The sequence below is a fragment of the Oncorhynchus masou genome, chromosome 22, assembly GCF_036934945.1.
Source record: "Oncorhynchus masou masou isolate Uvic2021 chromosome 22, UVic_Omas_1.1, whole genome shotgun sequence".
Classification (NCBI taxonomy): domain Eukaryota; kingdom Metazoa; phylum Chordata; class Actinopteri; order Salmoniformes; family Salmonidae; genus Oncorhynchus; species Oncorhynchus masou.
This window is the reverse complement of record NC_088233.1, coordinates 2,349,298-2,421,386: the sequence shown is the minus strand read 5'-3', so window position 1 is coordinate 2,421,386 and position 72,089 is coordinate 2,349,298. Positions and strand designations below refer to the sequence as shown.

Here is a 72,089-nt window from a genome sequence, read left to right as displayed (position 1 = left end):
ACAACTTGGAAGGAGGGACATATTGGGGTGCGTAGAGACATACACTCCCTGCATTAGTTAACAGTGCCTCCAATAGTTAGCTTTGTTCGAGCTAAAAAATAACCGTCAGACCTAGAGTTCCGAAACTTTAGAAACCTGTTCTAGACCTCAGGTCGATAGTGCGTGGTGAGTTAGGTGGCTCTAGAAGGTTCTCGGACCGAGAAACAGCCTTGTACATTTGCAATGACTTCAATTCACTTTGACCATTACGAAAATGACGACATTTAGAAAAGTCTCAGAGACACAATACTAGGTGCATTGAAACCTGCTCGGCCCATAGAGACGGACCCCAACGTTTCTGTCCGATAGCTCATTCAAGGACCCCATAGCAAGGCATGGAAAAAAGTGGATTTTCAGCACCAATTAGGGTTTTACTCGGGCACCGAAGGACCTATTGAGCCGAAATTCGGGATTCGGGGTCGCCTCACATAGGCCTTCACATAATGTCCGACCTGGACCCGCAGCTAGAACGTAACTATGTGTTTTACGTTTTTATTATGTTTTAAACTGAAGGTGCTGTGAATTATGGGCCTGCTCTGACATATGTGATAGTTGGCTTCTAAATGAGTTGGAAAAAGTGGGTTTGGTGTCAATTGGTATCAGTTTGGTGTCATAATGACATCTAATTGACTGATGGACACTGACTTGCTATTTGACTTTTGTACATTTGCAATATGTTTAAACGGAGAGGGACCATCACCAAAATGATATTCAGAAATCAACACAAAAAATGGCATCACCATAGTCTCCAGACTGTGCCGAGTTCAACGAGACGCCCCGCTTGACCGTAGCTTGCTCTGAGTGCAGCGACCTTGAATAAAAGAAGGCCCAAAATGAAGCCTGGCACTCAGTGTAATTTGCTTTTGGGTGACAGTGAGAGAACCATTAGGTTGAGAAGCACAATTCGACCTCAGGTACGTTCCTAAGGTCCTCCCGATCCATGCAAGCCTAACCTTGACCGTGTGGCATTAACCCTTAACAGTTAAAAGAATGTGTTTGCATGGACTTCTCTCCCCATAGGAATACATTGCATGCACCTCTAAATTCAACCTGAAGCCTATGTGAGTTATGAATGCCTTATGAACCTGTCTTCTATGACAGTCCATCAGACCACTATGAGGTCTACCTGTGTCGATTCTAAGCTTCCTGGAGCAACCAGAAGTGGTTAAATTCACCCAAAAGGTATTTTGATGTACATAACCTGCAAATGTGAAAATGACTGCATTCAAACCTGTGTACATCAGTCAATTCTTAACTTAAAGACTTAAAACTCAGGATTCTGTAAGTGGCTATCTCAATCAAGACATGTGTTTACTTATAGCTTCCTGTGCCAACCAGAAGTGCCTTTAATTGGGTCACACTGTCTGTTTTGAAGGGTTAAAAAAGTCACATCTTTTTAAAACTTCATATGTGTGACTAGGTAACCCTACTGAACTGTAAATCAGTAATTTCACCCAACAGATGTCAAAGAAAAGCTCTCACACACACACAGCAAGGATGGAGTGAAAAGGTGTGGTGCTTATAGACACAGAGAGCAGGCAATGGCATAAACATAATCTCTAGGCCGTGCCGAGTTCAACGAGATATCCCGCTTGACCGTAGCTTGCTCGGTCTGAGCGCAGCGACCATGAGAAAAGTAGGCCCAAAATTAAGCCTGCCCCACAACATCATTTGCTTTTGGTTGACAGCGGCGGAACCGTTAGGTTTAGAAGGACAATTCAAACACAGGAATGTTCCTAAGGTCCTCCCAATCTGTGCAAGCCTAACCTTGACCGTGTGGCATTAACCCTTAACAGTAAAACAGTTTTTTTTGATCTCACAGATTACAATGACATCTCTCCCCGTAGGAATACATTGCCAGCTCCCCTAAATTCAACCTGGAGCCTATGTGGGTTAATAATGCCTTATGAACCTGTCTTCAATGCCAAACCATAAGGCCACTATGAGGTCTACCTGTGTCGATTCTAAGCTTCCCGGACCAACCGGAAGTGGTTAAAATCACCCTAAAAGTGTATATCCATACCCTGCCTGCAGTTTGATAGACATAGTGCATTCAACCCTGTGTAAATCAGTCAATTTTTAACGTAAAGACTTAAAACTCAGGATTCTGTAAAATCATACCCCATTGAGGATATTTGTTGACTTATAGCTTCCTGTGCCAACCGGAAGTGTCATAATTGGTGTCTCAGGGTCTGTTTCGAGGGGTTAAAAAAGTCAGATCTTTCCAAAACTTCATATATGTGATTAGGCAACCCCCATGATCTGTAAATCAATCATTTTTCCCATAAAATTTCAAAGGAAAACTAAATCACAAACACACAGCTTGGAAGGAGGGACCCATTGGGGTGCGTAGAGACATACACTCCCTGCATTAGTTAACCTTGTTGGAACTTTTAAAGAACCGTCAGACCTAGAGTTCCGAAACTTTAGAATCCTGTTCTAGACCTCAGGTCGATAGTGCTTGGTGAGTTACATCGCTATAGAAGGTTCTCGGACTGAGAAACAGCCTCGTACATTTGCAATGACTTCAATTCATTTTTGCTTCACGAAAATGACGACATTTAGAAATGTCCCAGAGTCGCAAGACTAGGTGCATTGCGACCGTCTCGGCCCATATAGACAGACCCCAACGTTTCTGTCCGATAGCTCATTCAAGGACCCCGTAGCAAGTCATGGAAAAAAAGTGGATTTTCAGCACCAATTAGGGTTTTGCTCGGACACCAAATTACCTATCAAGCCGAAACTTGGGATTCGGGGTCGCCTCAGCAAGGCCTACACAAAACATAAGAAATGGACCCGCAGCTAGAACGTAAATATGTGTTTTATGTTGTTTTTATGGTTTGAACCGAAGGCGTTGTGAATTGTGGGCCAGCTCTGAAGTATGTGATAGTTGGCTTCTAAATTAGTTGGAAAAAGTGGGTTTGGTGTCAATTGGTATCAGTTTGGTGTCAGAATGACATCTAATTGACTGATGGACACTGACTTGCTAGTTGACTTTTGTACATTTGCAATATGTTTAAACGGAGAGGGACCATCACCAAAATGGCATTCAGAAATCAACACAAAAAATGGCATCACCATAGTCTCCAGACTGTGCCGAGTTCAACAAGACGCCCCGCTTGACCGTAGCTCGCTCTGAGTGCAGCGACCTTGAAAAAAAGAAGGCCCAAAATGAAGCCTGGCCCTCAATGTCATTTGCTTTTGGGTGACAGTGAGAGAACCGTTAGGTTGAGAAGCACAATTCGACCTCAGGTACGTTCCTAAGGTCCTCCCGATCCATGCAAGCCTAACCTTGACCGTGTGGCATTAACCCTTAACAGTTAAAAGAATGTGTTTGCATGGACTTCTCTCCCCATAGGAATACATTGCATGCACCTCTAAATTCAACCTGAAGCCTATGTGAGTTATGAATGCCTTATGAACCTGTCTTCTATGACAGTCCATCAGACCACTATGAGGTCTACCTGTGTCGATTCTAAGCTTCCTGGAGCAACCAGAAGTGGTTAAATTCACCCAAAAGGTATTTTGATGTACATAACCTGCAAATGTGAAAATGACTGCATTCAAACCTGTGTACATCAGTCAATTCTTAACTTAAAGACTTAAAACTCAGGATTCTGTAAGTGGCTATCTCAATCAAGACATGTGTTTACTTATAGCTTCCTGTGCCAACCAGAAGTGCCTTTAATTGGGTCACACTGTCTGTTTTGAAGGGTTAAAAAAGTCACATCTTTTTAAAACTTCATATGTGTGACTAGGTAACCCTACTGAACTGTAAATCAGTAATTTCACCCAACAGATGTCAAAGAAAAGCTCTCACACACACACAGCAAGGATGGAGTGAAAAGGTGTGGTGCTTAAAGACACAGAGAGCAGGCAATGGCATAAACATAATCTCTAGGCCGTGCCGCGTTCAACGAGATATCCCGCTTGACCGTAGCTTGCTCGGTCTGAGCGCAGCGACCATGAGAAAAGTAGGCCCAATATTAAGCCTGCCCCACAACATCATTTGCTTTTGGTTGACAGCGGCGGAACCGTTAGGTTTAGAAGGACAATTCAAACACAGGAATGTTCCTAAGGTCCTCCCGATCTGTGCAAGCCTAACCTTGACCGTGTGGCATTAACCCTTAACAGTAAAACAGTTTTTTTTGATCTCACAGATTACAATGACATCTCTCCCCGTAGGAATACATTGCGTGCTCCCCTAAATTTAACCTGGAGCCTATGTGGGTTAATAATGCCTTATGAACCTGTCTTCAATGCCAATCCATCAGGCCACTATGAGGTCTACCTGTGTCGATTCTAAGCTTCCCGGACCAACCGGAAGTGGTTAAAATCACCCTAAAAGTGTATATCCATACCCTTCCTGCAGTTTGATAGACATAGTGCATTCAACCCTGTGTAAATCAGTCAATTTTTAACGTAAAGACTTAAAACTCAGGATTCTGTAAAAGCATACCCCATTGAGGATATTTGTTGACTTATAGCTTCCTGTGCCAACCGGAAGTGTCATAATTGGTGTCTCAGGGTCTGTTTCGAGGGGTTAAAAAAGTCAGATCTTTCCAAAACTTCATATATGTGATTAGGCAACCCCCATGATCTGTAAATCAATCATTTTTCCCATAAAATTTCAAAGGAAAACTAAATCACACACACACACAGCTTGGAAGGAGGGACCCATTGGGGTGCGTAGAGACATACACTCCCTGCATTAGTTAACCTTGTTGGAACTTTTAAAGAACCGTCAGACCTAGAATTCCGAAACTTTAGAATCCTGTTCTAGACCTCAGGTCGATAGTGCTTGGTGAGTTACATAGCTATAGAAGGTTCTCGGACTGAGAAACAGCCTCGTACATTTGCAATGACTTCAATTCATTTTTGCTTCACGAAAATGACGACATTTAGAAATGTCCCAGAGTCGCAAGACTAGGTGCATTGCGACCGTCTCGGCCCATATAGACAGACCCCAACATTTCTATCCGATAGCTCATTCAAGGACCCCGTGGCAAGTCATGGAAAAAAGTGGATTTTCAGCACCAATTAGGGTTTTGCTCGGACACCAAATTACCTATCAAGCCGAAACTTGGGATTCGGGGTCGCCTCAGCTAGGCCTACACAAAACATAAGAAATGGACCTGCAGCTAGAATGTAAATACGTGTTTTATGTTGTTTTTATGGTTTGAACCGAAGGCGTTGTGAATTTTGGGCCAGCTCTGAAGTATGTGATAGTTGGCTACTAAACAAGTTGGAAAAAGTGGGTTTGGTGTCAGTTTGTATCAGTTTGGTGTCAGAACGATATCTAATTGACTGATGGACGGTGACTTGATGGTGACTCTTGTCCATTTGCAATATGTTTAAACAGTGAGGTACCATCAACAAAGTGACATTCTGAAATCAACCCTAACGAGCGATGGAGAGGTACCAGAAACACTGCCCAGCCATCCCGAGTTCATCGGGCCAGTCAATTTCGCATTCCTGCACGATTTTTATAGCATGACAAATTCGTGATGGTAAATGCCCATTGAACCATATTGCAAATGCACAGTGACTTTGCAAAAGTGAGAAAACATGAACAAATGGACATAATGAAATCAACACAATGAGCGATGGAAAGGAGCAACTATCACTGCCAGGCCATCCTGTGTTCATCGGGCCAGTCAGTTTTGCATTTCTGCATGATTTTTGAGCATGCCAAATTAGTGATGGTAAATGCCCATTGAAACATTTTGCAAATGCACGTGCATTTGCAATATGATTCTATAGTGAAAAAACATCACCAAATGGACATGAGGAAATCAACACAACGAATGATGGAAAGGAACAACTATCACTGCCAGGCCATCCTGTGTTCCCATAGTGGGCATTAATATCAGAATGACCGGTAAATACATTTACTACCATATCTTTATTTTTGAGTTACCAGGTGTCTATTTTCAATCACCAGTTGCACAACAATGCGTATCCATCAGAATATTTTAAACTGTCCATAAAGCACTCAGGAAGGGCCCCGTGGATAGAGGGCCGTAGTAGGGTGCTCACATAGCGGGCATGGACAATAGGAGTACCGGTAAATGCATTTACAACCATATTTTTATTGTTGGGTTACCAGGTGCCTATTTTCAATCACCAGTTGCACAGTGCCTCCAATAGTTAGCTTTGTTCGAGCTAAAACATAACCGTCAGACCTAGAGTTCTGAAACTTTAGAAACCTGATCTAGACCTCAGGTCAATAGTGCGTGGTGAGTTGGGTGGCTCTAGAAGGTTCTCGGACCGAGAAACAGCCTTGTACATTTGCAATGACTTCAATTCATTTTGACCATTACGAAAATGACGACATTTAGAAAAGTCTCAGAGACACAAGACTAGGTGCATTGAAACCGGCTCGGCCCATAGAGACGGACCCCAACGTTTCTGTACGGTAGCTCATTCAAGGACCCCATAGCAAGGCATGGAAAAAAGTGGATTTTCAGCACCAATTAGGGTTTTACTCGGGCACCGAAGGACCTATTGGGCCGAAATTCGGGATTCGGGGTCGCCTCACATAGGCCTTCACATAATGTCCGACCTGGACCCGCAGCTAGAACGTAACTATGTGTTTTACGTTTTTATTATGTTTTAAACTGAAGGCGCTGTGAATTATGGGCCTGCTCTGACATATGTGATAGTTGGCTTCTAAATTAGTTGGAAAAAGTGGGTTTGGTGTCAATTGGTATCAGTTTGGTGTCATAATGACATCTAATTGACTGATGGACACTGACTTGCTAGTTGACTTTTGTACATTTGCAATATGTTTAAACGGAGAGGGACCATCACCAAAATGGCATTCAGAAATCAACACAAAAAATGGCATCACCATAGTCTCCAGACTGTGCCGAGTTCAACGAGACGCCCCGCTTGACCGTAGCTCGCTCTGAGTGCAGCGACCTTGAAAAAAAGAAGGCCCAAAATGAAGCCTGGCCCTCAATGTCATTTGCTTTTGGGTGACAGTGAGAGAACCGTTAGGTTGAGAAGCACAATTCGACCTCAGGTACGTTCCTAAGGTCCTCCCGATCCATGCAAGCCTAACCTTGACCTTGTGGCATTAACCCTTAACAGTTAAAAGAATGTGTTTGCATGGACTTCTCTCCCCATAGGAATACATTGCATGCACCTCTAAATTCAACCTGAAGCCTATGTGAGTTATGAATGCCTTATGAACCTGTCTTCTATGACAGTCCATCAGACCACTATGAGGTCTACCTGTGTCGATTCTAAGCTTCCTGGAGCAACCAGAAGTGGTTAAATTCACCCAAAAGGTATTTTGATGTACATAACCTGCAAATGTGAAAATGACTGCATTCAAACCTGTGTAGATCAGTAAATTCTTAACTTAAAGACTTAAAACTCAGGATTCTGTAAGTGGCTATCTCAATGAAGACATGTGTTTACTTATAGCTTCCTGTGCCAACCAGAAGTGCCTTTAAATGGGTCACACTGTCTGTTTTGAAGGGTTAAAAAAGTCACATCTTTTTAAAACTTCATATGTGTGACTAGGTAACCCTACTGAACTGTAAATCAGTAATTTCACCCAACAGATGTCAAAGAAAAGCTCTCACACACACACAGCAAGGATGGAGTGAAAAGGTGTGGTGCTTAAAGACACAGAGAGCAGGCAATGGCATAAACATAATCTCTAGGCCGTGCCGAGTTCAACGAGATATCCCGCTTGACCGTAGCTTGCTCGGTCTGAGCGCAGCGACCATGAGAAAAGTAGGCCCAAAATTAAGCCTGCCCCAAAACATCATTTGCTTTTGGTTGACAGCGGCGGAACCGTTAGGTTTAGAAGGACAATTCAAACACAGGAATGTTCCTAAGGTACTCCCAATCTGTGCAAGCCTAACCTTGACCGTGTGGCATTAACCCTTAACAGTAAAACAGTTTTTTTTGATCTCACAGATTACAATGACATCTCTCCCCGTAGGAATACATTGCCTGCTCCCCTAAATTCAACCTGGAGCCTATGTGGGTTAATAATGCCTTATGAACCTGTCTTCAATGCCAATCCATCAGGCCACTATGAGGTCTACCTGTGTCGATTCTAAGCTTCCCGGACCAACCGGAAGTGGTTAAAATCACCCTAAAAGTGTATATCCATACCCTGCCTGCAGTTTGATAGACATAGTGCATTCAACCCTGTGTAAATCAGTCAATTTTTAACGTAAAGACTTAAAACTCAGGATTCTGTAAAAGCATACCCCATTGAGGATATTTGTTGACGTATAGCTTCCTGTGCCAACCGGAAGTGTCATAATTGGTGTCTCAGGGTCTGTTTCGAGGGGTTAAAAAAGTCAGATCTTTCCAAAACTTCATATATGTGATTAGGTAACCCCCATGATCTGTAAATCAATCATTTTCCCCATAAAATTTCAAAGGAAAACTAAATCACACACACACACAGCTTGGAAGGAGGGACCCATTGGGGTTCATAGAGACATACACTCCCTGCATTAGTTAACCTTGTTGGAACTTTTAAAGAACCGTCAGACCTAGAGTTCCGACACTTTAGAATCCTGTTCTAGACCTCAGGTCGATAGTGCTTGGTGAGTTACATCGCTATAGAAGGTTCTCGGACTGAGAAACAGCCTCGTACATTTGCAATGACTTCAATTCATTTTTGCATCACGAAAATGACGACATTTAGAAATGTCCCAGAGTCGCAAGACTAGGTGCATTGCGACCGTCTCGGCCCATATAGACAGACCCCAACGTTTCTGTCCGATAGCTCATTCAAGGACCCCGTAGCAAGTCATGGAAAAAAGTGGATTTTCAGCACCAATTAGGGTTTTGCTCGGACACCAAATTACCTATCAAGCCGAAACTTGGGATTCGGGGTCGCCTCAGCTAGGCCTACACAAAACATAAAAAATGGACCCGCAGCTAGAACGTAAATACGTGTTTTATGTTGTTTTTATGGTTTGAACCGAAGGCGTTGTGAATTTTGGGCCAGCTCTGAAGTATGTGATAGTTGTCTACTAAACAAGTTGGAAAAAGTGGGTTTGGTGTCAGTTTGTATCAGTTTGGTGTCAGAATGATATCTAATTGACCGATGGACGGTGACTTGATGGTGACTCTTGTCCATTTGCAATATGTTTAAACAGTGAGGTACCATCACCAAAGTGACATTCTGAAATCAACCCTAACGAGCGATGGAGAGGTACCAGAAACACTGCCCAGCCATCCCGAGTTCATCGGGCCAGTCAATTTCGCATTCCTGCACGATTTGTATAGCATGACAAATTCGTGATGTTAAATGCCCATTGAACCATATTGCAAATGCACAGTGACTTTGCAAAAGTGAGAAAACATAAACAAATGGACATAATGAAATCAACACAACGAGCGATGGAAAGGAGCAACTATCACTGCCAGGCCATCCTGTGTTCATCAGGCCAGTCAGTTTTGCATTTCTGCATGATTTTTGAGCATGCCAAATTAGTGATGGTAAATGCCCATTGAAACATATTGCAAATGCACGTGCATTTGCAATATGATTCTATAGTGAAAAAACATCACCAAATGGACATGATGAAATCAACACAACGAATGATGGAAAGGAACAACTATCACTGCCAGGCCATCCTGTGTTCCCATAGTGGGCATTAATATCAGAATGACCGGTAAATACATTTACTACCATATTTTTATTTTTGAGTTACCAGGTGCCTATTTTCAATCACCAGTTGCACAACAATGCGTATCCATCAGAATATTTTAAACTGTCCATAAAGCACTCAGGAAGGGCCCCCGTGGATAGAGGGCCGTAGTAGGGTGCTCACATAGCGGGCATGGACAATAGGAGTACCGGTAAATGCATTTACAACCATATTTTTATTGTTGGGTTACCAGGTGCCTATTTTCAATCACCAGTTGCACAGTGCCTCCAATAGTTAGCTTTGTTCGAGCTAAAAATAACCGTCAGACCTAGAGTTCCGAAACTTTAGAAACCTGTTCTAGACCTCAGGTCGATAGTGCGTGGTGAGTTGGGTGGTTCTAGAAGGTTCTCGGACCGAGAAACAGCCTTGTACATTTGCAATGACTTCAATTCATTTTGACCATTACGAAAATGACGACATTTAGAAAAGTCTCAGAGACACAAGACTAGGTGCATTGAAACCGGCTCGGCCCATAGAGACGGACCCCAGCGTTTCTGTCCGATCGCTCATTCAAGGACCCCATAGCAAGGCATGGAAAAAAGTGGATTTTCAGCACCAATTAGGGTTTTACTCGGGCACCGAAGGACCTATTGAGCCGAAATTCGGGATTCGGGGTCGCCTCACATAGGCCTTCACATAATGTCTGACCTGGACGCGCAGCTAGAACGTAACTATGTGTTTTACGTTTTTATTATGTTTTAAACTGAAGGCGCTGTGAATTATGGGCCTGCTCTGACATATGTGATAGTTGGCTTCTAAATTAGTTGGAAAAAGTGGGTTTGGTGTCAATTGGTATCAGTTTGGTGTCAGAATGACATCTAATTGACTGATGGACACTGACTTGCTAGTTGACTTTTGTACATTTGCAATATGTTTAAACGGAGAGGGACCATCACCAAAATGGCATTCAGAAATCAACACAAAAAATGGCATCACCATAGTCTCCAGACTGTGCCGAGTTCAACGAGACGCCCCGTTTGACCGTAGCTCGCTCTGAGTGCAGCGACCTTGAAAATAAGAAGGCCCAAAATGAAGCCTGGCCCTCAATGTCATTTGCTTTTGGGTGACAGTGAGAGAACCGTTAGGTTGAGAAGCACAATTCGACCTCAGGTACGTTCCTAAGGTCCTCCCGATCCATGCAAGCCTAACCTTGACCGTGTGGCATTAACGCTTAACAGTTAAAAGAATGTTTTTACTTCAAACAGTTTGCATGGACTTCTCTCCCCAAACTCCAATTCCCTTTTGAGTTTAACTAATTCAGAGGACCGCCCCTGAGCCCAGTTAGGGTCAGGCATCCTTGGACAGCCCTTTTCTGGAATTCCAAATAAAACCCAACTTTGAGAAATTCTCAGTAAGAACATGTTTTCCTCCATTACGAGGGTACAAAAGTTGTAGACCAATGCTGAATCTTTTAGCCATACTATGTGGTTAAACTCTTAGACTATCGATTCCGACAGAATAAGAACAAGTCTTTGATATTAATTACTGGTCTACAGCTAGGAATTCAGTATCATTGAACGCGAAGAATGACAACCGCCGAAACATCCATTCTATAATGAATGAATGAATGTCACTCTGAACAATACCACTCTAACCTCAACAGAGAGAACGTGGGAGAGAGACGGACAATTCTACAAAAGAAACAACTTTTCAACAGCGATCAAGACGACACACTGAGCGCAAATATATATATTGATTGCAATTGTTCCCGAATGAGTGAGCGTTCACGTGCAAAGGATTAGCATTTCAATTGTTATAATTATTAACTCTGTAGTGACTTCTCAGTCGACCCCCACTTCCCTTTTTGTCCATCAAGCCGCGATGCCGGTTTAGCCCACTAGGTGCACATTCTCCTATCATGTCTTGTAACCATATTTACTGTTTGTTTAATCATTTCTGTGAATTACTTAGTTAGTAATAAATGAATGATTCAAGACAATTGATGTATGGATGACTCAAAGTGAAGTCTGGGTTCATGCAGATAATCAACGTTTGGGATGAGACTAACATGAGGTAAAGTAAATAATTCATTAATCAGAAGACTTTGGATCAGATATGAAAATAACAGAAAGGTTATATTCGGGATTATAACTTGTAAACTGAATATTTTCTTTGGTGTCCCGACTTTCTAGTTAATTACAGTTACATGATTAATCAGTTTGATCGCGTAATACTAATTACAGAGGATCTTTGATAAAACCAAGTCTACAATTTAATGATAGTAAAGACACGGCAAGGGTGTTGCGTATTTCTTTGATCTCACAACCGATTCATTTTTCTCTTATATACTCTCTAATTGCCACGTCTAAAAGTGTGGCTACAGAGACCTTGAAGGTCCACAAAAATAGTACTGACCACCACATCAAACACATCCTCAGGCTGTTTACATGTAGGGGGTGTCGTGGGTCTTGCCTGGGGGGAGTAGAATGTTGGGCTGCAAGGCATAGAGTCCTTAGAGTCTGGCCCCCATGATGTATCGGAGTCCTGGTATGTTGTATGAATATTCATGTAATGTATGCTGAAATTAAGAACTGCAGGCTTTAAGGGCACTCCTTTTATTGTTGAACCAGTCCTTTGGATATCAGGGCATGGTTAACGTAGTCGCGTACTTAGTTTTTTTCGGGGGTTGATCCTTCTGAGGATGCACCTTCTTGCGGTTCCTTTGAATCATAATCCTCAGGATTCATACAGAATATTTTATGCACTTCCTTAGATGAACAATGCTCTGCCGCTGTTAACTCTGTACAAAAAGAGCGTCCAACAACTCTAACATTTTCAATTCCATCGATCCCAACTTTTAAAAGGAGTAAGCATTGCCAACCTGAAATCCCCAGTCAGGCCACCTTCATGAATGTTTTGGTTGCGGGTTTCCCAATGGGTCTCGTAGCCAGTGAACACGCTATACCCCTTTGTGATAACTCTCAGTTCGGGAAATACAACCATACAAAAAAACAACCAGTCTTCAAGCCTGTAGTCCACTTCTAAATCCTGGTCGGTATATTCTTCTCCTTCGGCTACGGTATAGTTTCTCTCTACAGGCCAGGTAATCAAACTGATACTCCCATTGCTGTCCATTAGACATCAGCACTTGATCTTTCAGCTCAGTTGTGGGCGGTATTTTGGTTCTATACACACTTAGAAACCGCTTTTTTGTTGCATCGTATATTGTGGCTTTGTACTTGGCCCTTTGTCTATGTTTCAGCCGAGGTCCTGCTTCCTTTGTTACAGTCATCACTGCTTTGCAAAATCCATGTTTATTTAAAAAATCTTGTTTAGTGTTCTGGGGACGCATGTCTTGTTTTAGGATTTATTTATAATGCGTCTGCCGCAAATACAACCCCCGGACATTCCTACTTCATAGATAACAACCCTAAGGGTAATAAAATAGTGTGGGTGTGGGGTCACCTTCTTTGAAATGTTCAAACACATCCCCCCAGATCAACCAGGTCCGCAGTTCATCCCCCCAGTTCAACACATCAATCATCACGACAACTTCAAAGGAATAGATGCAATATAGATATAAAATAGCACACCCTCTAACACGTGACAACAGGAACAGGATGTCCTAGCCAGATACCCATATTTGGGCACGTACTCGTCATCCGGACATAGGGTCATAAATCAGAATTTTGACCCGTGCCGTCTACTTTATTCTCTCTTCTGTTCTAGTTTAAGTATCACTACTCTGTTCTATCTGAAATATCACTACTCTGTTCTATGTAAAGTATCACTGCTCTACCTGAAGTATCACTACTCTGTTCTATCTGAAGTATCACAACTCTATCTGAAGTATCACTAATCTGTCCTATCTAAAGTATCACTGCTCTACCTGAAGTACCATTACTTTGTTCTATTTTAAGTATCACTACTCTGTTCTATCTGAAGTATCACAACTCTGTTCTGTCTGAAGTATTACTATTCTGTTCTATCTGAAATATCACTACTCTGTTCTATCTGAAGTATCACTACTCTGTTCTATCTGAAATATCACTACTCTGTTCTATCTGAAGTATCACTGTTCTGTTCTATCTGAAGTATCACTACTCTGTTCTATCTGAAATATCACTACTCTGTTCTATCTGAAGTATCACTACTCTGTTCTATCTGAAATATCACTACTCTGTTCTATCTGAAGTATCACTGTTCTGTTCTATCTGTAATGTCACTACTCTGTTCTGTCTGAAGTATCACTACTCTGTCTGAAATATAACTACTGTGTTCTAACACAACAGCCATCCTGTTAGTACAAGTATAGTCCTGAAATATTTCAGTGAATTATAATTGAGCTGAGCTTGACACCTCATCTTCTACTGCGTGACTGTGTAGTGGGTTCACCAAAAGCTCATGATGAATTGTAAATAAGTTGCTAAGTCAATATTTGGTCATGTCCTTTTAATGGTTCATTAGAGATCTGAGTACTTAGAAATGACTGAGTGGTGGAGGTGGTGATGATACGCTTCCTCCAACCAAAAACAAATCATCTGCAGACACACCCCAGAGCTTGAACAACTGTAGGACAGGTATGAATGCATCCCAAATGGCACCCTTTTCCCCATATAGTGCACTACTTCTGACCAGAGCCCTATGGGGGCTAGGAGGTAGGGTGCTATTTGGGATTGATCCTACAACTTTGTGGTCTGGTGGTGAGTCCTGGCTGTGAAGCAGACTGTGTCCATAATAAGACTAACACAAACTTTCATCCCTCTTCTCCAATAACAGGCCATGAAACATGACAAGTAGTAAACCACAACTGAAGTTATATAACACTGAAGTTCAAACAAGTTAATCCCATCAGGTTTTAAAGGTTATTTGAACATCTTTGTAAATATGCAGAACATACATAAAATTTGATGTCATGCAATATATTAAAAACCAGGTAAAACCATAAAAACCAGCATAAACAGATGGACAGCGCATCATCCATTAGTCATTAAAAGGCCCACTCCTTCATTTGAAAAATAACTAAACGGCAGCCCCGTCACTTGCTTTGCTATAAAAGCTGAGGGATAGGACTGGAGAAACGTAGCCACTCAAACACGTCTGTGGCATAAATGGCTGTAAATATCACAGACTGGCCCTTTAAAGATTAATCAAACAATCTAAGATTCTGTAGAATGTTGATGAGTCTGTCCATTCATCACAGTTTAGATAAGGGTTTACTGTAATCAATATGTGCCCAAATGGCACCCTATACCCTATACCATACACGAGGACTCTGTTCACTATACACTGAATGTACAAAACATTCCTAATATTGAGTTGCCCGTCACCCTTTCGCTTTCAGAACAGCCTCAATTCGTCAGGCCATGGACTCTACAGGGTGTTGAAAGCGTTCCACAGGGATGCTGGCCCATGTCGATCCCAATGCTTCCAACAGTTGTGTCAAGTTGGCTGGATGTGCTTTGGGTGATGGACAATTTTTGATACACACAGGACCCATTGGGGTGCGTAGAGACATACACTCCCTGCATTAGTTAACCTTGTTGGAACTTTTAAAGAACCGTCAGACCTAGAGTTCCGAAACTTTAGAATCCTGTTCTAGACCTCAGTTCGATAGTGCTTGGTGAGTTACATCGCTATAGAAGGTTCTCGGACTGAGAAACAGCCTCGTACATTTGCAATGACTTCAATTCATTTTTGCTTCACGAAAATGACGACATTTAGAAATGTCCCAGAGTCGCAAGACTAGGTGCATTGCGACCGTCTCGGCCCATATAGACAGACCCCAACGTTTCTGTCCGATAGCTCATTCAAGGACCCCGTAGCAAGTCATGGAATAAAAGTGGATTTTCAGCACCAATTAGGGTTTTGCTCGGACACCAAATTACCTATCAAGCCGAAACTTGGGATTCGGGGTCGCCTCAGCTAGGCCTACACAAAACATAAGAAACGGACCCGCAGCTAGAACGTAAATACGTGTTTTATGTTGTTTTTATGGTTTGAACCGAAGGCGTTGTGAATTTTGGGCCAGCTCTGAAGTATGTGATAGTTGGCTACTAAACAAGTTGGAAAAAGTGGGTTTGGTGTCAGTTTGTATCAGTTTGGTGTCAGAATGATATCTAATTGACTGATGGACGGTGACTTGATGGTGACTCTTGTCCATTTGCAATATGTTTAAACAGTGAGGTACCATCACCAAAGTGACATTCTGAAATCAACCCTAACGAGCGATGGAGAGGTACCAGAAACACTGCCCAGCCATCCCGAGGTCATCGGGCCAGTCAATTTCGCATTCCTGCATGGTTTTTATAGCATGACAAATTCGTGATGGTAAATGCCCATTGAACCATATTGCAAATCTCTAGTGACTTTGCAAAAGTGAGAAAACATAAAGAAATGGACATAATGAAATCAACACAACGAGCGATGGAAAGGAGCAACTATCACTGCCAGGCCATCCTGTGTTCATCAGGCCAGTCAGTTTTGCATTTCTGCATGATTTTTGAGCATGCCAAATTAGTGATGGTAAATGCCCATTGAAACATTTTGCAAATGCACGTGCATTTGCAATATGATTCTATAGTGAAAAAACATCACCAAATGGACATGAGGAAATCAACACAACGAATGATGGAAAGGAACAACTATCACTGCCAGGCCATCCTGTGTTCCCATAGTGGGCATTAATATCAGAATGACCGGTAAATACATTTACTACCATATCTTTATTTTTGAGTTACCAGGTGTCTATTTTCAATCACCAGTTGCACAACAATGCGTATCCATCAGAATATTTTAAACTGTCCATAAAGCACTCAGGAAGGGCCCCCGTGGATAGAGGGCCGTAGTAGGGTGCTCACATAGCGGGCATGGACAATAGGAGTACCGGTAAATGCATTTACAACCATATTTTTATTGTTGGGTTACCAGGTGCCTATTTTCAATCACCAGTTGCACAGTGCCTCCAATAGTTAGCTTTGTTCGAGCTAAAACATAACCGTCAGACCTAGAGTTCTGAAACTTTAGAAACCTGATCTAGACCTCAGGTCGATAGTGCGTGGTGAGTTGGGTGGCTCTAGAAGGTTCTCGGACCGAGAAACAGCCTTGTACATTTGCAATGACTTCAATTCATTTTGACCATTACGAAAATGACGACATTTAGAAAAGTCTCAGAGACACAAGACTAGGTGCATTGAAACCGGCTCGGCCCATAGAGACGGACCCCAACGTTTCTGTCCGGTAGCTCATTCAAGGACCCCATAGCAAGGCATGGAAAAAAGTGGATTTTCAGCACCAATTAGGGTTTTACTCGGGCACCGAAGGACCTATTGAGCCGAAATTCGGGATTCGGGGTCGCCTCACATAGGCCTTCACATAATGTCCGACCTGGACCCGCAGCTAGAACGTAACTATGTGTTTTACGTTTTTATTATGTTTTAAACTGAAGGCGCTGTGAATTATGGGCCTGCTCTGACATATGTGATAGTTGGCTTCTAAATTAGTTGGAAAAAGTGGGTTTGGTGTCAATTGGTATCAGTTTGGTGTCATAATGACATCTAATTGACTGATGGACACTGACTTGCTAGTTGACTTTTGTACATTTGCAATATGTTTAAACGGAGAGGGACCATCACCAAAATGGCATTCAGAAATCAACACAAAAAATGGCATCACCATAGTCTCCAGACTGTGCCGAGTTCAACAAGACGCCCGCTTGACCGTAGCTCGCTCTGAGTGCAGCGACCTTGAAAAAAGAAGGCCCAAAATGAAGCCTGGCCCTCAATGTCATTTGCTTTTGGGTGACAGTGAGAGAACCGTTAGGTTGAGAAGCACAATTCGACCTCAGGTACGTTCCTAAGGTCCTCCCGATCCATGCAAGCCTAACCTTGACCGTGTGGCATTAACCCTTAACAGTTAAAAGAATGTGTTTGCATGGACTTCTCTCCCCATAGGAATACATTGCATGCACCTCTAAATTCAACCTGAAGCCTATGTGAGTTATGAATGCCTTATGAACCTGTCTTCTATGACAGTCCATCAGACCACTATGAGGTCTACCTGTGTCGATTCTAAGCTTCCTGGAGCAACCAGAAGTGGTTAAATTCACCCAAAAGGTATTTTGATGTACATAACCTGCAAATGTGAAAATGACTGCATTCAAACCTGTGTACATCAGTCAATTCTTAACTTAAAGACTTAAAACTCAGGATTCTGTAAGTGGCTATCTCAATCAAGACATGTGTTTACTTATAGCTTCCTGTGCCAACCAGAAGTGCCTTTAATTGGGTCACACTGTCTGTTTTGAAGGGTTAAAAAGTCACATCTTTTTAAAACTTCATATGTGTGACTAGGTAACCCTACTGAACTGTAAATCAGTAATTTCACCCAACAGATGTCAAAGAAAAGCTCTCACACACACACAGCAAGGATGGAGTGAAAAGGTGTGGTGCTTAAAGACACAGAGAGCAGGCAATGGCATAAACATAATCTCTAGGCCGTGCCGAGTTCAACGAGATATCCCGCTTGACCGTAGCTTGCTCGGTCTGAGCGCAGCGACCATGAGAAAAGTAGGCCCAAAATTAAGCCTGCCCCAAAACATCATTTGCTTTTGGTTGACAGCGGCGGAACCGTTAGGTTTAGAAGGACAATTCAAACACAGGAATGTTCCTAAGGTCCTCCCAATCTGTGCAAGCCTAACCTTGACCGTGTGGCATTAACCCTTAACAGTAAAACAGTTTTTTTTGATCTCACAGATTACAATGACATCTCTCCCCGTAGGAATACATTGCCTGCTCCCCTAAATTCAACCTGGAGCCTATGTGGGTTAATAATGCCTTATGAACCTGTCTTCAATGCCAATCCATCAGGCCACTATGAGGTCTACCTGTGTCGATTCTAAGCTTCCCGGACCAACCGGAAGTGGTTAAAATCACTCTAAAAGTGTATATCCATACCCTGCCTGCAGTTTGATAGACATAGTGCATTCAACCCTGTGTAAATCAGTCAATTTTTAACGTAAAGACTTAAAACTCAGGATTCTGTAAAAGCATACCCCATTGAGGATATTTGTTGACGTATAGCTTCCTGTGCCAACCGGAAGTGTCATAATTGGTGTCTCAGGGTCTGTTTCGAGGGGTTAAAAAAGTCAGATCTTTCCAAAACTTCATATATGTGATTAGGCAACCCCCATGATCTGTAAATCAATCATTTTCCCCATAAAATTTCAAAGGAAAACTAAATCACACACACACACACAGCTTGGAAGGAGGGACCCATTGGGGTGCATAGAGGCATACACTCCCTGCATTAGTTAACCTTGTTGGAACTTTTAAAGAACCGTCAGACCTAGAGTTCCGACACTTTAGAATCCTGTTCTAGACCTCAGGTCGATAGTGCTTGGTGAGTTACATCGCTATAGAAGGTTCTCGGACTGAGAAACAGCCTCGTACATTTGCAATGACTTCAATTCATTTTTGCATCACGAAAATGACGACATTTAGAAATGTCCCAGAGTCGCAAGACTAGGTGCATTGCGACCGTCTCGGCCCATATAGACAGACCCCAACGTTTCTGTCCGATAGCTCATTCAAGGACCCCGTAGCAAGTCATGGAAAAAAGTGGATTTTCAGCACCAATTAGGGTTTTGCTCGGACACCAAATTACCTATCAAGCCGAAACTTGGGATTCGGGGTCGCCTCAGCTAGGCCTACACAAAACATAAAACATGGACCCGCAGCTAGAATGTAACTACGTGTTTTATGTTGTTTTTATGGTTTGAACCGAAGGCGTTGTGAATTTTGGGCCAGCTCTGAAGTATGTGATAGTTGGCTACTAAACAAGTTGGAAAAAGTGGGTTTGGTGTCAGTTTGTATCAGTTTGGTGTCAGAATGATATCTAATTGACCGATGGACGGTGACTTGATGGTGACTCTTGTCCATTTGCAATATGTTTAAACAGTGAGGTACCATCACCAAAGTGACATTCTGAAATCAACCCTAACGAGCGATGGAGAGGTATCAGAAACACTGCCCAGCCATCCCGAGTTCATCGGGCCAGTCAATTTCGCATTCCTGCACGATTTGTATAGCATGACAAATTCGTGATGGCAAATGCCCATTGAACCATATTGCAAATGCACAGTGACTTTGCAAAAGTGAGAAAACATAAAGAAATGGACATAATGAAATCAACACAACGAGCGATGGAAAGGAGCAACTATCACTGCCAGGCCATCCTGTGTTCATCAGGCCAGTCAGTTTTGCATTTCTGCATGATTTTTGAGCATGCCAAATTAGTGATGGTAAATGCCCATTGAAACATATTGCAAATGCACGTGCAATATGATTCTATAGTGAAAAAACATCACCAAATGGACATGATGAAATCAACACAACGAATGATGGAAAGGAACAACTATCACTGCCAGGCCATCCTGTGTTCCCATATTGGGCATTAATATCAGAATGACCGGTAAATACATTTACTACCATATTTTTATTTTTGAGTTACCAGGTGCCTATTTTCAATCACCAGTTGCACAACAATGCGTATCCATCAGAATATTTTAAACTGTCCATAAAGCACTCAGGAAGGGCCCCCGTGGATAGAGGGCCGTAGTAGGGTGCTCACATAGCGGGCATGGACAATAGGAGTACCGGTAAATGCATTTACAACCATATTTTTATTGTTGGGTTACCAGGTGCCTATTTTCAATCACCAGTTGCACAGTGCCTCCAATAGTTAGCTTTGTTCGAGCTAAAAAATAACCGTCAGACCTAGAGTTCCGAAACTTTAGAAACCTGTTCTAGACCTCAGGTCGATAGTGCGTGGTGAGTTGGGTGGCTCTAGAAGGTTCTCGGACCGAGAAACAGCCTTGAACATTTGCAATGACTTCAATTCATTTTGACCATTACGAAAATGACGACATTTAGAAAAGTCTCAGAGACACAAGACTAGGTGCATTGAAACCGGCTCGGCCCATAGAGACGGACCCCAGCGTTTCTGTCCGATCGCTCATTCAAGGACCCCATAGCAAGGCATGGAAAAAAGTGGATTTTCAGCACCAATTAGGGTTTTACTCGGGCACCGAAGGACCTATTGAGCCGAAATTCGGGATTCGGGGTCGCCTCACATAGGCCTTCACATAATGTCCGACCTGGACGCGCAGCTAGAACGTAACTATGTGTTTTACGTTTTTATTATGTTTTAAACTGAAGGCGCTGTGAATTATGGGCCTGCTCTGACATATGTGATAGTTGGCTTCTAAATTAGTTGGAAAAAGTGGGTTTGGTGTCAATTGGTATCAGTTTGGTGTCAGAATGACATCTAATTGACTGATGGATACTGACTTGCTAGTTGACTTTTGTACATTTGCAATATGTTTAAACAGAGAGGGACCATCACCAAAATGGCATTCAGAAATCAACACAAAAAATGGCATCACCATAGTCTCCAGACTGTGCCGAGTTCAACGAGACGCCCCGCTTGACCGTAGCTCGCTCTGAGTGCAGCGACCTTGAAAAAAAGAAGGCCCAAAATGAAGCCTGGCCCTCAATGTCATTTGCTTTTGGGTGACAGTGAGAGAACCGTTAGGTTGAGAAGCACAATTCGACCTCAGGTACGTTCCTAAGGTCCTCCCGATCCATGCAAGCCTAACCTTGACCGTGTGGCATTAACGCTTAACAGTTAAAAGAATGTGTTTACTTCAAACAGTTTGCATGGACTTCTCTCCCCAAACTCCAATTCCCTTTTGAGTTTAACTAATTCAGAGGACCGCCCCTGAGCCCAGTTAGGGTCAGGCATCCTTGGACAGCCCTTTTCTGGAATTCCAAATAAAACCCAACTTTGAGAAATTCTCAGTAAGAACATGTTTTCCTCCATTACGAGGGTACAAAAGTTGTAGACCAATGCTGAATCTTTTAGCCATACTATGTGGTTAAACTCTTAGACTATCGATTCCGACAGAATAAGAACAAGTCTTTGATATTAATTACTGGTCTACAGCTAGGAATTCAGTATCATTGAACGCGAAGAATGACAACCGCCGAAACATCCATTCTATAATGAATGAATGAATGTCACTCTGAACAATACCACTCTAACCTCAACAGAGAGAACGTGGGAGAGAGACGGACAATTCTACAAAAGAAACAACTTTTCAACAGCGATCAAGACGACACACTGAGCGCAAATATATATATTGATTGCAATTGTTCCCGAATGAGTGAGCGTTCACGTGCAAAGGATTAGCATTTCAATTGTTATAATTATTAACTCTGTAGTGACTTCTCAGTCGACCCCCACTTCCCTTTTTGTCCATCAAGCCGCGATGCTGGTTTAGCCCACTAGGTGCACATTCTCCTATCATGTCTTGTAACCATATTTACTGTTTGTTTAATCATTTCTGTGAATTACTTAGTTAGTAATAAATGAATGATTCAAGACAATTGATGTATGGATGACTCAAAGTGAAGTCTGGGTTCGTGCAGATAATCAACGTTTGGGATGAGACTAACATGAGGTAAAGTAAATAATTCATTAATCAGAAGACTTTGGATCAGATATGAAAATAACAGAAAGGTTATATTCGGGATTATAACTTGTAAACTGAATATTTTCTTTGGTGTCCCGACTTTCTAGTTAATTACAGTTACATGATTAATCAGTTTGATCGCGTAATACTAATTACAGAGGATCTTTGATAAAACCAAGTCTACAATTTAATGATAGTAAAGACACGGCAAGGGTGTTGCGTATTTCTTTGATCTCACAACCGATTCATTTTTCTCTTATATACTCTCTAATTGCCACGTCTAAAAGTGTGGCTACAGAGACCTTGAAGGTCCACAAAAATAGTACTGACCACCACATCAAACACATCCTCAGGCTGTTTACATGTAGGGGGTGTCGTGGGTCTTGCCTGGGGGGAGTAGAATGTTGGGCTGCAAGGCATAGAGTCCTTAGAGTCTGGCCCCCATGATGTATCGGAGTCCTGGTATGTTGTATGAATATTCATGTAATGTATGCTGAAATTAAGAACTGCAGGCTTTAAGGGCACTCCTTTTATTGTTGAACCAGTCCTTTGGATATCAGGGCATGGTTAACGTAGTCGCGTACTTAGTTTTTTTCGGGGTTGATCCTTCTGAGGATGCACCTTCTTGCGGTTCCTTTGAATCATAATCCTCAGGATTCATACAGAATATTTTATGCACTTCCTTAGATGAACAATGCTCTGCCGCTGTTAACTCTGTACAAAAAGAGCGTCCAACAACTCTAACATTTTCAATTCCATCGATCCCAACTTTTAAAAGGAGTAAGCATTGCCAACCTGAAATCCCCAGTCAGGCCACCTTCATGAATGTTTTGGTTGCGGGTTTCCCAATGGGTCTCGTAGCCAGTGAACACGCTATACCCCTTTGTGATAACTCTCAGTTCGGGAAATACAACCATACAAAAACGACCAGTCTTCAAGCCTGTAGTCCACTTCTAAATCCTGGTCGGTATATTCTTCTCCTTCGGCTACGGTATAGTTTCTCTCTACAGGCCAGGTAATCAAACTGATACTCCCATTGCTGTCCATTAGACATCAGCACTTGATCTTTCAGCTCAGTTGTGGGCGGTATTTTGGTTCTATACACACTTAGAAACCGCTTTTTTGTTGCATCGTATATTGTGGCTTTGTACTTGGCCCTTTGTCTATGTTTCAGCCGAGGTCCTGCTTCCTTTGTTACAGTCATCACTGCTTTGCAAAATCCATGTTTATTTAAAAAATCTTGTTTAGTGTTCTGGGGACGCATGTCTTGTTTTAGGATTTATTTATAATGCGTCTGCCGCAAATACAACCCCCCCGGACATTCCTACTTCATAGATAACAACCCTAAGGGTAATAAAATAGTGTGGGTGTGGGGTCACCTTCTTTGAAATGTTCAAACACATCCCCCCAGATCAACCAGGTCCGCAGTTCATCCCCCCAGTTCAACACATCAATCATCACGACAACTTCAAAGGAATAGATGCAATATAGATATAAAATAGCACACCCTCTAACACGTGACAACAGGAACAGGATGTCCTAGCCAGATACCCATATTTGGGCACGTACTCGTCATCCGGACATAGGGTCATAAATCAGAATTTTGACCCGTGCCGTCTACTTTATTCTCTCTTCTGTTCTAGTTTAAGTATCACTACTCTGTTCTATCTGAAATATCACTACTCTGTTCTATGTAAAGTATCACTGCTCTACCTGAAGTATCACTACTCTGTTCTATCTGAAGTATCACAACTCTATCTGAAGTATCACTAATCTGTCCTATCTAAAGTATCACTGCTCTACCTGAAGTACCATTACTTTGTTCTATTTTAAGTATCACTACTCTGTTCTATCTGAAGTATCACAACTCTGTTCTGTCTGAAGTATTACTATTCTGTTCTATCTGAAATATCACTACTCTGTTCTATCTGAAGTATCACTACTCTGTTCTATCTGAAATATCACTACTCTGTTCTATCTGAAGTATCACTGTTCTGTTCTATCTGTAATGTCACTACTCTGTTCTGTCTGAAGTATCACTACTCTGTCTGAAATATAACTACTGTGTTCTAACACAACAGCCATCCTGTTAGTACAAGTATAGTCCTGAAATATTTCAGTGAATTATAATTGAGCTGAGCTTGACATCTTCTACTGCGTGACTGTGTAGTGGGTTCACCAAAAGCTCATGATGAATTGTAAATAAGTTGCTAAGTCAATATTTGGTCATGTCCTTTTAATGGTTCATTAGAGATCTGAGTACTTAGAAATGACTGAGTGGTGGAGGTGGTGATGATACGCTTCCTCCAACCAAAAACAAATCATCTGCAGACACACCCCAGAGCTTGAACAACTGTAGGACAGGTATGAATGCATCCCAAATGGCACCCTTTTCCCCATATAGTGCACTACTTCTGACCAGAGCCCTATGGGGGCTAGGAGGTAGGGTGCTATTTGGGATTGATCCTACAACTTTGTGGTCTGGTGGTGAGTCCTGGCTGTGAAGCAGACTGTGTCCATAATAAGACTAACACAAACTTTCATCCCTCTTCTCCAATAACAGGCCATGAAACATGACAAGTAGTAAACCACAACTGAAGTTATATAACACTGAAGTTCAAACAAGTTAATCCCATCAGGTTTTAAAGGTTATTTGAACATCTTTGTAAATATGCAGAACATACATAAAATTTGATGTCATGCAATATATTAAAAACCAGGTAAAACCATAAAAACCAGCATAAACAGATGGACAGCGCATCATCCATTAGTCATTAAAAGGCCCACTCCTTCATTTGAAAAATAACTAAACGGCAGCCCCGTCACTTGCTTTGCTATAAAAGCTGAGGGATAGGACTGGAGAAACGTAGCCACTCAAACACGTCTGTGGCATAAATGGCTGTAAATATCACAGACTGGCCCTTTAAAGATTAATCAAACAATCTAAGATTCTGTAGAATGTTGATGAGTCTGTCCATTCATCACAGTTTAGATAAGGGTTTACTGTAATCAATATGTGCCCAAATGGCACCCTATACCCTATACCATACACGAGGACTCTGTTCACTATACACTGAATGTACAAAACATTCCTAATATTGAGTTGCCCGTCACCCTTTCGCTTTCAGAACAGCCTCAATTCGTCAGGCCATGGACTCTACAGGGTGTTGAAAGCGTTCCACAGGGATGCTGGCCCATGTCGATCCCAATGCTTCCAACAGTTGTGTCAAGTTGGCTGGATGTGCTTTGGGTGATGGACAATTTTTGATACACACAGGAAACTGTTAAGTGTGAAAAACCCAGCATCATTGCAGTTCGTGACACAAGCCGGTGCCCTGGCACCTACTACCAAACCCCTTTCAAAGGCACTTCAATCTTTTGTCTTGCCCATTCATCCTCTGAATGGCAGACATACACAATCTATGTCTCAATTGTCTCAAGGCTTAAACATCTTTCTTTAACCTTCCCTTCATCTACACTGATTGAAGTGGATTTAACATCAATCAGGGATCACAGCTTTCACCTGGGGTCTTATGTTATGTAAACTCATTGTAAAGGGAATAAGGAACACTTTTGGGACGTACCCTACATATCAGGAATATCGATAGTTACCTAGGGATTATTATAATTAATACATTACACAATGTCAATTACAGTAAAGGTAATCCTACCTCTGACAGACAGACAAACAGAAAAATGGTAACACCTAAAGTTTGATCAGTCCCCTCCTTAGATACAGAATCAACTATCCCAGCATCATCAAGGTACTTCCTTGAGTGTAGTAGTTTAAAAGCAGGCACCTGGTGCCTCACGGAATCAGTAGGAACAGGACGAGTACCTGTTCAGGTGGACCAGGACAACTCGTTAGAAGAACCATCATGGCACTCCAATGGGTGAAGCCGTGGATCGCTCTGGTCTTCGGACTATCTGCTGCACATTCTGAGACTGGTAAGAAAAGATATGATGAAATACATTTTAATATCACTTTAGGATAAGTCATGTAGCCTAGTTGAGGTACTAAAGAGGAGCTGGGTTAGAAGCAAAATAAGACTTGTTCCCTGTCTATTTCCAGTTATGATTCCAGACATGACTTCCATTGGGAGTCTATATGATTCCAAACTGCAAATCGTATCAGGTAATTTGTGTTGTTGAATATATGTCACCAAATACTCAAATATCTATATTCTACTCTACTGTTATATTATACATCTTATATTCAGACATGAATGGTGCAACTATACTGTACATTTCCCCCCATGCAGCAGGAGTGAGTCCCACTCATAACGGACAGGTCTGCAGCACATGGGGTAACTACCACTACAAAACCTACGATGGAGACCTCTTCCAGCTGCCCTACACCTGTAACTATGTGCTGTCGTCGTTGTGTAAGAGCAGCAGCGGCTACGAGGCCTTTAACATTCAGCTGCAGCGCGGGGAGGTAGATGGGCTGCCCACCATCACCAAGGTATTCCTTTGTGATCAGTCCTTTGATTGTTGTACATTTCACTATTGATCAATTGCTTTAAATTTCACTATTGATCAATTGTTTTAAATTGCGCTATTGATTAATTGTGTTTAAATTTCACTATTGATTAATTGTGTTTAAATTGCACTATTGATTAATTGTGTTTAAATTTCACTATTGATTAATTGTTTTTAAATTGCACTATTGATTAATTGTGTTTAAATTTCACTATTGATTAATTGTGTTTAAATTGCACTATTGATTAATTGTGTTTAAATTTCACTATTGATTAATTGTTTTTAAATTGCACTATTGATTAATAGTTTTATTGCTCTATGATCTCAATGTAAGGTGACCTTGAGGGTCCTGAAAGGCGTCTGTCAAATAAAATGTCCTACTATTATTATTATTAAGGTTTCTTTGAAGCTGGATGGAACCTTCGTGGAGCTGGCCAACGGTAACGTCAGCGTCAACGGATTACAGTGAGTTCCCAGTCTAGTCAACAATGGATCTCAGATGTGGAAAACCATTGGCTCTTTGATGTGTAAAATACATAGTAATACAGGAAGTAAATGATACGGGGGTTTGTAATCACTTAACTACATCCAATGGGATTAATTTTATTCAGAGAGTTCACTTGCATTTATCATATGTAGGAAAAAAGAATGGAAAGTATTTGATTTTTCACTTCATTCAGTTGCTACATTTGTGCGAAGACTTGAGGTAAAATTCATAAGTAAAAAAAATATTTAGCTGTTTTAACATAATCTACATAATGTCAGTTTCAATGGGCAACAGTGAGTTCATCAGTGATCTAAAAACATTCAGAGGTCAAACTCTTATTCTGAAGTTTAGTTGATGTGCATTTACAGATGAAAGTTACCAAGCTGAAATTCCATTTGATGAAATCCTATACAGACATTATTACCTGGTACAGTCTCAACAGGGGAGGAAGAAAAATACTAAGAAAATCCTTTAAAGGACCATTTTGACCCTTGTTGGAATACAGACTCTCCTTTCTGATGAACACTATTGTTTTGTCCCTCTAGGGTCACCATACCGTTTGGTCAGTTTAACGTCTTCATTGAGAGGACTGTTTCCTATGTGAAGATCACAGCCAAGCTGGGGTTAGTCATCATGTGGAATGAAGATGATTCCCTCTGGGTATGTGTTTAGTTTGCGTACTCATTTCCATACGTCTTCTGTTACACTACAGTGATATGTGGTTGTTTCACCTACTTTGGTTCAATACACTGATTGTAAATCACCCTGGACGAGAGTCTCTGCTAAATGTCAAATGTAAATGTGATGCTTTTCTGCAATATTCTGGTCCTGGTGAAAATGGTCTGTAGTTAGCTAGTGACTTTAGGGAACATCAGTGTTAGGGGAACTGATGGGATAAGAGTGGGAACATCAGTGTTATGGGAACTTTTGGGATAAGAGTGGGAACATCAGTGTTAACCTCTGTTGGGATAAGAGTGGGAACATCAGTGTTAGTGGAACTGTTGGGATAAGAGTGGGAACATCAGTGTTAGGGGAACTTTTGGGATAAGAGTGGAAACATCAGTGTTAGGGGAACTATTGGGATAAGAGTGGGAACATCAGTGTTAGGGGAACTGTTGGGATAAGAGTGGGAACATCAGTGTTAGGGGAACTATTGGGATAAGAGTGGGAACATCAGTGTTAGGGGAACTGTTGGGATAAGAGTGGGAACATCAGTGTTAGGGGAACTATTGGGATAAGAGTGGGAACATCAGTGTTAGGGGAACTTTTGGGATAAGAGTGGGAACAGAGTGTTAACATCTGATGGGACAGGACAGACCAATAATCAATCTATATTTCTGCACGGTTACATGCTACTTACTACTTTTATATAGGCCTATACAGGAAATTGGTTGCCATTTGGGGGGGACAGTATGGAAGAACTTATCAGTTTAATCAGTTCACATTGGTTTTATAGGTGGAGCTGGACTCAAAGTTCCAGAGTGTGGTTAGATCAGAAGACACAATATTGTCTCAATATCTATTGACATTGTAGAGAGTAAATACTGTATGTATCATCGTTCCCCTTCGTGTGTACATAAATAATCCCAGTGTACTCAAATATCATAATCTCAGACTGAAACTAACCTGCAAAGGAGACAGACCAGTTTTCAGGCAACTAACATTCAATTTAATGATGAAAACATCATAAATATGATGTTTAATTACATTTTTTAAATGCATGCGAGAAAATAGAAAACAACATGATGAGAGTTTAAAAGGTTTTAACAACAGGATGAGAGTTTAAAAGGTTTTATCAACATGATGAGAGTTTAAAAGGTTTTAACAACAGGATGAGTTTAAAAGGTTTTATCAACAGGATGAGAGTTTAAAAGGTTTTAACAACAGGATGAGTTTAAAAGGTTTTATCAACAGGATGAGAGTTTAAAAGGTTTTAACAACAGGATGAGTTTAAAAGGTTTTATCAACAGGATGAGAGTTTAAAAGGTTTTAACAACAGGATGAGAGTTTAAAAGGTTTTAACAACATGATGAGAGTTTAAAAGGTTTTAACAACAGGATGAGAGTTTAAAAGGTTTTAACAACATGATGAGAGTTTAAAAGGTTGTATCAACATGATGAGAGTTTAAAAGGTTGTATCAACAGGATGAGAGTTTAAAAGGTTTTATCAACAGGATGAGTTTAAAAGGTTTTAACAACAGGATGAGAGTTTAAAAGGTTTTATCAACAGGATGAGTTTAAAAGGTTTTATCAACAGGATGAGAGTTTAAAAGGTTTTATCAACAGGATGAGAGTTTAAAAGGTTTTATCAACAGGATGAGAGTTTAAAAGGTTTTAACAACAGGATGAGAGTTTAAAAGGTTTTATCAACAGGATGAGAGTTTAAAAGGTTTTAACAACAGGATGAGAGTTGAAAAGGTTTTATCAACAGGATGAGAGTTTAAAAGGTTTTATCAACAGGATGAGAGTTTAAAAGGTTTTAACAACATGATGAGAGTTTAAAAGGTTTTATCAACAGGATGAGAGTTTAAAAGGTTTTAACAACAGGATGAGAGTTTAAAAGGTTTTATCAACAGGATGAGAGTTTAAAAGGTTTTATCAACAGGATGAGAGTTTAAAAGGTTTTAACAACAGGATGAGAGTTTAAAAGATTTAAACAACATGGTGAGAGTTTAAAAGGTTTTATCAACAGGATGAGAGTTTAAAAGGTTTTATCAACATGATGAGAGTTTAAAAGGTTTTATCAACATGATGAGAGTTTAAAAGATTTAAACAACATGGTGAGAGTTTAAAAGGTTTTATCAACAGGATGAGAGTTTAAAAGGTTTTAACAACAGGATGAGAGTTTAAAAGTTTGATGTATGTGAAATGTACATATATATGAACTGCTGTAGGTGCATGGCCAGCTAGCTGTATGTGAAATGTACATATATATGAACTGCTGTAGGTGCATGGCCAGCTAGCTGTATGTGAAATGTACATATATATGAACTGCTGTAGGTGCATGGCCAGCTAGCTGTATGTGAAATGTACATATATATGAACTGCTGTAGGTGCATGGCCAGCTAGCTGTATGTGAAATGTACATATATATGAACTGCTGTAGGTGCATGGCCAGCTAGCTGTATGTGAAATGTACATATATATGAACTGCTGTAGGTGCATGGCCAGCTAGCTGTATGTGAAATGTACATATATATGAACTGCTGTAGGTGCATGGCCAGCTAGCTGTATGTGAAATGTACATATATATGAACTGCTGTAGGTGCATGGCCAGCTAGCTGTATGTGAAATGTACATATATATGAACTGCTGTAGGTGCATGGCCAGCTAGCTGTATGTGAAATGTACAATATATGAACTGCTGTAGGTGCATGGCCAGCTAGCTGTATGTGAAATGTACATATATATGATCTGCTGTAGGTGCATGGCCAGCTAGCTGTATGTGAAATGTACATATATATGAACTGCTGTAGGTGCATGGCCAGCTAGCTGTATGTGAAATGTACAATATATGAACTGCTGTAGGTGCATGGCCAGCTAGCTGTATGTGAAATGTACATATATATGAACTGCTGTACGTGCATGGCCAGCTAGCTGTATGTGAAATGTACATATATATAATCTGCTGTAGGCGCCTCAACAACTAGCTTGCAATGCATTAACCCTAAGTCATCTTCCATTGGTTTTATAGGTGGAGCTGGACTCAAAGTTCCAGAATCAGACATGTGGGCTGTGTGGAGACTTCAACGGAGTCCAGAACGAGTTCAATAGGAATGGTAAACAAAATCACCAAATGTCTGAGAGGGGCGGATTACGCTCCTGTTCTGTTCATGAATGTTTGGGTTCAATCTATGGGTTAGGAAGGGGTTAGGAAGGGGTTAGGAAGTATTTTTCTAGGTACCATGTTAAGAAAGGGTTCTCAAAAACACAAAACACATGATGACAGAGACTGTTTGTAAGGGGAAATAAACAGGTAAGATAAAACTAGGTTTCTTTTCCCACAGATGATTATCTGAAGACAATCGACTATGCTGATATTTGGAAGATGAATGGCCCAACAGAAACCTGTACAGAAATCCCTGTTCACACTGAGCAGTGTGAAGACCAGGTATTTACAAGTCTAGAGCTGAGCTGATTTTTTTTATATGTTATTTTATTTCACCTTTATTTAACCAGGTAGGCTAGTTGAGAACAAGTTCTCATTTACAACTGCGACCAGACTAGGATAAAGCATAGCAGTGTGAACAGCCAATAACACAGAGTTACACATGGAGTAAACAATAAACAATAAACAAGTCAATAACATAGTAGAAACAAAAGAATCTATATACATTGTGTGCAAAAGTCATGAGGAGGTAATAAATAGGCCATAGGAGCGAATAATTACAATTTAGAAGATTAACACTGGAGTGATAACTGATCAGATGAACATGTGCAGGTAGAGATACTGGTGTGCAAAAGTGAAGGAGTCTTTTTTGCAAAACAGAAAGCCGACTCAAGATTTGATTTTGGATTGGAGATGTTCGATATGAGTCTGGAAGGAGAGTTTGCAGTCTAGCCAGACACCTAGGTACTTATAGATGTCCACATATTCTAGGTCGGAACCATCCAGGGTGGTGATGCTATTCGGGCGTGCGGATGCAGGCAGCGAACGGTTGAAAAGCATGCATTTGGTTTTACTAGCGTTTAAGAACAGTTGGAGGCCACAGAAGGAGTGTTGTATGGCATTTAAGATTTCTTATTCATTACATTTAAACATGACTGTTAGTTTGAAATACCAATATCATCATCATGGCTGACATTTGATCAGTACATCATTTTATTTTATTTATGTATTTGTATTTCACCTTTATTTAACCAGGTAGGGTAGTTGATAACACCTTTATTTAACCAGGTAGGTTAGTTGAGAACACCTTTATTTAACCAGGTAGGCTAGTTGAGAACACCTTTATTTAACCAGGTAGGTTAGTTGAGAACACCTTTATTTAACCAGGTAGGTTAGTTGAGAACACCTTTATTTAACCAGGTAGGTTAGTTGAGAACACCTTTATTTAACCAGGTAGGTTAGTTGAGAACAAGTTCTCATTTACAACTGCAACCTGGCCAAGATAAAGCAAAGCAGTGTGACACATACAACAACACAGAGATACACAGGGAGTAAACAAACACACAGTCAATAACACAATAGAGAAAAACATTTATATACAGTCAAATGAGGTAAGATAAGGGAGGTAAGGCAATAAATAGGCCATAGTAGTGAAATATTTACAATTAGCAATTAAACAATGGAGTGATAGATGTGCAGAAGATGAATGTGCAAGTAGAGATACTGGGGGGCAAAGGAGAAAAACATTTAAATAACAGTATGGGGATGAGGTAGTTGGATGGGCTATTTACAGATTGGCTATGTACAGGTCACAGTGGTGGGTAGTATATGGGGCTTTGGTGACAAAATGGATGGCACTGTGATAGACTGCATCCAATTTGCTGAGTGTTGGAGGCTATTTTGTAAATGACATCAAAGATTGGTAGGATAGTCAGTTTTACGAAGGTATGTTTGGCAGGTTGAGTAAATGATGCTTTGTTGCGAAATAGGAAGCCGATTCTAGATTTAATTTTGAATTGGAGATGCTTACTGTGAGTCTGGAAGGAGAGTTTAGAGTCTAGCGAGACACCTAGGTATTTGTTGTTGTACACATATTCTAAGTCAGAACCGTCCAGAGTAGTGATGCTGGAAGTGCGGGGAGGTGCGGGCAGCGATCAGTTGAAGAGCAAGCATTTAGTTTTACTTGCATTTAATAGCAGTTGGAGGCCACGGAAGGAGAGTTGTATGGCATTGAAGCTCATCTGGAGGTTAGTTAACACAGTGTCCAAAGAAGGGCCAGAAATATACAGAATGGTGTCGTCTGCGTAGAGGTGGATCAGAGAATCAAACCGTCTGTTGCCTCCAGTAATTCTTCTTCTTCTTCATCCTTTCAGACCAAACTTTGTGAGCAGCTTCTCACCAGTCTTGCCTTCAGTAGCTGTAAGGACCTGATTGCCACAGACTCCTTCATCAAGGCCTGTGCAGAAGACATGTGTCACTGTGGCAACAGCAGCAGCAGTGTCACCTGCGCCTGTCCCACCATGTCAGAGTACTCCCGCCAGTGTGCTCACGCAGGGGGGAAACCCCAGGAGTGGAAGACCGACCTGTTCTGCTGTAAGGGAACATTATTTGCATTACACATCCTTTTTGTTTTTATACTGGATTGTTTGTTTGTATTGCTCTGTTGGTAGTTTGGATGTGGTTAAAAAACTCAGCCATAGTTATATTGTAACTCAAAGTAAACACTTTTGATATGCAATAATGCTTTGCCTTAGGTAATCTATAGTGTCTTCTTCTTTGACATGCTAGTATTTACATTTATGTGACTGAAAACTGAGGAGCAAATCCCAATTTTCACTTCCAATGATGTCCATAGAAGAAGATATGAAAATGTGAAGTAATGAAGCCTCAGAAACAGATCTGTGACTCTGGTTATTTGTGTCGAGCAGTGGAGACGTGTCCTTTAAGCATGCAGTACCAGGAGTGTGGTAGTCCCTGCACTGATACCTGCTCCAACCCAAAGAGGAACCAGCATTGTGAGGAACACTGCACCGACGGATGCTTCTGCCCTGCTGGTACATGCACTCATTACTGAATACAACATCATATATCAGCTGTGTAACTATTTTAAAGTAGCTGAATACAACATCATATGCCAGCTATGTAACTATTTTAAAGTAGCTGAATACAACATCATATGTCAGCTATGTAACTATTTTAAAGTAGCTGAATACAACATCATATATCAGCTGTGTAACTATTTTAAAGTAGCTGAATACAACATCATATGCCAGCTATGTAACTATTTTAAAGTAGCTGAATACAACATCATATGTCAGCTATGTAACTATTTTAATGTAGCTGAATACAACATCATATGTCAGCTGTGTAACTATTTTAAAGTCGCTGAATATAACCGATGATGCCCTAATGCAGAGGTAGCACCACAGGTCCCAGAATGGTGGGGCAAATTCTTTTTCCCGGGGCCCAGAGCTTTTCCTAATCTGGTAACCTAACCCAGGTATACGTCAGGACCCTATAGGATCTCACTGTGATTAATTAGTAGTTGTGAAAAGGTATTTTTATGGGCAATGATGGGAGTGGGACCAGATTTACATAGTTAGCAGATGCTCTTATCCAGATAGACTTACAGGAACAGTTAGGGTAAGTGCCTTGCTCAAAGGCACACTGACAGAATTTTCACCTAGTCAGGCCAGGGATTCAAACCATTGACCTTTCAGTTACTAGCCCAATGCTCTTAACCAATAGGCTACCTGCCGCCTAGGTATACAGATATATATTTTCTAAACAGGTCACAGGGTTTTAAAGAAATTCTGGAAAATCTCCTGGCTATTTAAACCAGGAAGACTGTATTAAAACTCATATCAGTTCTGTGGCTATTTAAACCAGGAAGACTGTATTAAAACTCATTTCAGTTATGTGGCTATTTAAACCAGGAAGACTGTATTAAAACTCATATCAGTTATGTGGCTATTTAAACCAGGAAGACTGTATTAAAACTCATATCAGTTATGTGGCTATTTAAACCAGGAAGACTGTATTAAAACTCATATCAGTTATGTGGCTATTTAAACCACGAAGACTGTATTAAAACTCATATTGGTTATGTGGCTATTTAAACCATGAAGACTGTATTAAAACTCATGTCAGTTATGTGGCTATTTAAACCAGGAAGACTGTATTAAAACTCATATCAGTTATGTGGCTATTTAAACCATGAAGACTGTATTAAAACTCATGTTGGTTATGTGGCTATTCAAACCAGGAAGACTGTATTAAAACTCATGTTGGTTATGTGGCTATTTAAACCAGGAAGGGTGTATATAACCCTGATAACAGTTATGTGGCTGTTTAAACCAGGAAAAGGTTCAAGGTTACATAGATTGGAAGAGTAGCCTTTTTATAGGACTGGAGATTTCATTATTTGATCAAAGTTCTGCAACAGATGTACTGTAGTAATTAAGATACTGATCTACATGGATCAATGTATTTTATGAGATAGGGAAGGACTAAATATATTGAATGTAAGTCATGGGATCAGCTGACTAAATGTATTGAATGTAATTCATGGGATCAGCTGGCGAAATGTATTGAATGTAATTCATGGGATCAGCTAACTGAATGTTTTGAATGTCATTATGGAACCAGGTGACTAAATGTAATGTATTGAATGTAATTCATGGGATTAGCTGGTCTAAATGTATTGAATGTAAGTCATGGGATCAGCTGGCTAAATGTATTGAATGTAATTCATGGGATCAGCTAACTGAATGTTTTGAATGTCATTATGGAACCAGGTGACTAAATGTAATGTATTGAATGTAATTCATGGGATTAGCTGGTCTAAATGTATTGAATGTAAGTCATGGGATCAGCTGGCTAAATGTATTGAATGTAATTCATGGGTTCAGCTAACTGAATGTATTGAATGTCATTATGGAACCAGGTGACTACATGTAATGTATTGAATGTAAGTCATGGGTTCAGCTAACTGAATGTATTGAATGTCTTTCTCATAGGAACCGTGTTTGATGACATCACCCAGACTGGCTGTGTAGCTGTGAACCAGTGCTCTTGTCTCCACAACGGACAATCTTACCAGCCTGGACAATCATTCTCAAGAACATGCCACGAATGGTAAGAGCTGCAATGCGTTTATATTCACTGAATTGTTGTGTGTGTTAATCCGGGTGTGTTGAGGCTAAACTGACTGTCTCTTTCCGTTAGTACCTGTATACAAGGCCAGTGGAGTTGTATGTGTTGTGGCTAAACTGACTGTCTCTCTCCGTTAGTACCTGTATACAAGGCCAGTGCAGTTGTATGTGTTGTGGCTAAACTGACTGTCTCTCTCCGTTAGTACCTGTATACAAGGCCAGTGGAGTTGTATGTGATGAGGCTTAACTGACTGTCTCTCTCCATTAGTACCTGTATACAAGGCCTGTGGAGTTGTATGTGTTGAGGCTAAACTGACTGTCTCTCTCCGTTAGTACCTGTATCCAAGGCCTGTGGAGTTGTATGTGTTGAGGCTAAACTGACTGTCTCTCTCCGTTAGTACCTGTATACAAGGCCAGTGGAGTTGTATGTGTTGTGGCTAAACTGACTGTCTCTCTCCGTTAGTACCTGTATACAAGGCCAGTGGAGTTGTATGGATCTAGATTGCCCTGCTACCTGCTCCATAGTGGGAGGTTCCCACATCACCACCTATGATGGGAAAGCCTACACCTTCCATGGAGACTGCTCATATGTCCTGTCCAAGGTAGGGATCTAACCTACTGTATGGTGTGATATTAGTGCCAACAGAAAATATTGAATAAAAATGTGTTTTTTTTGTTCATACAAATTCAAAGTGATTCAATTCAGATTCCATGTAATTTGGCACTAATATGGCTCCAAAAGGTATTCACACCCAATAATGGCTGTGATAGGAGAAAACCAAGGATGGATCAACAACATTGTAGTTACTCCACAGTACTAACCTAATTGACAAATGAAAAGAAGGAAACCTGTACAGAAGAAAAACATTCCAAAACATGCATCCTGTTTGCAACAAGGTACTAAAGTCATCCTGTTTGCAACAAGGTACTAAAGTCATCCTGTTTGCAACAAGGTACTAAAGTCATCCTGTTTGCAACAAGGTACTAAAGTCATCCTGTTTGCAACAAGGTACTAAAGTCATCCTGTTTGCAACAAGGTACTAAAGTCATCCTGTTTGCAACAAGGTACTAAAGTCATCCTGTTTGCAACAAGGTACTAAAGTCATCCTGTTTGCAACAAGGTACTAAAGTCATCCTGTTTGCAACAAGGTACTAAAGTCATCCTGTTTGCAACAAGGTACTAAAGTCATCCTGTTTGCAACAAGGTACTAAAGTCATCCTGTTTGCAACAAGGTACAAGGTAAAAGTCATCCTGTTTGCAACAAGGTACTAAAGTCATCCTGTTTGCAACAAGGTACTAAAGTCATCCTGTTTGCAACAAGGTACTAAAGTCATCCTGTTTGCAACAAGGTACTAAAGTCATCCTGTTTGCAACAAGGTACTAAAGTCATCCTGTTTGCAACAAGGTACTAAAGTCATCCTGTTTGCAACAAGGTACTAAAGTCATCCTGTTTGCAACAAGGTACTAAAGTCATCCTGTTTGCAACAAGGTACTAAAGTCATCCTGTTTGCAACAAGGTACTAAAGTCATCCTGTTTGCAACAAGGTACTAAAGTCATCCTGTTTGCAACAAGGTACTTCATCCTGTTTGCAACAAGGTACTAAAGTCATCCTGTTTGCAACAAGGTACTAAAGTCATCCTGTTTGCAACAAGGTACTAAAGTCATCCTGTTTGCAACAAGGTACTAAAGTCATCCTGTTTGCAACAAGGTACTAAAGTCATCCTGTTTGCAACAAGGTACTAAAGTCATCCTGTTTGCAACAAGGTACTAAAGTCATCCTGTTTGCAACAAGGTACTAAAGTCATCCTGTTTGCAACAAGGTACTAAAGTCATCCTGTTTGCAACAAGGTACTAAAGTCATCCTGTTTGCAACAAGGTACTAAAGTCATCCTGTTTGCAACAAGGTACTAAAGTCATCCTGTTTGCAACAAGGTACTAAAGTCATCCTGTTTGCAACAAGGTACTAAAGTCATCCTGTTTGCAACAAGGTACTAAAGTCATCCTGTTTGCAACAAGGTACTAAAGTCATCCTGTTTGCAACAAGGTACTAAAGTCATCCTGTTTGCAACAAGGTACTAAAGTCATCCTGCAACAAGGTACTAAAGTCATCCTGTTTGCAACAAGGTACTAAAGTCATCCTGTTTGCAACAAGGTACTAAAGTCATCCTGTTTGCAACAAGGTACTAAAGTCATCCTGTTTGCAACAAGGTACTAAAGTCATCCTGTTTGCAACAAGGTACTAAAGTCATCCTGTTTGCAACAAGGTACTAAAGTCATCCTGTTTGCAACAAGGTACTAAAGTCATCCTGTTTGCAACAAGGTACTAAAGTCATCCTGTTTGCAACAAGGTACTAAAGTCATCCTGTTTGCAACAAGGTACTAAAGTCATCCTGTTTGCAACAAGGTACTAAAGTCATCCTGTTTGCAACAAGGTACTAAAGTCATCCTGTTTGCAACAAGGTACTAAAGTCATCCTGTTTGCAACAAGGTACTAAAGTCATCCTGTTTGCAACAAGGTACTAAAGTCATCCTGTTTGCAACAAGGTACTAAAGTCATCCTGTTTGCAACAAGGTACTAAAGTCATCCTGTTTGCAACAAGGTACTAAAGTCATCCTGTTTGCAACAAGGTACTAAAGTCATCCTGTTTGCAACAAGGTACTAAAGTCATCTTGTTTGCAACAAGGTACAACAAGGTCCATCCTGTTTGCAACAAGGTACTAAAGTCATCCTGTTTGCAACAAGGTCATCCTGTTTGCAACAAGGTACTAAAGTCATCCTGTTTGCAACAAGGTACTAAAGTCATCCTGTTTGCAACAAGGTACTAAAGTCATCCTGTTTGCAACAAGGTACTAAAGTCATCTTGTTTGCAACAAGGTACTAAAGTCATCCTATTTGCAACAAGGTACTAAAGTCATCCTGTTTGCAACAAGGTACTAAAGTCATCCTGTTTGCAACAAGGTACTAAAGTCATCCTGCAAAAAATGTGGCAAAGCAATTCACTTTTTGTCATCAATACAAAGTGTTATGTTTGGTGCAAATACAATACAACACATTACTGACTGAATGTTATGGCTGCATCATGTTATGGGTATGCTTGTAATCATTAAGGACTGGGGAGTTGTTCAGTATAAAAGATAAACGGAATGGAGTTAAGCACAGGAACAATCTTAGTGGAAAACCTGTTTCAGTCTACTTTCCACCAGACACTGGGAGACAAATTCAGCATTCAGCTGGATGATGACCTAAAACACAAGGCCAAGTATATACTGGAGTTGCTTACCAAGATGACATTGAATGTTCCTGAGTGGCCTAATTACAGTTTTGACTTAAATCGGTTTTAAAATCTATGGCAAGACTTGAAAACTCACAGCTGTAATCGCTGCCAAAGTTGATTCTAACATGTATTGACTCAGGGGTGTGAATACTAATGTAAATAAGATATTTCTGTATATCATTTTCAATATATTAGCCAACATTTCTAAAAACATGTTTTCACGTTGTCATCATTGTGTGAAAAAAACATTATTTAATCAATTTAAAATGCAGGCTGTAACACAGCAACATGTGGAATAAGTCAAGGGGTGTGAATAAATCCTGAAGGAACTGTAGTTCAAAATGTAGGAAAGTAGTAAGTATTGTGTTACAAAAAATGTGTTCCCTTAACATTACTGTCATACCTAAACTTTACTATCATACCATAACTTAACTGTCATACCTTGTACCAATTGTCCCCAGCAAACCAACGAGACTGCTTTCACAGTCCTGGGTGACATAGTGAAATGCGGGAAGACGGACATTGAGACCTGCCTAAGATCTGTAACCCTGGTGACTCCAGAGTCCACGGTAAGTTAGCCAGTCAGTGACTCGTATCACCACTTCAGGGTTGGAGTTAATTACATTTAATTTCGAGTCAATTCAGGCAGTCCACTGAATTCCAATTCCAAAGCTCTTCATTGTTTTTCTGTGAGGAACATTTGGAATTGGAATGAGGTTTTCTTTCTGAATTGACTGGAATTGACTCCAACCCTGTTCCACACTCCTTATCACCAGGGGAGTTGCTTTAACTCAAGTTGTATTTTGTCACTTGCAGATGATCGTCATCGAGGCCAGTGGAAGGGTCTTTGTCAACAAGATGTTTTCTCAGATGCCACTTTTCATGGGTGAGTGACTGATTGATGGCTGCTTGAGGGGATACAGAGATGTGATATCTGTCTATTTTTTGTAGTCATTTATCAGTATAAACGTATGTTTGAAACCCTTCCCATGCAGTACATTCTGTACCAGAAGTTGTCTCTTTCTTTCATCTTTCTTTCCTTGTCTAGCAGCATGTAACACCATAAGCATCCCACAATAGGGAAGTGGGAGCTAAAAGTTCATGGTAAACCAGATTGTGACTAGAACTTGTGTATATTTTCCACAGCGGATGTAAGGATCTTTCAGCCCTCTACGTTCTACATTGTTGTGCATACCTCTTATGGGCTCCGTCTAGAGGTCCAGCTAACACCTATAATGCAGGTCTACATCGTAGCTAGCAGTTCACACAAAGAAAAAACCCAGGGTATGTTTCTCTCTGCTCATTTAAAGTCTTTGTGGAAAGATAAGCGTTTTGGTCGTTTTTGATAAGCACTTTATAAATCTCATGCATTGTTATTATAAAAGCTCATTGGTTATCAAACTACTGTTAATGTAACATGTGTCACTATACCACTTGTTTGAGGGGTTCGGTCAAACCTCACCTGAAACAATTATTAATAAACTAATGATACTTGATGCATTGCATCTTCAGTCAATGTTAGTTCAAACCACCTGTTATAATGTTTTGTACCTCTTATCCAGGTCTTTGCGGAGACTTTAACGGTGTCCAAGCTGACGACTTCAGAACCATCAATGGACTGGTGGAAGGAACCGCTGTGACGTTTGCCAACACGTGGAAGACCAAAGCAAGCTGTCCTGATGTGGCACAGAACTTTGAGATCCCATGCAGTCTGAGTGTAGAGAACGGTACTCCTTCAACTTCTTTAAAAACACTAACGTGTCTCTTATGCAGCGGTTCTCAAACTAGGGGTCACGACCCCATGTGGGGTCACTTTCTATGAAAATGGGGTCACGGGAGAATTTCCAAAATACCAAATAATAAATATACAAATGTGTTTACATCCCTGTTAGATAGCATTTTGCCTTTGCCAAGATAATCCATCCACCTGACAGGTGTGGCAGATCAAGAAGCTGATTAAACAGCATGACAATTACACAGGTGCACCATGTGCTAGGGTAAAAAAAAGGCCACTCTAAAATGTGAGGTTTTTGTCACACAACTCAATGCCACAGATGTCTTACGTTTTAACGGTGCATGCAATTGGCATGCTGACTGCAGGATCCACCAGGTCTGTAGCCAGATAATTGAATGTTCATTTCTCTACCATAAGTCACCTTCAACGTCATTTTAGAGAATTTGGCAGTACATCCATCCGGCCTCACAACTGCTGCTGATGTCAGTGTTGTGAACAAAATGTCCCATGGTGGCGGCTGGGTTATGGTATTGGGCAGGCATAAGCTACAGACAATGAACACTCTTGCATTTTATCAATTGCAATTTGAATACACAGAGATACCATGACAAGATCCAGAGGCCTATTGTCATGCCATTCATACACCGCCATCACCTCATGTTTCAACATGATAATGCAAGCCCCAAGTCGCAAGGATCTGTACACAATTCCGAGACGTTGAAATTGTCCCAGTTCTTCCATGGCCGCACTTGACCGTTGCACTTGAATCATTCCCACGTTGAACGGCTTGTTCCACTACGGAATGAAACCTACACACTATTGCAGAGATTTTGATATTACCGTCCGCAATCGATGTGGGAGGATAGAGGCACATATTAAACAAAAAGTGTATGCTATTTCTCGCAATCAAGAGGAAACTCTGACTGAACGACTCACAAACTCCCCAGTTTATGCAAATGGACGTTTATCCAAATGCTGTGGAGGCCGAGATGCCCCATGCATTGAATTTTGTTCGCTATACATATCGGGGGATGCTATTCATGAGGACGTATTGTTCTGTCTGACGATTTCTGAGCATGACATGGCACAGGGGATGTTCCGTATTGACAAAAACAGATTCCATGTGATTGAAAGGTGGACTCTTGCACAAATGGGGCAAATCTATTGTGGGACAGCGGGCAGGCCTATTCACTAAATGGGGTCGTGGGCCAAAAAGGTTTGGGATCCCCTGGTCTAATGAAACAATACCCAAACACGCTTCAGCCCAGCTTGAACAAAAAGGGAATCAGGTGCTCGACTGAGGGACTTGATAATACCAAAACTATTCCTTACTAGTAGTAGAAAAAGGATCACTCTGTGCATAGATCTGAGTTTATTCTCCAACTAACCATTTGTATTTTTTCATTATGTTTCGGCGTAGAGAGCCTTTATCAGAGCCTTGGAATACTTCTTGGGGATTTACACTTACATATATCTACTGAGATGCACAGTAAAGCCTAGATAAAAACTCTTTCTACTTTGTTAAATGTTGCTAATATCTCATATGTTTTACAGAGAGATATGCCAATCACTGGTGCTTGATGCTGTCAGATCGTGAAGGAATATTTTCCCAATGCCACACTGAGATCAACCCAAATTACTACAAGGAAGTAAGTATGATAATTTTAACTTCTCAAATGCTCTTTAATTACAGTTATCCCAAAGCTCTATGAATACATATATTTTTAAACAATCATTTAAGACGTTCTATATCAAAATTATCTATTTATCTAATCAGAATTTTAAGTACTATTGTCCTGTGCTTGTGTGTGATTTCAGAAAACAGTAGTTTTCTTCAATATCACATCTCATAACTTCTTCTTCTTCTGTTTCTTCTTCTCTCCCTGAAGATCTGCCTATATGACAGTTGTAACTGTGAGAGGAGTGAGGAGTGCATGTGTGCTGCGGTCTCCTCCTACGTCCATGCATGTGCTGCTGCAGGCGTCCTGCTCAGTGGATGGAGAAACACCACCTGTGGTAAGATAACATCAGAGATACTGAATGTATTTATTTATTAATTAATGAAGGCTTCCCCTCCTATTAAACCACAGTGTCCAGGGTTTACCCTCCTATTAAACCACAGTGTCCAGGGTTCACCCTCCTATTAACCCACGGTGTCCAGGGTTTACCCTCCTATTAACCCACAGTGTCCAGGGTTTACCCTCCTATTAACCCACGGTGTCCAGGGTTTACCCTCCTATTAACCCACGGTGTCCAGGGTTTACCCTCCTATTAACCCATGGTGTTCAGGGTTTACCCTCCTATTAACCCACAGTGTCCAGGGTTTACCCTCCTATTAACCCACGGTGTCCAGGGTTTACCCTCCTATTAACCCACGGTGTCCAGGGTTTACCCTCCTATTAACCCACGGTGTCCAGGGTTTACCCTCCTATTAACCCACAGTGTCCAGGGTTTACCCTCCTATTAACCCACGGTGTCCAGGGTTCACCCTCCTATTAACCCACGGTGTCCAGGGTTTACCCTCCTATTAACCCACGGTGTCCAGGGTTTACCCTCCTATTAACCCACGGTGTCCAGGGTTTACCCTCCTATTAACCCACAGTGATCAGGGTTTACCCTCCTATTAACCCACAGTGTCCAGGGTTCCCCCTCCTATTAACCCATGGTGTCCAGGGTTCACCCTCCTATTAACCCACGGTGTCCAGGGTTTACCCTCCTATTAACCCACGGTGTCCAGGGTTTACCCTCCTATTAAACCACAGTGTCCAGGGTTTACCCTCCTATTAACCCACGGTGTCCAGGGTTCACCCTCCTATTAACCCACGGTGTCCAGGGTTTACCCTCCTATTAACCCACGGTGTCCAGGGTTTACCCTCCTATTAACCCACGGTGTCCAGGGTTTACCCTCCTATTAACCCACGGTGTCCAGGGTTTACCCTCCTATTAACCCACAGTGTTCAGGGTTTACCCTCCTATTAACCCACAGTGTCCAGGGTTTACCCTCCTATTAACCCACGGTGTCCAGGGTTTACCCTCCTATTAACCCACGGTGTCCAGGGTTTACCCTCCTATAAACCCACGGTGTTCAGGGTTTAGGGTTTACCCTACTATTAACCCACAGTGTTCAGGGTTTAGGGTTTACCCTCCTATTAACCCACAGTGTCCAGGGTTTACACTCCTATTAACCCACGGTGTCCAGGGTTTACCCTCCTATAAACCCACGGTGTCCAGGGTTTACCCTCCTATAAACCCACGGTGTTCAGGGTTAACCTTCTTATTTAAAAACAAAATCCGCCAAAACATGTAATTAAATGTTGAATCACCATACTGTTTTCCACAGGGAAGTACTCCTCTAGCTGCCCTGACACGATGGTCTATGACTATACCATGACCAGCTGTGACCGCACCTGTCGTTCACTGAGCCAGACAGACTTCACCTGCCAGGTACATTTACATGGACATCTCATTTCTATTGCATGTGTTTGCTATTATTATTATTGTTCATTTTATTAATGTCTTGTTGTGTTGTATGGTGTTGTTGAGCTGTTGTTGCTGTTTTGTTGTTGTCTTGTTGTTGCTGTTTTGTTGTGGTTGTGTATCTTCTTGTTGTTGTGGATGTTGTTGTTGTCTTTGTTGTTGCTGTGTTGTAGTAGTTGTGTATGTTGTTGTTGTCTTTGTTGTTGTCATGTTGTTGTGTATCTTCTTGTTGTTGTGGATGTTGTTGCTGTTGCAGACATGCCCAAAGTAATTTCCCCTCATGGATAAAACACTTTTAATTGAATTGAACAGTTAGACCATGTGTCTGTGGACGGCTGTGGCTGTGCCGAGGGAACCTACCTGAACGACCAGGGAGAGTGTGTCCCTGCCTCACGCTGCTCCTGCTACAATGGAGGCACAGTGGTACCCGCTGGAGAGGTCACCAGGATCTATGGGGCTACATGGTGAGGACTTGGTTGGCATGTGAAAGAAAATCTCAGAAAATCTGATGGTCTTCTCTGTTGTGGCTCTATTAAAATATTTAGAAATCGACCGTCTTCATATGAAGTCTTGGTTTGCTTCAAGAGACATGCTAAACCATGCTTAACCCCCTCCTCTTATACCCCTCTTATCCACCCAGCTCTTGCAGACAAGGGAAATTAAGCTGTACTGGAAGACCACAACATTTATGTGAGTACTCTGAAATTCAGAACACATCGTTATTTGCCCAATTTAGCAAATCACTTCACATCCAAGACTCTGTAGTTTAACCCCTACTAACCTATAAAGCCTACTTTTGTTCCCTACAGCCTGTGAAGAACCAATGGGTTTCTTCAACTGTTCTAGTGCAGAGCCCGGAGCCAAGGGCTCAGAGTGCCAGAAGAGCTGTCAAACACTAGACAGTCACTGTGTAAGTCTACAATGGGACATGCTTTACAACACGTTAATAAAAACATGCCATACAACACGTTAATAAAAACATGTCTTACAACACATTAATAAAAACATGCCTTTACAACACGTTAATAAAAACATGCCTTACAACACGTTAATAAAACATGCCTTATAACACGTTAATAAAACATGCCTTATAACACGTTAATAAAAACATGCCTTATAACACGTTAATAAAAACATGCCTTATAACACGTTAATAAAAACATGCCTTACAACACGTTAATAAAAACATGCCTTACAACACGTTAATAAAAACATGCCTTACAACACGTTAATAAAAACATGCCTTACAACACGTTAATAAAAACATGCCTTACAACACGTTAATAAAACATGCCTTATAACACGTTAATAAAACATGCCTTATAACACGTTAATAAAAACATGCCTTATAACACGTTAATAAAAACATGCCTTACAACACGTTAATAAAAACATGCCTTATAACACGTTAATAAAAACATGCCTTACAACACGTTAATAAAACATGCCTTATAACATGTTAATAAAACATGCCTTATAACACGTTAATAAAACATGCCTTATAACACGTTAATAAAAACATGCCTTACAACACGTTAATAAAACATGCCTTATAACACGTTAATAAAAACATGCCTTATAACACGTTAATAAAAACATGCCTTATAACACGTTAATAAAAACATGCCTTACAACACGTTAATAAAAACATGCCTTATAACACGTTAATAAAACATGCCTTATAACACGTTAATAAAAACATGCCTTACAACACGTTAATAAAAACATGCCTTATAACATGTTAATAAAACATGCCTTATAACACGTTAATAAAACATGCCTTACAACACGTTAATAAAACATGCCTTACAACACGTTAATAAAACATGCCTTATAACACGTTAATAAAACATGCCTTATAACACGTTAATAAAAACATGCCTTACAACACGTTAATAAAAACATGCCTTACAACACGTTAATAAAAACATGCCTTACAACACGTTAATTAAAACATGCCTTACAACACGTTAATAAAAACATGCCTTACAACACGTTAATAAAACATGCCTTATAACACGTTAATAAAACATGCCTTATAACACGTTAAATAAAAACATGCCTTACAACACGTTAATAAAAACATGCCTTATAACACGTTAATAAAAACATGCCTTATAACACGTTAATAAAAACATGCCTTACAACACGTTAATAAAAACATGCCTTATAACACGTTAATAAAACATGCCTTACAACACGTTAATAAAACATGCCTTATAACATGTTAATAAAACATGCCTTACAACACGTTAATAAAAACATGCCTTACAATACGTCAATAAAAACATGCCTTACAACACGTTAATAAAACATGCCTTATAACACGTTAATAAAAACATGCCTTACAACACATTAATAGAAACATGTCTTACAACACGTTAATAAAAACATGCCTTATAACACGTTAATAAAAACATGCCTTATAATATATCCCATTTAGCAGACGCTTTTGTCCAAAGCGACTTACAAGTCGGCTGGGGCCACTACTTTTACATATGGGTGGCCCTAGCGGGAATCGAACCCACGACGCTTGGCGTTGCAAGCGCCATGCTCTACCGACTGAGCCACACAGGACCCATGCTTTACAACACGTTAATAAAAACATGCCTTACAACATGTTAATAAAATATGCCTTATAACACGTTAATAAAAACATGCCTTATAACACGTTAATAAAAACATGCCTTACAACACGTTAATAAAAACATGCCTTACAACACGTTAATAAAACATGCCTTATAACACGTTAATAAAAACATGCCTTATAACACGTTAGTAAAAACATGCCTTACAACACGTTAATAAAACATGCCTTACAACACATTAATAAAAACATGCCTTATAACAAGTTAATAAAACATGCCTTATAACACGTTAATAAAAACATGCCTTATAACAAGTTAATAAAACATGCCTTACAACACGTTAATAAAAACATACCTTACACCACGTTAATAAAAACATGCCTTATAACACGTTAATAAAACATGCCTTATAACACGTTAATAAAAACATGCCTTATAACACGTTAGTAAAAACATGCCTTACAACACGTTAATAAAACATGCCTTACAACACGTTAATAAAAACATGCCTTACAACATGTTAATAAAACATGCCTTATAACACGTTAATAAAAACATGCCTTATAACACGTTAGTAAAAACATGCCTTACAACACGTTAATAAAACATGCCTTACAACACGTTAATAAAAACATGCCTTACAACATGTTAATAAAACATGCCTTATAACACGTTAATAAAAACATGCCTTACAACACATTAATAAAAACATGCCTTATAACACGTTAATAAAACATGCCTTATAACACGTTAATAAAACATGCCTTACAACACGTTAATATAAACATGCCTTACAATACGTTAATAAAAACATGCCTTACATCACGTTAATAAAAACATGCCTTATAACACGTTAATAAAACATGCCTTATAACACGTTAATAAAACATGCCTTATAACACGTTAATAAAACATGCCTTACAACACGTTAATAAAAACATGCCTTACAATACGTCAATAAAAACATGCCTTACAACACGTTAATAAAACATGCCTTATAACACGTTAATAAAAACATGCCTTACAACACATTAATAGAAACATGTCTTACAACACGTTAATAAAAACATGCCTTATAACACGTTAATAAAAACATGCCTTATAACACGTTAATAAAACATGCCTTATAACACGTTAATAAAAACATGCCTTACAACACGTTAATAAAACATGCCTTATAACATGTTAATAAAACATGCCTTATAACACGTTAATAAAACATGCCTTATAACACGTTAATAAAACATACCTTACAACACGTTAATAAAAACATGCCTTACAACACGTTAATAAAACATGCCTTATAACACGTTAATAAAAACATGCCTTACAACACATTAATAGAAACATGTCTTACAACACGTTAATAAAAACATGCCTTATAACACGTTAATAAAAACATGCCTTATAACACGTTAATAAAACATGCCTTACAACACGTTAATAAAAACATGCCTTTACAACACGTTAATAAAACATGCCTTATAACACGTTAATAAAAACATGCCTTATAACACGTTAGTAAAAACATGCCTTACAACACGTTAATAAAACATGCCTTACAACACGTTAATAAAAACATGCCTTACAACATGTTAATAAAACATGCCTTATAACACGTTAATAAAAACATGCCTTATAACACGTTAATAAAAACATGCCTTACAACACGTTAATAAAAACATGCCTTACAACACGTTAATAAAACATGCCTTATAACACGTTAATAAAAACATGCCTTATAACTCGTTCGTAAAAACATGCCTTACAACACGTTAATAAAACATGCCTTACAACACATTAATAAAAACATGCCTTATAACAAGTTAATAAAACATGCCTTATAACTCGTTCGTAAAAACATGCCTTACAACACGTTAATAAAACATGCCTTACAACACATTAATAAAAACATGCCTTATAACAAGTTAATAAAACATGCCTTATAACAAGTTAATAAAACATGCCTTATAACACATTAATAAAAACATGCCTTATAACACGTTAATAAAAACATGCCTTATAACAAGTTAATAAAACATGCCTTACAACACGTTAATAAAAACATGCCTTACACCACGTTAATAAAAACGTGCCTTATAACACGTTACTAAAAACATGCCTTACAACACGTTAATAAAACATGCCTTACAACACGTTAATAAAACATGTCTTACAACATGTTACTAAAACATGCCTTATAACACGTTAATAAAAACATGTCATACAACACATTAATAAAAACATATATTGCAACACATTTTATTAAAAACATACAAGGACAATGTTATGTTAACACAGTGACAGATTGATCAAATGATTTATTACCTTGTTCAAAGCTAGGCCGAGGATCCCAAACGATATCTTCCGATGATGTTGACTTTTTAGAGGGTTTCTGTTTGAGCAGACTGTAATGTTTACAGAGAACCTGATATCCATGAACATCAAAGAGATCATCTTTAAAAGTCATCCTTGTGTCTTTTCAAACACTTGATCAATTGATCCATTTGACAAATAATGTCCACATCTTATACCCAGGAGGGTGGAGGGACATTCAGGCACATAATGTCCACATCTTATACCCTGGAGGGTGGAGGGACATTCAGGCACATAATGTCCACATCTTATACCCTGGAGGTTGGAGGGACATTCAGGCACATAATGTCCACATCTTATACCCTGGAGGGTGGAGGGACATTCAGGCACATAATGTCCACATCTTATACCCTGGAGGGTGGAGGGACATTCAGGCACATGAAGTCCAACTTAAATTCATGTCAGTCCTTCCCTGATTCATTGTGTTATAGATCAGTGCAGAGTGTGTGTCAGGCTGTGTCTGTCCTGATGGTCTGCTGTCTGATGGAAACGGAGGATGCATCAAGGAAGACCTATGTCCCTGTTCTCACAATGGAGTCTATTACCAACCTGGACATGTGCTCAAAGTAGACTGCAATACCTGGTAAAATCAACTTCTATCCCTCTTCTTCTTCTTCTTCTTTGGATATGTCAAATGCTTCCCTCTAAAATCTTCCCATGTGATTATGTTTGCATCATTGTAGCACTTGCGAAGGCAGAAAATGGCAGTGTACCAATAAGCAGTGTGATGGGATGTGTGCCATATATGGAGATGGGCATTTCGTCACTTTTGATGAGAAAAGGTTCACTTTCAATGGAGATTGTGAATACATTCTTACTCAGGTAGGGCAATAATAATTTTCATTCATGATTTTCTTTGTATTTTTATTAAATCCCCTACTTTATGTATGATGCACATGTTTTCTAATTATGATTAAGATGAGGTAATGATAATAACTAAGAGGTTTAATGATTGTGTATATGAATACATCCTGCAGGACTACTGCAGCAACAATGCAAACGGTACCTTTAGAGTGATCACAGAGAACATTCCCTGTGGAACCACCGGCACCACCTGTTCCAAGGCCATCAAGCTCTTCTTGGGGGTAGGAACTAATGTTCATAAACGGCTTCATAAGTGAATTCAAGGTACGATAGACAAGTCTGGACATTTGACTCAATGTCGACACCGGTGGCAGTGAGCGGAATTGCATGCTGAACTCTGGATGCACTTATCTCGTCCCCTCCATGTGTTTTGTAAGCACACTTGATTGACAGGGCTGTCTGACGGAGTGTCTGCTTAGAATTATTGTCGGGCAGATTTGATAGCAGCACAAAAATCTGCCAGCAGCATACCACCCTTTATACCACTGCAGGCTTGCTTCTGAAGCTAAGCAGGGTTGGTCCTGGTCAGTTCCTTGATGGGAGACTAAATGCTGCTGGAAGTAGTGTTGGAGGGCTAGTAGGAGGCACTCTTCCCTCTGGTCTAAAACAAAAATCCCAATCCCAATGGACACTGCCCTGTGTAGGGTGCCGTCTTTCGGATGGGACGTTAAACGGGTGTCCTGACTCTCTGAGGTCATTAAAGATCCCATGAAATTTATCGTAAGAGTAGGGGTGTTAACCCTGGTGTCCTGGCTAAATTCCCAATCTGGCCCACATACCATCACGGTCACCTAATAATCCCCAGTTTACAATTGGCTCATTCATCCCCCTCCTCTCCCCTGTAACTATTCCCCAGGTCGTTGCTGCAAATGAGAACGTGTTCTCAGTCAACTTACCTGGTAAAATAACAGTTAAATAAAATGTAAATAAAAAATCACCCCTATGTATTTGGGATAGGGTTAGCTATGTATTAGGGTTAGGGTTAGGGTTAGCTATGTATTAGGGTTAGGGTTAGCTAAGTATTTGGGATAGGGTTAGCTATGTATTAGGGTTAGGGTTTGCTATGTATTTGGGTTAGGGTTTGCTATGTATTAGAGTTAGGATTAGCTAAGTATTTGGGTTAGGGTTAGCTATGTATTAGGGTTAGGGTTAGCTATGTATTTGGGTTAGGGTTAGCTATGTATTAGGTTTATTGTTATGGTTAGCTATGTATTTGGGTAAGTGTTAGCTATGTATTAGGGTTAGGGTTTGCTATGTATTTGGGTTAGGTTTAGCTATGTATTTGGGTTAGGGTTAGCTATGTATTTGGGTTAGGGTTAGCTATGTATTTGGTTTAGGGTTAGATATGTATTTGGGTTAGGGCTAGCTATGTGTTAGGGTTAGCTATGTATTAGGGTTAGGGTTAGGGTTAGCTATGTATTAGGGTTAGGGTTAGCTATGTATTAGGTTTAGGGTTAGCTATGTGTTAGGGTTAGGGTTAGCTATGTATTAGAGTTAGGGTTAGCTATGTATTAGGGTTAGCTATGTATTAGAGTTAGCTATGTATTTAGGGTTAGCTATGTATTAGAGTTAGGGTTAGCTATGTATTAGGTTTAGGCTTAGCTATGTGTTAGGGTTAGGGTTAGCTATGTATTAGGGTTAGCTATGTATTAGGGTTAGGGTTAGCTATGTATTAGGTTTAGGGTTAGCTATGTATTTGGGTTAAGGTTAGCTATGTATTAGGGTTATGGTTAGCTATGTATTAGGGTTAGGGTTAGCTATGTATTTGGGTTAGGGTTAGCTATGTTTTAGGGTTAGGGTTAGGGTTAGCTATGTATTAGGGTTAGGGTTAGCTATGTATTTGGGTTAGGGTTAGCTATGTATTAGGGTTAGGGTTAGGGTTAGCTATGTATCAGAGTTAGGGTTAGCTATGTATTAGGGTTAGGGTTAGGGTTAGCTAGGTATTAGGGTTAGGGTTAGCTATGTATTAGGGTTAGGGTTAGGGTTAGCTATGTATTAGGGTTAGGGTTAGCTATGTATTTGGGTTAGGGTTAGCTATGTATTAGGGTTAGGGTTATCTATGTATCAGGGTTAGGGTTAGCTATGTATTAGGGTTAGGGTTAGCTATGTATTAGGTTTAGGGTTAGCTATGTATTAGGGTTAGCTTTGTATTAGGGTTAGGGTTAGGGTTAGCTATGTATTAGGGTTAGGGTTAGCTATGTATTAGGGTTAGTGCTAGCTATGTATTTGGACAGTATAGTTTCAAATCATGTTGTATCTGTGTACAAACTGGATTGTGTAAAGCCCAACACCACCACAGTGTAAAACCCACCACCACCACAGTGTTACCCTGGATAGTGTAAAACCCAGCACCACCACAGTGTAAAACAAAGCACCTCCACAGTGTAAAACCCAGCACCACCACAGTGTTACCCTGGATAGTGTAAAACCCAGCACCACCACAGTGTAAAACCCAGCACCACCACAGTGTAAAACCCAGCACCACCACAGTGTAAAACCCAGCACCACCACAGTGTAACCCTGGATAGTGTAAAACCCAGCACCACCACAGTGTAAAACCCAGCACCCCCACAGTGTAAAACCCAGCACCACCACAGTGTAAAACCCAGCACCACCACAGTGTAAAACCCAGCACCACCACAGTGTAAACCTCTCTACTAGTATTACATTAGCAATGAACACTTTCTGTTTCTGCCTTTCAGAGCAATGCGATCATACTAGCAGATGAATCTGTAAAAGTGATCAAACAAGAGAACGGGGTAGACGTGCCATACCAGGTCCACTCTATCGGTCTCTATGTTGTTGTTGAGGCTGGAAATGGCCTGATCCTCATGTGGGACAAGAAGAATAGCCTGTTCATCAAACTCAGCTCTACCTTCCAGGTGAGTGACTAGAATAGGACATTTTGAACCAGTGATTGCACTGTATCTTTGTTTAGCAATTGCATTGGCTTACAAAACAATGTGATGTTTTATTAGCTACTTCAAGTTATTATTTTTAAATGTTTAATTTCCTTCCAGGGCCAAGTGTGTGGTCTGTGTGGAAACTACGACGGTAATGGAAAGAACGACTTCATGTCCAGAAACCAGGAAGTGGTTGTTGAAGCTCTGGAGTTTGGGAACAGCTGGAAAGTGTCCCCCAGTTGCCCCAACGCTGATGTCATAAAAAACCCATGCACTTTAAGATCATACAGGCAGTCCTGGTCTCTGAAACGCTGCAGCATCATCACCAGTAACGTTTTCTCAGCCTGCCACTCACAGGTACAGTACACAGCAGATACTATTCAATATAGATTCAATACTTTATTGCCATACCAACCGACGTTGTGAGGAAGTCGACGTAGTGCAGCTGATATAAACGAAGACATATAGGCACACGAACAGTATAAATACCTGCATTTCCATAACCTATACATTCAAAAGAGACTACAGCAGATATATTCAATATATACTACAGCAGATACATGCAATAGAGACTACAGCAGATACATTCAATAGAGACTACAGCGGATACATTCATTTGAATAACCTCTACATTCAATGGAGACTACAGCAGATACATTCAATAGAGACTACAGCAGATACATTCAATAGACAGTACAGCAGATACATTCAATAGAGACTACAGCAGATACATTCAATAGAGACTACAGCGGATACATTCATTTGAATAACCTATACATTCAATGGAGACTACAGCAGATACATTCAATAGAGACTACAGCAGATACATTCAATATACAGTACAGCAGATACATTCAATAGAGACTACAGCAGATACATTCAATAGAGACTACAGCGGATACATTCATTTGAATAACCTATACATTCAATGGAGACTACAGCAGATACATTCAATAGACAGTACAGCAGATACATTCAATAGACAGTACAGCAGATACATTCAATAGAGACTACAGCAGATACATTCAATAGACAGTACAGCAGATACATTCAATAGACAGCACAGCAGATACATTCAATAGAGACTACAGCAGATACATTCAATAGACAGTACAGCAGATACATTCAATAGACAGTACAGCAGATACATTCAATAGAGAGCACAGCAGATACATTCAATAGAGACTACAGCAGATCATTTATCACTCCAGTGTTAATCTGCAAAATTGTAATTATTCGCCTACCTCCTCATGCCTTTTGCACACAATGTATATAGACTCCCCTTTTTTTCTACTGTGTTATTGACTTGTTAATTGTTTACTCCATGTGTAACTCTGTGTTGTCTGTTCACACTGCTATGCTTTATCTTGGCCAGGTCGCAGTTGCAAATGAGAACTTGTTCTCAACTAGCCTACCTGGTTAAATAAAGGTGAAAAAAAAGATACATTCAATAGAGACTACAGCAGATACATTCAATAGACAGTACAGCAGATACATTCAATATATACTACAGCAGATACATTCAATAGAGACTACAGCAGATACATTCAATAGAAAGTACAGCAGATACATTCAATAGACAGTACAGCAGATACATGCAGTCGGCAGGTTAAAACAAGCTGTCTGTACAAAGGCTATGAAGTCTACACCGTTGGGGGGGGTTACATATGGAATTGTTTTAAAATAGTAATACTATTGATAATTTAGATATTTCATTTTGAATTGTAGGACCCCTTTATGTTTCAAAAATATATATTTTGAAAGAAAACATTTAAAATATTGAACTTGGCCTTTACTACTACAGACCTTAACAACACATTCATAAATGGCAAAAAAAGACAGTCAAAAATAAATCATAAGGAATGAGATGCTGAAGTGTCTGTGGTATATCTAGGAGATTTAAGAAAGCTCAGGAATAAAAAATGTTTGGGGGGGGGCATATTTTTTAACCCCTTATTTTTAGTTAGTTTTAGTTCTCACAAAACAACCTCCATACTTCCATTCGTTTGCGTAGCTTTTACCTTCACCATCGTGTTCACAGGAGTCTCCCCTTTACATAGAGTGGTGTCGTGTCTTTGGCATCATTAAAACTGAAGACTTATTTATCAAATATCTCTCTGTAATTATTATGAATTATTATTATGAATTATTATTATTATTATTATTATTATTATTATTATTATTATTACGCAAATGAACTGATTAATCATGTAACTGTAATTAACTAGGAAGTCGGGGCACCAAGGAAAATATTCAGATTACAAAGTTATCATTTTCCTAATATAACTTTCAGATATTTTTATATCTGATCAATTTGTCTTCAAATTAATTAATTATTATTTACCTTGTGTTAGTCTCATTCCAAATGTCGTAAATTGTTGGTTATCTGCACAAACCCAGTCTTCACTATGAGTCATACTTACATCAATTGTCTGAAATCATTTATTTACAAACTAAGTAATTCACAGTAAATGCATAACAAACAGTCGATATGGTTACAAGGGAATGACAGGGGAATAGTGGGATAAACCGGCTTGGTGGACAAAAGGGAAGTGGGGGTCAACTGAGATGAGACACTACAAGGTTGATAATTCTAACAATTGAAATGCTAATCCTTTGCACCTGAACGCTCACTCATTCGGGAATTATTGCAATCAATATATATATTTACGCTCAGTGTGTTGTCAGGATCTCTGTTGAAAAGTTTGTTTCTGTTGGAGAGTTTGTCCGCCCTCTCTCTCTCTCTCTGCCGTGGTTAGAAAGGATAGTTCAGAGTAACATTCATTCGTTATAGATAGATGTTTCGGCAGTTGTCGGTCTTCGTATTCAATGATACCGAATTCCTAGCTGCAGACTAGTAATTAGTATCAAAGACTTGTTCTTTTTCTGTCAATATCGATAGTCTTAGAGTTTCAACAACAATTACAACCTTAGCTTATACTCAGGTTTTATGGAAAAATCTTTCCAATAAAATTGGTTTGTCAATATTCATGTGAATGTCCACACAGTCACCATAATAGACAACAACAAAAGTAGTACTAAACAGATAACAAAAACATAAAGTCTACCATCCAACCCAATAATAATCGCCGTCAATAATTCATCTGTAGTCTCTTCAACAAGCTGAGCAAAGCATTGAATAAATAAATGATGGCTTAATGCATCTTCCTAAAAGGTGGACCCCACGCCATTCCATGATGCCTGTGTGAGGGACTCGTGTGCCTGTGACACTGGGGGAGACTGCGAGTGTTTCTGTACAGCTGTAGCAGCCTACGCCCAGGCCTGTAACGAGGCAGGGGCTTGTATCAAGTGGAGAACACCAGATATCTGCCGTGAGTCATTTGCTTTGAGTGGGACAATTGATTGATGGATACGTGGGATTGTTTAGCTATCGGGACAAAATACCAATTTATGATTTGAATGTGTAACTGTTAAATCAAGCCTCTTTTAGGACCCTGGTTCAGTTAAAATGTGACATGTTTTAATTTCACCAGCTCTGTTCTGTGATTTCTACAACCCTATTGGTGAGTGTGAGTGGCATTATAATCCGTGTGGATACCCCTGTATGAAGACCTGCAAGAATCCCTCAGGAACATGCTCCAGTCAGATCCCTGCACTGGAAGGTAACTAAGAGCCCTTCATAACAGCTTGGCCGTTTGATTTGGACAATTTACAATCCAAGTTGTTAAACAAATGTACAGTATAAAATATGTAATGGCTCCCCCTCCCTTGTTCATCTATACTGAAAACGAAATGCAAATATTGAAATATCATATCCATTACAGCTTTGGTGTTAGAACAAGATACCATGAGGATGATCTAATCTGTGCAGGTGTCCTGGATTGAATTGACTGTTTATATCTTAAAGGTTGCTATCCAAAATGTCCTTCGGCCCAGCCTTATTTGGAAGAAAGTACCATGAAGTGTGTCAGTAAGAAGGACTGTGGTTGCTACGATGGAGATGGAACTCATTACAACGATGGAGAGGTTATACCTTCCAAAGAGAACTGTCAGACATGGTATGTTTTCAGATCAACATTTTGATAAATACATAGATACTGTACTTACATTACATAGGGTTTAATACGGTTGGTATAAGCCTTAAGGTAGCACGTATCTCTGGTCAGATAAGGCAATGTCAATAGTCCACCTACAAAGAGGCTTTCCTACCATTCAATTGATTATGATTTTCAAAGATTGGGATATGACCTGTTAATACCTTATTGGGATTTGACCTTTTAATACCTTATTGGGATTTGACCCTTTAATACCTTATTGGGATTTGACCTGTTAATACCTTATTGTGATTTGACCTGTTAATACTATATTGTGAATATAACATGTAACATTGTTTTGTACTTCATAACAAATAGCTCTTAATATCTTATTCTACTTTGAAAGGTACTGTAACCTCCCTCTTTCTTTTTCAAGTCGTTGCTCATCAACTGAGGTCAGATGCAGCTATGATGTCCAAGGTAAGGAAAACCACTACAAACTGAAACATTAGCCTACATTATTACCAAGAAGGTAACATGACAAGATGATTACATGATAATAACTGAAACATTAGCCTACATTATTACCAAGAAGGTACCATGACAAGATGATTACATGATAATAACTGAAACATTAACCTACATTATTACCAAGAAGGTAACACGACAAGATGATTACATGATAATAACTGAAACATTAGCCTACATAATTACCAAGAAAGTAACATGACAAGATGATTACATGATAATAACTGAAACATTAGCCTACATTATTACCAAGAAGGTAACATGACAAGATGATTACATGATAATAACTGAAACATTAACCTACATTATTACCAAGAAGGTAACACGACAAGATGATTACATGATAATAACTGAAACATTAGCCTACATAATTACCAAGAAAGTAACATGACAAGATGATTACATGATAATAACTGAAACATTAGCCTACATTATTACCAAGAAGGTAACATGACAAGATGATTACGTGATAATAACTTGTGTTCCCTGTGAAAACACTATTGCAGCTTGCTATTGTTTATACGACGGCAGAACATACCCGTATGGAGTGACCATATATCACACAACTGATGGTGATGGGACCTGTATCACTGCCACCTGCAAAGAGAACGGAACTATTGTCCGGATTATGTACCCCTGTCCCAGCACCCCAATTCCAACAACTACACCAAGTGTTACAACAACACAGATACTCACTCAAGCACCGACCACATTTGTTTTCTCAACTCCTGCCACTACCCCAACAACAACCCCTACATCTACCCCAACAACAACCCCTACCTCTACCCCAACAACAACTTCTACCACTACCACAACCATAACCCCTACCCCTACCCACACAACAACCATGACACTGACTACAACCCCTTCTACTACCCACACAACAACCCCTACATCACCAACACCCACTTCACCCACTACTACTCCACACTGCCTGACCAAGACTGTCTGTGATTGGTCAGACTGGATTAGCAAACACTATCCCTCCTTTGGACCAGAAGAAGGAGATTTTGAAACCATAGAAAATATAAGGAAATCTGGTATTGATATTTGTAGTCAACCGAAGGAAGTAGAATGCAGAGCCAAAGACAACATCCATGTTCCTTTGGCCGAACTCGGTCAAAATGTTGAATGCAATCCCTCAGTTGGACTGATATGCCGCAACAAGGATCAAGGCATCCCACCAATATGCTACAACTACGAGATAAGAGTCAGATGTTGTATTGATGTTGTTGATGTTTGTAGCAATGGGACAACTACCACCTCAGTCAGGCCCACAACAACCATTACAACAACTACCCCAACAACAACAACAACAGAAAGTCCAACACCAACAATTACCCCAACAACAACAACACCAACAGAAAGTCCAAGATCAACAACAACAACTATGTCAACAAAATATTCCACCACAAGTGAAAAAACAGAGGAAATTACAACTGGTCCAGAACCAACAACAACGACAACAACCCTTACTCTGACAACAACCCCTTCCACTATGCCCACAACAACCCCGACATCACCAACACCCACTTCACCCACTACTACTCCACACTGCCTGACCAAGACTGTCTGTGAATGGTCAGACTGGATTAGCAAACACTATCCCTCTGTTGGACCAGAAGAAGGAGATTTTGAAACCATAGAAAATATAAGGAAATCTGGTATTGATATTTGTAGCCAACCTAAGGATGTAGAATGCAGAGCCAAAGACAACATCCATGTTCCTTTGGCCGAACTAGGTCAAAATGTTGAATGCAACCCCTCAGTTGGACTGATATGCCGCAACAAGGATCAAGGCATCCCACCAATATGCTACAACTACGAGATCAGAGTCAGATGTTGTATTGATGTTTGTAGCAATGAGACACCTACCACTTCAGAAAGGCACACAACAACCATTGCAACATCATCAACTACCCCAACAACAACAACAACAACAGAAAGTCCAACACCAACAACTACCCCAACAACAAGAACAACAACAGAAAGTCAAACAACAACTAACCCAACATCAACAACAACAACAGAAAGTCCAACAACAACAACTACCCCAACAACAAGAACAACAACAGAAAGTCAAACAACAACAGAACGTCCAACAACAACAGAAATTCCAACAACCACAACTAAGTCAACAACTCCATCAATAACAACAATAGTAACAGAGGAAGTTACAACTGGTCCAGAATCATCTGCACCTACCACCACAACCACAACAACAACAACCACAGAAAGTCCATCAACCACAACAACATCAAAGACAACAACATATTCCACAAAAAGTGAAACAACAGAGGAAATTACAACTGGTCCAGAATCAACAACTCCCACAACAACCACTACACCACCACCAACAACAACAACAACCACAGAAAGTCCATCAACCACAACAACATCTAAGACAACAACATATTCCACAACAAGTGAAACAACAGAGGATATTACAACTGGTCCAGAGCCAACAACAACCACAACAACCCCCACTACTACCCCAATAACAACCATTACCATTACCTCAACAACAACAACAACAACAACAGAAAGTCCAACAACAACAACAACTATGTCAACAAAATATTCCACAACAAGTGAAACAACAGAGGAAATTACAACTGGTGCAGAACCAACAACAACCACAACAACCTTTACTCTGACAACAACCCCTTCCACTACGCCCACAAAAACCCCTACATCACCAACACCCACTTCACCCACTACTACTCCACACTGCCTGACCAGGACTGTCTGTGAATGGTCAGACTGGATTAGCAAACACTATCCCTCTGTTGGACCAGAAGAAGGAGATTTTGAAACCATAGAAAATATAAGGAAATCTGGTATTGATATTTGTAGCCAACCGAAGGAAGTAGAATGCAGAGCCAAAGACAACATCTATGTTCCTTTGGCCGAACTAGGTCAAAATGTTGAATGCAATCCCTCAGTTGGACTGATATGCCGCAACAAGGATCAAGGCATCCCACCAATATGCTATAACTATGAGATCAGAGTCAGATGTTGTATTGATGTTTGTAGCAATGAGACACCTACCACCGCAGAAAGGCACACAACAACCATTGCAACATCATCAACTACCCCAACAACAACAACAACAACAGAAAGTCCAACACCAACAACTACCCCAACAACAAGAACAACAGAAAATCCAACAACAACAACTACCCCAACAACAAGAACAACAACAGAACGTCAAACAACAACTATCCCAACAACAACAACTACAAAAGAAAGTCCAACAACAACAACTACCCCAACAACAAGAACAACAACAGAAAGTCCAACAGCAACAACTACCCCAACAACAAGAACAACAACAGAACGTCCAACAACAACAACAGAAAGTCCAACAACCACAACTAAGTCAACAACTCCATCCATAACAACAATAGTAACAGAGGAAGTTACAACTGGTCCAGAATCAACAACACCTACCACCACAACCACAACAACAACAACCACCACAGAAAGTCCATCAAACACAACAACATCTAAGACAACAACATATTCCACAACAACTGAAACCACAGAGGAAATTACAACAGGTCCAGAATCAACAACTCCCACAACAACCACTACACCAACAATAACAACAACAACAACCATCACAGAAATCCCATCAACCACAACAACAATTAAGACAACAACATATTCCACAACAACTGAAACAACAGAGGAAGTTACAACTGGTCCAGAATCAACAACTCTCACAACAACCCCTACTACCTCCCCAACTACTACCACAACAACAACTCAGACGAGGACTACCTCTGAGGTTATAACAACAGCAACCACCAAAGCATCAACCACAACAACAGCCTTCACTGTAGTCACAAATCCACCTATCACAGAACCAACAGTAAAGCAAATCTCAAACTTGACAACACAGACAGAAGAAACTACTACATCAAACCCAACCACAACGACTACCATTAGCCCAACAACAACCCCTACCATTACCCCAACAACAACCACTACCATTACCCCAACAACAACCCCTACCATTACCCAAAAGACAACCCCTACCATTACCCCAACAATAACAACAACAGAAAGTCCAACATCAACAACAGAAAGTCCAACATCAACAACAACAACTATGTCAACAAAATATTCCACAACAAGTGAAGCAACAGAGGAAATTACAACTGGTCCAGAACCAACATCAACCACAACAACCTTTACTCTGACAACCACCCCTACCACCTCCACAACCCCTACCACTACCCCCACAACAACCATTACTCTGAAAACAACCCCTTCCACTACGCCCACAACAACCATTACTCTGACAACAACCCCTTCCAATACGCCCACAACAACCATTACTCTGACAACAACCCCTTCCACTACGCCCACAACAACCCCGACTTCACCAACACCCACTTCACCCACTACTACTCCACACTGCCTGACCAAGACTGTGTGTGAATGGACAGACTGGATTAGCAAACACTATCCCTCTGTTGGACCAGAAGAAGGAGATTTTGAAACCATAGAAAATATAAGGAAATCTGGTATTGATATTTGTAGCCAACCAAAGGAAGTAGAATGCAGAGCCAAAGACAACATCCATGTTCCTTTGGCCGAACTAGGTCAAAATGTTGAATGCAATCCCTCAGTTGGACTGATATGCCGCAACAAGGATCAAGGCATCCCACCAATATGCTACAACTACGAGATCAGAGTCAGATGTTGTGTTGATGTTTGTAGCAATGAGACACCTACCACCGCAGAAAGGCACACAACAACCATTGCAACATCATCAACTACCCCAACAACAAGAACAACAGAAAATCCAACAACAACAACTAACCCAACAACAACAACAGAAAGTCCAACAACAACAGAACTTCCAACAACAACAACAGAAATTCCAACAACCATAACTAAGTCAACAACTCCATCCATAACAACAATAGTAACAGAGGAAGTTACAACTGGTCCAGAATCAACAACACCTACCACCACAACCACAACAACAACAACCACAGAAAGTCCATCAACCACAACAACATCTAAGACAACAGCATATTCCACAACAAGTGAAACAACAGAGGAAATTACAACTGGTCCAGAATCAACAACTCCCACAACAACTACTACACCACCAACAACAACAACAACAACCACAGAAAGTCCATCAACAACAACAACATCTAAGACAACAACATATTCCACAACAAGTGAAACAACAGGGGAAATTACAACTGGTCCAGAACCAACAACAACCACAACAACCCCCACTACTACCCCAATAACAACCCCTATCATTACCTCAACAACAACAACAGAAAGTCCAACAACAACAACAGAAAGTCCAACATCAACAACAACTATGTCAACAAAATATTCCACAACAAGTGAAACAACAGAGGAAATTACAACTGGTGCAGAACCAACAACAACCACAACAACCATTACTCTGACAACAACCCCTTCCACTACGCTCACAACAACCCCGACATCACCAACACCCACGTCACCCACGACTACTCCACACTGCCTGACCAAGACTGTCTGTGAATGGTCAGACTGGATTAGCAAACACTATCCCTCTGTTGGACCAGAAGAAGGAGATTTTGAAACCATAGAAAATATAAGGAAATCTGGTATTGATATTTGTAGCCAACCGAAGGAAGTAGAATGCAGAGCCAAAGACAACATCCATGTTCCTTTGGCCGAACTAGGTCAAAATGTTGAATGCAATCCCTCAGTTGGACTGATATGCCGCAACAAGGATCAAGGCATCCCACCAATATGCTACAACTACGAGATCAGAGTCAGATGTTGTATTGATGTTTGTAGCAATGAGACACCTACCACCGCAGAAAGGCATACAACAACCATTGCAACATCATCAACTACCCCAACAACAACAACAACAGAAAGTCCAACACCAACAACTACCCCAACAACAAGAACAACAGAAAATCCAACAACAACAACTACCCCAACAACAAGAACAACAACAGAAAGTCCAACAACAACAACTAACCCAACAACAACAACAGAAAGTCCAACAACAACAACTACCCCAACAACAACAACAACAGAAAGTCCAACAACAACAACTACCCCAACAACAAGAACAACAACAGAAAGTCAAACAACAACTACCCAAACAAGAACAACAACAGAAAGTCAAACAACAACAGAACATCCAACAACAACAACAGAAATTCCAACAACCACAACTAAGTCAACAACTCCATCCATAACAACAATAGTAACAGAGGAAGTTACAACTGGTCCAGAATCAACAACACCTACCACCACTACCCCCACTACAACAACAACCACCACAGAAAGCCCATCAACCACAACAACATCTAAGACAACAACATATTCCACAACAACTGAAAAAACAGAGGAAATTACAACAGGTCCAGAATCAACAACTCCCACAACAACCACTACACCAACAACAACAACAACAACAACAACAACAACAGAAAGCCCATCAACCACAACAACATCTAAGACAACAACATATTCCACAACAAGTGAAACAACAGAGGAAATGACAACTGGTCCAGAATCAACAACACCCACAACAACCACTACACCACCAACAACAACAACAACCACAGAAAGTCCATCAACCACAACAACATCTAAGACAACAACATATTCCACATCAAGTGAAACAACAGAGGAAATGACAACAGGTCCAGAATCAACAACTCCCACAACAACCCCTACTACTATCCCAACTACTACCACAACAACAACTCAGACGAGGACTACCTCAGAGGTTATAACAACAGCAACCACCAAAGCATCAACCACAACAACAGCCTTCACTGTAGTCACAAATCCACCTATCACAGGACCAACAGTAAAGCAAATCTCAAACTTGACAACACAGACAGAAGAAACTACTACATCAAACCCAACCACAACGACTACCATTAGCCCAACAACAACCCCTACCATTACCCCAATGACAACCCCTACAATTACCCCAACAACAACCCTTACCACTACCCCAAAAACAACCTCTATCATTACACCAGGAACTACCCCTACCATTAACCCAACAACAACCTCTATCATTACCCCAACAACAGCCCCTACCACTACCATAACAACAACCCCAACCATTACCCCAACAACAACCCCTACCATTACCCTAACAACAACCCCTGCCATTACCCCAACAACAACCCCTACCATTACTCCAACAACAACCCCTACCATTACCCCAACAACAACCCCTATCATTACCCCAACAACAACCCCTATCATTACCCCAACAACAGCCCCTACCACGACCACAAGCCCTACCACATTATGTTTTTGCACATACAAAAATCTACATTTCCCTGCTGGTAAGTGATAAGTTTCCTTCATTAAAATGAACAGTTCTGACTACATATTGCATTCATTTCACTTCATGTAATATCTATTCATTACTAATATTATGTTTTTGATTAGGTTCCTTGATATATAATGAGACTGATGGGGCAGGCTGGTGTTTCACGTCCTACTGTAACTCAAGTTGTGTTGTTGAGAAACAAGCCAGACCATGTCCCTCTACGACCCCAGCTACAGTCAGCACTGTCTCAGCTACAGTCAGCACTGTCTCAGCTACAGTCAGCACTGTCTCAGCTAGAGTCAGCACTGTCTCAACAACAACAGAAGCTACACATTCTACAACATCTACATTTTCCCCGACTACACCTTACAAGGGCTGTGAATATGTCATTCCACCAAGAAAGGTAATGAAATAAAATAAACAGAATTATTGTGTTTCTTAGTTCGTAGTGTTGTGTAGTTCATAGTGCTGTGTTGTTATAGTGTTGTGTAGTTCATAGTGTTGTGTAGTTCATAGTGTTGTGTATGTATAGTGTTGTGTAGTTCATAGTGTTGTGTAGTTCATAGTGTTGTGTAGTTCATAGTGTTGTGTAGTTCATAGTGTTGTGTAGCTCATAGTGTTGTGTAGCTCATAGTGTTGTGTAGTTCATGGTGTTGTGTAGTTCATAGTGCTGTGTAGTTCAAAGTGCTGTGTAGTTCATAGTGCTGTGTAGTTATAGTGTTGTGTAGTTCATAGTGTTTGTGTAGTTCATAGTGTTGTGTAGTTCATAGTGTTTGTGTAGTTCATAGTGTTGTGTAGTTCATAGTGTTGTGTAGATCATAATGTTGTGTAGTTCATAGTGTTGTGTATGTATAGTGTTGTGTAGTTCGTAGTGTTGTGTAGTTCATAGTGCTGTGTAGTTCAAAGTGTTTGTGTAGTTCATAGTGCTGTGTAGTTATAGCGTTGTGTAGTTCATAGTGTTTGTGTAGTTCATAGTGTTGTGTAGTTCATAGTGTTGTGTAGATCATAATGTTGTGTAGTTCATAGTGTTGTGTATGTATAGTGTTGTGTAGTTCGTAGTGTTGTGTAGTTCATAGTGTTGTGTAGTTCATAGTGCTGTGTAGTTCAAAGTGCTGTGCAGTTCATAGTGCTGTGTAGTTATAGTGTTGTGTAGTTCATAGTGTTTGTGTAGTTCATAGTGTTGTGTAGTTCATAGTGTTTGTGTAGTTCATAGTGTTGTGTAGTTCATAGTGCTGTGTACTTCATAGTGTTGTGTAGTTCATAGTGTTGCGCAGTTCATAGTGTTGTGTAGTTCACAGTGTTGTGTAGTTCATAGTGTTGTGTAGTTCATAGTATTGTGTAGTTCATAGTATTGTGTAGTTCATAGTGTTGTGTAGTTCATAGTGTTGTGTAGCTCATAGTGTTGTGTAGTTCATAGTGTTGTGTAGTTCATAGTGTTTTGTAGTTCATAGTGTTGTGTAGTTCATAATGCTGTGTACTTCATAGTGTTGTGTAGTTCATAGTGTTGTGTAGTTCACAGTGTTGTGTAGTTCATAGTGTTGTGTAGTTCATAGTGTTGTGTAGTTTATAGTGTTGTGTAGTTCATAGTGTTGTGTAGTTCATAGTATTGTGTAGTTCATAGTGTTGTGTAGTACGTAGTGTGTTTACTTTCAGGACTAAAACATACATTTTCAACTTTAGGATGGAGAGACTTGGAAGACAGACAACTGCACTACTCAGACTTGCCACAGGGGTGTAATTACCACCACGCCAGTGGACTGTAAGTCTGTAGAAAAGCCTGTGTGTGAAAATGGATACCCACCAGTGAAAGTCTATGACGAATCAGGTTGCTGCTATCACTACGAATGTGAATGTAAGTTCAAAACGTAATGTTTTTAATTATCTTCTCCATCTACAAATACTTATTACTCCAAGTTTACTTGTTTTAAAGACGTCCTCCAGTGTTATTTTTACTGTTCCTGTTGAAAGTGATATCCCAAGTATAAATATAGTAAAGTACACATACTAAAGGGTAAAGAAATACAATACGTTTTAAACATTTTTTTTTTTTTACACAACTGCAAACTTCAAGGAGTTGGTCTGATCCAGTGGCGTAACTTTGGTTTTAGAAGTGGGGGGGGGGACATAATCATTATCATTATTATTTGTATCCAGTTGGATAAACACTCCAAAACACCCTACTCGACCACTCAGAGGCGTCCGCATGGTCCTAAAGCGCAGCGTTGCCCTGTTTTGTACTGAGGGGGAACAAAAATGCAATTTCAGAAAGTGGGGGAGACATGCCCCCGTCCACCCCCCCGTCCCCAGTTTAAGTTGCACCCTTGGTCTGATCTGATAGTGACATTGTGATGTTATCAGCTTGTGCCATTTCATGAGGACACCAGCTGTTGTGTTCAGTAAATCAGGTGTTAAATGAGGTGAAAATGAGACTGGAGTAGGACTTTAAACTCTTGTATTGATGAGTGATCTATTTGTTACCTTCTTCTGTTCTATCTCTCAGGTATATGCTATGGATGGGGAGACCCTCATTACGTCACATTTGATGGCCAATATTACAGTTTCCAGGAAAACTGCACCTACGTTTTGATTAAAGAAATAGTTCCTCGACAGAACTTCAGTGTCAACATCGACAACTATAACTGCGATCCGTCTGGACATGCGACCTGCCCTCAGTCTCTGATTGTCAATTACAAGTCTTACAAAATCGTTCTTACTCCGAAGAGATTAAACGTGACAACAAATATGGTAAATATAACTGTGCTATTGTTCACATTTATACGCTTTAAAAAGTGCACTTTGAGATAGACATTCTTTGATACAGACATTCTTTGATATAGACATTCTTTGATATAGACATTCTTTGATATAGATATTGTTTGATACAGACATTATTTGAGATCGACATTCTTTGATATAGACATTATTTGATATAGACATTATTTGATACAGACATTCTTTGATACAGACATACTTTGATATAGACATTGTTTGATACAGACATTCTTTGATACAGACATTCTTTGAAACAGACATTATTTGATATAGACATTATTTGAGATCGACATTCTCATACCACTTTAAGACTTAAAATAATCTAGCTTCATATTTTGAAATGTATTATTAACGTATTTACTTTTTGTAACGTGAGGGTATTGATTAAAGGGGAAATCTGATCTTGCTGACTACTATAAATATAATGTGCAGTACTACACTACAGTAGTTACAAATAGTTATTTATCAACATTACATATTGGTTAACCATTTTGATGATGGCGTCACGTTAACTCAGAGCCATCATCAAGGTAGTTAGTTAGTTCTGGAAACCGTTCATATCTTAGTTACATTATTGTAATGTTATTATGTTCTCTACTCTCATTCGTAATGTAATATTTTTCCTGATAATTTACAAGGTTTACATCAATGGAAATCAGATCTTCCCAACCTTTTCTAATGAAGACCTCATGATCACCAGCACTGGGGTAGAGTTACTGTTGAAGATCCATGCCATTAAAGCAACAGTGATGTTTAAGTCCCTTATGTTCAGTGTGACCCTGCCAAACTCCCTATTCCACAACAACACAGAGGGGCAGTGTGGTAAGTCTGTAGGCTTTACTGCATCCCAAATGGCACACTGTTCCCAATGTAGTGCAATCCTTTTAACCAGGTGGGGATAGGGTCCCATTGTAGTGCACTCCTTTTAACCAGGGGGAATAGGATCCCATTGTAGTGCACTCCTTTTAACCAGGGGAAATAGGGTCCCATTGTAGTGCACTCCTTTTAACCAGGGGGAATAGGGTCCCATTGTAGTGCACTCCTTTTAACCAGGGGGAATAGGGTCCCATTGTAGTGCACTCCTTTTAACCAGGGGGGATAGGGTCCCATTGTAGTGCACTCCTTTTAACCAGGGGGAATAGGGTCCCATTGTAGTTCACTCCTTTTAACCAGGGGGAATAGGGTCCCATTGTAGTGCACTCCTTTTAACCAGGGGGAATAGGGTCCCATTGTAGTGCACTCCTTTTAACCAGGGCGAATAGGTTCCCATTGTAGAGCACTCCTTTTAACCAGGGGAAATAGGGTCCCATTGTAGTGCACTCCTTTTAACCAGGGGGAATAGGGTCCCATTTGGGATGCATCCAATATGTAGACCAAAAACACTTTAAGTATGAATCAGATGAACAGCTTGTAGTACTCTGTGAGTAAACTGAACATTTGTTGCAATGATTTAATGTTATTTTGTTGTGTGTTTTTGCATTTCCATGGAATTAAAGGTCACTGTACAGTGACAATGATAGCATTACCAACTAAAAGATACTGTAGGTAGGGCTTAAAGTTATGAGCAGCTGTTTCTGACATAAAATAACTTGTGTTTTTTCTCATTCCCTTATTTATTGTACCTTTATAAAGGTACCTGTGACAATATCAGGAAAAACGATTGCAGATTACCGAATGGAAAGATTGACCCATCATGTCCTGGGATGGCTCATGAATGGAAGATTCCTGATGTTAAAAAACCCTACTGTGAACGGCAACCCCCTACCCTACCTACCCCTAAGCCTCCAACCTGCCCATCAGGAAAGACATCAATCTGTGACATCATACTTAGCCCGTAAGACGTGTAACCTTGTAATAACACAAAGAGACAGCTATATTACAAAGACCAGGGAATCTGATTGAGGTTGCTGTGAAACTGTTTACATACAAGTCTGTCAACTCTCCGGTAAAGGCAAGGGTTGTTGTTCCATAACTTAGAACCAAACTTATCTTACAGACTGTTTATGCCATATAAAATATGTCATATTCATAAGAACTAGATGCTTCACCAATAATTTAGCGTGTAAGGCATAGAGTAGTCAATATTTGTAGGAAATCTGTTGTGACATGTTAAATGCCCCTTTTGGGTTAGGCCGATATAATAACTTAAATGGGGTCTTTATTTTGGAAGGGTCTTTAAGCAATGCCATGACGTTATCCCACGTCAACCCTTCTTCGAGGCCTGTAAGTTTGATGTCTGCCACATGCCAAATATCTCAATCGGCTGCTCCAGCCTGGAAGCCTACGCTGTTAGGTGTGCAGCAGCTGGAGTCTGTATCGACTGGAGGACATCAACTAATGGAACATGTGGTAGGGAAGGACTTTCATATCCAATTAGAACTGTGTCCCCAATGGGATCCTATTCCCTACATAGTGCACTGCTTTTGACCAGGCTCCGGCCATAAGTAGTGATCTAGGGAATAGGATCCAATTTCGGATGCAGGATAGATGTTAATACGATTTTAAATAATTCTAATAACCTTACGATTTACATACATTTTTTGTATTTTGACAACCTGCATTTACAAATTGCGTACATACTGTTTTGTCTTTCATTCCATCTTGACCATAATATAGATCTGACATGCCCTAAGACCAAAGTGTATAAGGCATGTGGCTCTACTATCCAGCCAACATGCAATTCAAGGTATCCATCTCATTCCCATCTCATGTCATTGCCATCACATTTCATTCCCATCTCATTCCCATTCTCATCTCATTCCCATCTCATCTGATTCTCATTACATTCTCATTCCCATCTCATGTCATTGCCATCACATTTCATTCCCATCTCTTTCCCATTCTCATCTCATTCCCATCTCATCTCATTCCAATCTCATCTCATTCTCATCTCATTTCCATCTCATTCTCATTCCCATCTCATTCCCATTTCATTCTCATTCCTATCTCATTCCCATCTCATCTCATTCTTTTTCTCATTTCCATCTCATCTCATTCCCATCTCTTCCCATCTCATTATTTTATACCACTACCAAAAGGACATGCATTCTTAAAGGTTTCCATTCTATTCCAAGGTTTCTAGTCTGTGATTAATTGTTTTTTCTTGTCTTAGATACAATGACAAATATGTGCATCCATGTCAAGGAGCACAAATGACCCGTGACTTTGTATGTGACTCATTCATGGAGGGCTGTTTCTGCCCTGAGGGTACCATCTTGTTCAACACATTCTCTGACACCTGTGTTCGTGACTGTGGTAAGGATGTGTCAGTTTGAGGAAGACATTATTTAATTGTCTCAAAGTACCACCATTTATGACCTAGGATCTTATTTTCCCTTCAAGGATGCACAGGACCTGATGGAAAACCCAAACAGGTAATAATGTGGATGTATACCACAATGAATCTGTCAGAATAAATGGTTCACTTCACATTATGGCCCACAAAAAGGTTCTGTATAGAACCCCCATTATTTTAATCAGTTTACTAGTTTCATTGGGGATTGTAAGTTGTCCAGCCCTGAAGAGGCTGGAGCCCTATTGCTATTATCAATCAAATGTATTTGATAAAGCCCTTTTTTCATCAGCAGCAGCAACAAAGCCTTTACACATACCCAGTCTAAAACCTCAAAGAGCATGCAATGCAGAGGCAGAAAGACAGTGGCTAGAAAAAACTCCAGAGAAGGCAGAAACCTAGGAATAAACCAAGAGAGGAACCAGGTTCTGAGGGGTGGCCAGTCCTCGTCTTAATAAATTTGAAGTCTCTGCTAACAGTGTTTGTTTTGTCCCAACACAGTTTGGTGAGACTTGGTACAGTAACTGCCAGAAGTGCACGTGTAATGCTGACACACTGAGTGTCCAGTGTGAACCAGTGAAATGTCCGCCCCAAGAAATTGTTACCTGTAAGAAGTACGGTGAGGTGTTGGTCAACGAGACGGTGGACTGCTGTCAGATAAATACATGTGGTGAGTAGAGACAGGATAGAGAGGCACCTTAACGTGCTACCAGGTAACCTGGGTACAAGTCTGCTTGTGCTAAATGTTTGGCATATGACAAGGAGTGGAATGTTAGCACCAAACAGCTCTTCATTCTAGCTAGTTCATAAAGCTTTCATAAGCACTACATAAATGTGTTACAAAGCATCTATAACGTGCTTTATAAAGGGTTCATAAATGTGACATAACTCTGTGACATAATCACCGGACTGTGATTAGTGTAGCTTGTCCCTGAGCTGGTGGACCAATGGTTTCTTACCTCTCTTTCTGCTGGAGGTTCTGCATGTTGATTCCAACCTTAAAAGTAAC

The 72,089-nt window shown here is 40.2% G+C and overlaps 1 protein-coding gene across 1 annotated transcript; it reads left to right on the top strand.

The window, feature by feature from the left end:
• The first annotated feature begins 26,033 nt into the window (after positions 1–26,033).
• LOC135509763 (mucin-5B-like) lies at positions 26,034–71,758 on the top strand. Its single transcript, XM_064930664.1, has 37 exons — positions 26,034–26,151; positions 26,276–26,338; positions 26,466–26,668; positions 27,083–27,150; positions 27,718–27,832; positions 30,866–30,950; positions 31,179–31,282; positions 33,154–33,373; positions 33,709–33,834; positions 35,800–35,917; positions 36,008–36,033; positions 36,460–36,536; positions 39,673–39,780; positions 40,028–40,097; positions 40,358–40,495; positions 40,774–40,938; positions 42,501–42,595; positions 42,836–42,962; positions 44,287–44,390; positions 44,736–44,887; positions 45,270–45,333; positions 50,365–50,472; positions 52,954–53,133; positions 53,272–53,511; positions 56,330–56,486; positions 56,649–56,777; positions 57,023–57,163; positions 57,586–57,629; positions 58,323–58,627; positions 58,946–59,092; positions 60,737–61,039; positions 61,853–62,122; positions 63,527–63,673; positions 64,769–64,993; positions 70,901–71,043; positions 71,131–71,162; positions 71,582–71,758. Exons 1-37 carry the CDS (start codon positions 26,082–26,084, stop codon positions 71,756–71,758), a joined length of 5,046 nt encoding a protein of 1,681 aa, XP_064786736.1. The 5' UTR covers positions 26,034–26,081.
• Positions 71,759–72,089: the final 331 nt, after the last annotated feature.

Coding starts and splice junctions, on each gene's coding strand:
- LOC135509763 (XM_064930664.1), top strand. CDS start 26,082: ATGGCACTCCAATGGGTGAAGCCGTGGATCGCTCTGGTCTTCGGACTA. Junction 30,951..31,178: donor GAACGAGTTCAATAGGAATG/GTAAACAAAATC, acceptor CTTTTCCCACAG/ATGATTATCTGAAGACAATC. Junction 33,374..33,708: donor GAAGACCGACCTGTTCTGCT/GTAAGGGAACAT, acceptor TGTGTCGAGCAG/TGGAGACGTGTCCTTTAAGC.